Source organism: Phacochoerus africanus, chromosome 2, assembly GCF_016906955.1.
Source record: "Phacochoerus africanus isolate WHEZ1 chromosome 2, ROS_Pafr_v1, whole genome shotgun sequence".
Lineage (NCBI taxonomy): Eukaryota > Metazoa > Chordata > Mammalia > Artiodactyla > Suidae > Phacochoerus > Phacochoerus africanus.
This window is the reverse complement of record NC_062545.1, coordinates 174370475-174442563: the sequence shown is the minus strand read 5'-3', so window position 1 is coordinate 174442563 and position 72089 is coordinate 174370475. Positions and strand designations below refer to the sequence as shown.

General features: G+C 35.0%; 1 protein-coding gene across 3 annotated transcripts; it reads right to left on the bottom strand.

The window, feature by feature from the left end:
* Positions 1 to 28745: 28745 nt before the first annotated feature.
* LRFN5 (leucine rich repeat and fibronectin type III domain containing 5) lies at positions 28746 to 47570 on the bottom strand. Of its 3 annotated transcripts, none has more exons than XM_047769500.1 (4): positions 46172 to 47570; positions 42786 to 43498; positions 35587 to 35630; positions 28746 to 28974 (listed from the first exon to the last, which is right to left on the bottom strand). In XM_047769500.1, the coding sequence occupies exons 1-4, from the start codon at positions 47554 to 47556 to the stop codon at positions 28957 to 28959; spliced, it is 2160 nt and encodes a 719-aa protein (XP_047625456.1). In that variant the 5' UTR covers positions 47557 to 47570; the 3' UTR covers positions 28746 to 28956. The 3 variants fall into 3 exon arrangements, with proteins under 3 accessions (XP_047625456.1, XP_047625455.1, XP_047625454.1); XM_047769499.1 differs by lacking the exon at positions 28746 to 28974 and adding an exon at positions 35084 to 35294; XM_047769498.1 differs by lacking the exons at positions 28746 to 28974; positions 35587 to 35630 and having other exon boundaries at positions 42119 to 43498.
* Between the last annotated feature and the right edge of the window lie 24519 nt (positions 47571 to 72089).

The following is a 72089-nucleotide window of genomic DNA, read 5'->3' as shown; positions in this document are numbered from 1 at the left end:
AAAAGATTGACCAACAATGCTAGCCCTCAGGAAATATTCCACAGCAGTGACAAGGCAAACACTGCCCAATCACGGAGAGCACAACTCCCTCAGGAGAAAGAAAACAACAAGCAAGATGAAGAAGCTGAGAAACCACCCCCAGTCAAACCAACAGGAGAACTCACCTAAAACAGTCAACAATGAAACAGATCTCTGCAGTCTGACAGACCTGGAGTTCAAAAGAGAAATAGTGAAAATACTGAAGGAATTAAGAGAAGATATGAACAGTAATGCAGATACCCTCAGAAAGGAACTAGAAAATATAAGGAGGAGCCAAGAAAAACTAGAACATTCATTTGCAGAGATGCAAACTGAACTAAGGGCAGTAAAAACCAGAATGAATAATGCAGAAGAACAAATCAGTGATATGGAAGATAGAATAATGGAAGTCACCCAATCAGGTCAGCAGACAGAAAACTGAATCAAAAAACTGGAAAGCAATATAAGAGACCTATGGGATAATATAAAGTGGGCCAATCTACACATGATAGGAATTCCAGAAGGAGTAGAAAAAGATAAGGGGATGGAAAATATATTTGAAGAAATTATCGCTGGAAACTTCCCAAATCTAAAGGATGCTGGGTTCAAGATACAAGAAGCACAGAGGGCCCCAAACAAACTGAACCCAAATAGACCCACAGCAAGACACATCATACTAAAAATGGCAAAAGTTAGTGATGAAGAGAGGATCCTAAAGGCAGCAAGAGGAAAACAGAATGTTACCTACAAGGGAACCCCCATAAGAATATCAGCTGACTTCTCTACAGAAACACTACAGGCCAGGAGGGAATGGCAAGAGATATTTAAAGTGCTAAAAGGAAAAAACATGCAACCTAGAATACTCTATCCAGCAAGAATATCATTTAAAACAGAAGGGGAAATAAAAATTTTTTCCAACAAACAAAAACTTAAAGAATACTGCAACACAAAACCCAGGCTAAAAGAAATACTGAAAGGGCTTCTCTAAACCAAAAAGAAAGGAAGGAAAGGGAAGAAAAAAGAAAAGAAAAAAAAAAGAAGAAGAGGAAGAACTAGGACTGAGGAAACTGCAATCAGAGAGCACTCACTCAAATAAGCCAGCATACAGATTTAATCATGAACAGGCCTCAAACAAAATAAAATTAAAAAGAAAAAATAAAAAAGAGTCATCAAAACCATAAAATGTGGGCAAGGAATGTTAGGAAGTAAATAAACCTTTTTGTTTGTTTGTATGTTTCTCTTCTTAATTTTAATATAGTAATGAAGTGTTTGAACTTACAGGACCATCAGGCTAAAACACACAATTATAGGAAGGGGTTAGCATACTTAAAAAACAGGGCAACCACAAGCCAAAACCAAATATTGCATTTGCAAAAAATGAAAAAAAAAATACACTCAAGCAGATAATAACAGGAGACCATCCAACCAAAAAAAAAAAAAAAGAAAAAGAAAGGAAGAATGGAGAACCATAGAATCAACTGGAACACGAGGTTCAAATGGCAATAAATAATCATCTATCAATTATCACCTTAAATGTCAATGGACTGAACGCCCCAATCAAAAGACACAGAGTGGCTGAGTGGATAAAAAGGCAAAAACCTTCAATATGCTGCCTACAAGAAACTCACCTCAGGACAAAAGATACATAAAGATTGAAAGTGAAAGGGTGGCAATAAATATTTCACGCCAATAGACATGACAGAAAAGTGGGAGTCACAACGCTCATATCAGACAAAATAGACTTTAAAACAAAAGACATAAAGAAAGACAAAGAAGGACACTACTTAATGATTAAGGGATCCATCCAAGGAGAGGATGTTACTATCGTCAACATACATGCCCCAAATATAGGAGCCCCCAGATACATACAACAAATATTAACAGACATAAAGGGAGATATTGATGAGAATACAATCATAGTAGGAGACCTTAATACCCCCCTCACATCAATGGACAGATCCTCTAGACAGAAAACCAATAAAGCAACAGAGATCCTAAAGGAAACAATAGAAAAGTTAGACTTCATTGATCTCTTCAGGACACTACATCCAAAAAAAGCAGAATACACATGCTTCTCAAATGCTCATGGAACATTCTCAAGAATCGACCACATATTGGGACACAAAGCGAATCTCAATAAATTTAGGAGCATAGAAATTATCTCAAGTATCTTCTCGGACCACAATGCCATGAAATTAGAAACCAACCATGGGAAAAGGAAAGAGAAAAAACCTACTGCATGGAGACTAAACAACATGCTACTAAAAAACCAATGGGTCAATGAGGAAATCAAGAAGGAAATTAAAAACTACCTTGAAACAAATGATAATGAAGACACAACCGCTCAAAACCTATGGGATGCTGTGAAAGCAGTGCTCAGAGGGAAATTTATAGCAATACAGGCCTTTCTCAAAAAAGAAGAAAGATCCCAAATGGACAACTTAATCCTCCACCTAAATGAATTAGAAAAAGAAGAACAAAAAAGTCCTCAAGTCAGCAGAAGGAAGGAAATTATAAAGATCAAAGAAGAAATCAATAAAATAGAGACTCAAAGAACAATAGAGAAAATTAATAAAACCAAGAGCTGGTTCTTTGAAAAGGTCAACAAAATTGACAAACCCCTGGCCAGACTCACTCAAAAGAGGAGAGAAAGAACCCAAATAACAAAAATTATAAATGGAAAAGGAGAAATCACAACGGATACAGCAGAAATACAAAAAACCATAAGAGAATACTATGAACAACTATACGGCAACAAGTTTGACAATCTGGAAGAAATGGACAATTTTCTAGAATCTTACAGCCTGCCAAAACTGAATCAAGTAGAAACAGACCAACTGATCAGACCGATCACTAGAAATGAAATTGAAGAGGTCATAAAATCACTCCCTACAAATAAAAGTCCAGGACCAGATGATAAAATTCACCTGTGAAGCCAAACATATAAAGAGGAACTGGTGCCCATCCTCCTTAAACTCTTTCAAAAGGTTGAAGAAGAAGGAATACTCCCAAAGACATTCTATGATGCCACCATCACCTTCATTCCAAAACCAGACAGAAATACCACCAAAAAAGAAAACTATCGCCCAATATCATTGATGAATATAGACGCAAAAATTCTCAACAAAATCTTAGCCAACCGAATCCAACAACATATCAAAAAAATTATACACCATGACCAGGTTGGGTTCATCCCAGGTTCACAAGGATGGTTCAACATATGCAAATCAATCAGCATCATACACCACATTAACAAAAAAAAAGTCAAAAACCATATGATCATCTCAATAGACGCATAAAAAGCATTGGACAAAGTCCAACATCCATTCATGATCAAGACCCTCGCCAAAGTGGGTATAGAGGGAACATTCCTGAATATCATCAAAAACATTTATGATAAACCCTCAGCAAATATAATACTCAATGGGGAAAAACTGAAAGCCTTCTCACTCCAATCTGGAACACGACAGGGATGCCCACTCTCACCACTGCTCTTCAACAGAGTTTTGGAAGTCCTAGCCACAGCAATTAGACAAACAAAAGAAATAAAAGGCATCCATATAGGAAGAGAAGAGATCAAACTGTCACTGTATGCAGATGACATGATACTATACATAGAAAACCCTAAGGACTCAACCCCAAAACTACTTGAACTGATTCATAAATTCAGCAAAGTAGCAGGATATAAGATTAACATTCAGAAGTCAGTTGCATTGCTGTATACCAGCAATGAAATATTAGAAAAGGAATACAAAGATATAATACCTTTTAAAGTTGCACCTCACAAAATCAAATACCTCGGAATACACCTGACCAAGGAGGTAAAGGACCTATATGCCGAGAACTATAAAACTTTAATCAAAGAAATCAAAGAAGATGTAAAGAAATGGAAAGATACTCCATGTTCCTGGATTGGGAAAATCAATATTGTAAAAATGGCCATACTACCCAAAGTAATCTACAGATTCAATGCAGTCCCTATCAAATTACCCATGACATTTTTCACAGAACTAGAACAAACAATCCAAACATTTATATGGAACAACAAAAGACCCAGAATTGCCAAAGCAATCCTGAGAAACAAAAACCAAGCAGGAGGCATCACTCTCCCAGACTTCAAGAAATACTACAAAGCCACAGTCATCAAAACAGTGTGGTACTGGTATCAAAACAGACAGGCAGACCAATGGAACAGAATAGAGAACCCGGAAATAAACCCTGACACCTATGGTCAATTCATCTTTGACAAGGGAGGCAAGAACATCAAATGGGAAAAAGAAAGTCTATTCAGCAAGCATTGCTGGGAAACCTGGACTGCTGCATGCAAAGCAATGAAACGAGAACACACCCTCACACCATGCACAAAAATACACTCAAAATGGCTGAAAGACTTAAATATACGACAGGACACCATCAAACTCCTAGAAGAAAACATAGGCAAAACACTCTCTGACATCAACATCATGACTATGTTCTCAGCTCAGTCTCCCAAAGCAATAGAAATTAGAGCAAAAATAAACCCATGGGACCTCATCAAACTGAAAAGCTTTTGCACAGCAAAGGAAACCCAAAAGAAAACAAAAAGACAACTTCCAGAATGGGAGAAAACAGTTTCAAACGATGCAACGGACAAGGGCTTCATCTCTAGAATATATAAACAACTTATACAACCCAACAGCAAAAAAGCCAATCAAGCAATGGAAAAATGGGCAAAAGACCTGAATAGACTTTTCTCCAAAGAAGATATACAGATGGCCAACAAACACATGGAAAAATGCTCAACATCGCTGGTTATAAGAGAAATGCAAATCAAAACTACCATGAGATATCACCTCACACCAGTCAGAATGGCCCTCATTAAGAAATCCACAAATAACAAGTGCTGGAGGGGCTGTGGAGAAAAGGGAACCCTCCTGCACTGTTGGTGGGAATGTCAACTGGTACAGCCACTATGGAGAACAGTTTGGAGATACCTTAGAAATCTATACATAGAACTTCCATATGACCCCACAATCCCACTCTTGGGCATCTGTCTGGACAAAACTCTACTTAAAAGAGACACGTGCCCCCGCATGTTCATTGCAGCACTATTCACAATAGCCAAGACATGGAAACAACCCAAATGTCCATCGACAGAGGATTGGATTTGGAAGATGTGCTATATATACACAATGGAATACTACTCAGCCATAAAAAAGAATGACATAATGCCCTTTGCAGCAACATGGATGGAGCTAGAGAATCTCATCCTGGGTGAAATGAGCCAGAAAGACAAAGACAAATACCATATGATATCACTTATAACTGGAATCTAATAGCCAGCACAAATGAACATCTCCTCAGAAAAGAAAACCATGGACTTGGAGAAGAGACTTGTGGCTGCCTGATGGGAGGGGGAGGGAGTGGGAGGGATCGGGAGCTTGGGCTTATCAGACACAACTTAGAATAGATTTACAAGGAGATCCTGCTGAATAGCATTGAGAACTTTGTCTAGATACTCATGTTGCAACAGAAGAAAGGCTGGGGGAAAATGTAATTGTAATGTATACATGTAAGGATAACGTGACCCCCTTGCTGTACAGTGGGAAAAAAAGTAATAATAAAAAAACAAAACAAAAAAAAATAATAATAAAAAAAAAGTTAGGGGAGGGTATCTGTGTATTCATACAAGAGGTTTTATTTTAGGGATGATTTATGTTTAGATTTTTGTGATATCAGTATTCATAGCTGAAATTGATCCATAGTATCCTCAACATATTTATCTCCTTATCTCCTTGCATGACTTTGTTATTCATATTATTAACATAAAATGAGTAAATGATTTCCTGCTTGTTCCATTTTTTGGAATGATTTGTATTGTGTGGATTATCTGTTTCTGGAAAGTTTAGTAGAATCACCTTAAAAAAATCACTTGCGGTTCCTGTGTGTGGATACTTACAGGTCTGTTTGACTTCGTGTCAAGTCATTTTACATAATTGCATTTTTCTGTAGGAATTTTTTTAAGATTTCAAATTTTTCTTTTTAAAAATTGAGATATAATTGACATATAGCATTATATTAGTTTCATCTTAATATCATACAATTGATTTATAATATTAAATTTAGTATTTAAATTTCTATTTTATATATTATTTGTAACTTCTCTCTTTTTTTTTGTAATTGCTGCACCCATGGCACATGGAAGTTTCCAGACCAGGGGTCAAATCCAAGCCACAGCCGTGACAATGCTGGATCCTTAACCCCCTGCTCTGGGCTGGCACTTGAACCCATGCCACCCAGGGACAAGTGATACTTAACCCTCTGAGCCAGAGCAGGAACCACCCCTCTCCCCTTTTTGGATCAATCATCTCAGAGATTTTCTATTGAATTTCATTTGTTTAAATGTTTTGATTTTCCTGTTACTTGCATTTTATTTTTTTCTTTTTTTTTTGTATAATGATTTTTTTTCCATTATAGCTGGTTTACAGTGTTCTGTCAATTTTCTACTGTACCGCATGGTGACCCAGTTGCATATACATGTATACATTCTTTTTTCTCACATTATCATGCTTCATCATAAGTGACTAGACATAGTTCCCAGAACTATGCAGCAGGATCTCATTGCTAATCCATTCCAAAGGCAATAATCTGCATCTATTAACCCCAAGGTCCCCATCCATCCCACTCCCTTCCCCTCCCCCTTGGCAACCACAAGTTTATTCTCCAAGTCTATGATTTTCTTTTCTGTGGAAAGGTTCATTTGTGCCATATATTAGATTCCAGATATAAGTGATATCATATGGTATTTGTCTTTCTCTTTCCGACTTACTTCCTTCACTATGAGAGTCTCTAGTTCCATCCACATTGCTGCAAATGGCATTATGTCATTCTTTTTTATGGCTGAGTAGTATTCCATTGTGTATATATACACCACACCTTCCTAATCCAATCAACTGTAGATGGACATTTGAGTTATTTCCATGTCTTGGCTATTGTGAATAGTGCTGCAATGAACATGCGGGTGCATGTGTCTTTTTTAAGTAGTGATATGTCCAGATGTATGTCCAAGAGTGGGATTCCTGGGTCATTTCGTAGTTCTATGCATGGTTTTCTAAGGTACCTCCATACTGTTCTCCAAAGTAGTTGTACCAGCTTATATTCCCACCAACAGTGCAGGAGGGTACCCCTTTCTCCACACCCCCTCAGGATTTGTTATTTGTGGACTTATTAATGATGGCCATTCTGTCTGGTGTGAGGTGGTACCTCACAGTAGTTTTGATTTGTATTTCTCTACTAATCAGTGATGTTGAGCATTTTTTCATGTGCTTGTTAGCCATCTTTTTCCCCTAGCGTCTAAAGTTAAATTTTTATTTAACTTATTTTCTTTTTTTTACTTCCACCCAAATAAATGAAAATCCATAAAATTTACTCTAAACCTTATTTGGTAGAATCCCATAGGTTTTTAGAAATAGTTTTTATTAATTCTAAATAGTCTGTTAAGTGTTTTGAATTACCCTATAAATGAGATCTTTAAAAGATAATTTAGGAGTTCCCTTGGGACCTAGAGATTAAGGATCCTGTGTTGTCACTGCTGTGGCTCAGGTCAGTGCTGTGGCTTCAGTTTGATATCCGGCCTAGGTTGAAAAAGGAACACTCCCAAAGGCATTCTATAATGCCACAATCACCCTAATTCCAAAACCAGATAAAGATACCACCAAAAAAGAAAACTATAGGCCAATATTTTTGGTGAATACAGACACAAAAATTCTCAACAAAGTTTTAGCCAACCAAAGCCAACAAACAGCATATAAAAAAGATCATACACCCACGACCAAGCGATCCATCCCAGGTGCACAAGGATGGTTCAACATACGCAAATCATCAATGTCATACACATTAATAAAAGAAAAGTCAAAAACCACATGATCATCTCAATAGATGCAGAAAAAGCATTTGACAAATTCCAACATTCATTCATGATAAAAACTCTTACCAAAATGGGTATAGAGGGAACATTCCTTAACATAGTCAAAGCCATTTATGACAAACCCACAGCAAATATAATACTCACTGGAGAAAAGCTGAAAGCCTTCCCGCTAAAATCTGGAACAAGACAACACTCTTACCACTATTTTTCAACATTGTACTGGAGGTCCTAGCCACAACATTGAGACAAATAAAAGAAATAAAAGGCATCCAAATAGGGAGAGAAGAGGTAAAACTGTCACTGTATGCAGATGACATGATACTGTATATAGAAAACCCTAAGGACTCAACCCAAAAATTACTTGAACTGATCAACAATTTTTTTTTTTACTTTAAATTCAGCAATTGTACCTCTTAACCTCTGTCTTTACCCTTCTATCAATTTATCATCTTTTTACAACATTTTGAATTGTATATATTCACACTCAATGCTCCATCTTTCTAATATATAAATCTATGTTTATGTTTCCCTCTAAAAACTATTTTAGTTGCATCCTAGAATTACTGAAATATGTGTTTATATATTCATGATATTTTTTCTTTAATAAATTATTTTTGAGTGCACTTTTAAATTCCTAAGAGTATGCATTGTCTTATCTCTTCATTATTTAGTTCTAATAATTTTGTTGAGATAAAAGATCATATTCTGTGTACACTCACTCATTTAGTTTGTGCCAAGTCTTCTTTTGTGGCTCAATACAGTGTCAATATTTCTAAATATTCCATGTATGGTTAAAAATTGTTTTCCTAATTTTTAGTCCAAGATTCTATATGTGTTCTTCAGATCTGATTTAATGTTACTGAAATATTTTACAATATTGCTCATTTTTGTTAATTTTATCTGTTGTAGATGATATCTATTAAAATTGTCAAATTGATTTTGAAAATTTAAATTTCCACTTGCCAGTGTTGAAATGTCTGTTTTATAATGGCAACATTTGTAGTTCCCGAAATGGCTCAGTGGAAACGAATCTGACTAGGATCCATGAGGAGGCACTTTTGATCCCCCGTCTCACTCCGTGGGTTAAGGATCCCGTGTTGCCATGACCTGTGGTGTAGGTGGCAGGCATGGCTCGGATCTGGCTGTGGCTGTGGCGTAGGCCAGTGTCTATAGCTCTGATTCAACCCCTAGTCTGGGAACCTCCATGTGCCGCAGGTGCGGCCCTCATAAGACCAAAAAAAGAAAGTAAATAAAATGGCAACATTTTATTTTTAGGGATATACAGGCTTGGAGTAGTTTTATTTCTGTGGAATCACAGAAATTATCTAAGCGATTCTTCATCACCAATTTGCATACCCATAAATACATATGGCTTATATATACAAAACTATGTATGTATATTATTTTATATATTCAATATTTTATTCTCTATTCTTTATTATACATGCTATTATTTCTAGAATCTTATTTTTAACTTTGAAATGATATATTTTTCTCTGATTTCCCCTTTCTATCCACTATTTAATTTACCATATTTGTTTCATTTTCTATTATTTCCTCTATTGTTTGGCAATTAAACTGTAATATGTATTTTTATATAAAGTATGTTTACATTTCCACAATTTTTTTCTTTAAGGGCCACCCCTGCGGCATATGGAAGTTCCCAGGGCTAGGGGTCAAATTGGAACTGCAGCTGAGGCCTTCACCACGCAACACCAGATCTGAGCCACATCTGCAACCTACACTGCAGCTGTGGCAATGCTGGATCCTTAACCCACTGAGTGATGCCAGGAATGGAACTGGCATCCTCATGGACACTATGTTGGGTTCTTACCCAGCTGAGCCACAATGGGAACTCCTGGTCCTTCCTTTCTTGATGTTACAGTCTTAACATGCCTGCTTTCTTTCTGGTGCTCACCAAAAGCCTTTTAAGCTGCACTTGGGTGTTTATGCCCTCACACATATAGTCTGATGGTCACTCTGCCACCTCTGCTGTGGCAGTTTGATATTGCAGGTTCCACAACAGTTCCTATGCCTACTACATTTTGATTTCTAGCTGTTCTTGATATTTCTTTGATTTATTATATTAATTTCTATATTTGACTCAGCAAGTCAGGTATTTCAGAATCTGAAAAGCAATGGATATATGTATATGTATAACTGATTTGCTTTTCTGCACACCTGAAATTAACACAACTTTGTATGTCACTATATTCCAATAAAATTTTTAAAAATAGCATAGAAACACATTAGTAGTGAGAAAGTCATTATAATTTTAATGAATAAAATTAACTTTACTAAAATTTTGTTACTAGAGTTTTGCCCCTTTATTAGTCACAGATCTTTTCTCCAGAATCAAATGATGTTCTTGCTTGCTTTGACAAGAGTGATAAAATACCAGCTGGATCAGTGTATCTGATATTTCTATGACTTATTAATTAATTCTACTCATCTCAAACACATTGACTATATTATTGCTCCATTTCTTCATCACAGTAACTTACCTATTGTAACAATAGTCTCATTACATCTTAGCAGTAAGATATAATGCTACAATAAAGTTAACATCTTATATTTAGGTACTTTAAAAAGTAGGGATTTTATAATTGAGTACTTTCAATTGGCACTGTTATAAGCATTTGAGTGTTACTAACATATTTCTCAGGAAACACAGGGAGTGTTTTTCATTAATAACTCTGTGTATTAGAAGATGAAACAAAGGTAAAAGAACATATTACTCTTACCCAAATTCACACATCAGAAGTGATGTTTTGCAAATTAAGATATGCAGAATTCCAGAGATGGCATCTGAAAAGCTATGTAATATTGCTCAACCATTCATGCCAAGGAACACTTGCAGATTTACGTTGCAAATCAAGTTGATCTGTCAAGTTCCAGGGAACACAGGTAAAATACCAAAAATAATATCCTCTTCACTTTTGAAATTTACACAAATTTAATAGGAAATGTATAGAATCATGAGACAAAAAGTTATAACCTTAACTCAAAGAAATCACATTATATTCCTGGACTGGAAGACTCAAACATATACAAATGTTATTTCTCCCTCAATTATTTTATTAAGAAAAATACAAGATAGTGTTTGCAAATAAATGTGTTAATAAGAGTTCTATATGAACCTGCACATTATTTAAATAATGTGCCTCAAGAACAGACAAATTGATTTTGCATTAGTGAAATTGACAGCAGAGCTGAATGTGTGGGAATTGGTGTCAGTGTATGTGTGTGTGTGTGTGTGTGTGTGTGTGTGTGTGTATGTATATGTTTCTAAAGTCCAAAAAGAAAACAACAACAGTGAAGAATGGAGGAATTAGTAATTTCTGCTACAAAAGGGAATAATTTTTAATTTGAAAAATTAAAGTATGCTTTTCTAGAATATACCATAAAATTAATATATATTTTAGAGAATGTTAAAGGAAAAATAAACTTCTAAATAATTTAGAAATTTAAAGAAAGCATTGGTGAATATTTATTATCAGGACAGTAGAAGTTTCTAAGTATAAAAGCAAACAAAAAACTGTCCAGAATGTAATTGATATATTCAACTACTGAAAAACAACAACTCCACTGTTTGTAAAATACTATATGAAAGTATAAGGCAAATGATAAGCTTAGGAAATATGTCAATATCCATGATAATGAATTACTGACATTTTGTCTAATAGTCCCTATGAATCAATGCAAAAAATAATGAATGTCCCAATAAAAATGTGGGGATAGATATAAGCACCAATAAACATATAATAATGACCAAATTCATTATTACTCAAGGATTTAGCCATATAATGACAACATATTTTCAAGACTAAAAATTGATCAAAAATCTTCTCCTTAATGATAATTCTCTATGTTAGTGAAGGTTTCATAAGATAGCATTACTGATGCAAAGATAACTTAGTCCCACATTTCTGAATGCCATTTTGGTCATATGTATCAAAAACTTCAACATGGCAAGTTCTTTGACCACTGATAGTAGTTGTAAGAACTTCTCATAGTCGTGTTTACACAACACAGAAAAAGACAAAACACCTTAATGACGTACAGGGGCATGGTTTAATCTTAATGCATTTATTTAGTGAAGGGAATGAATTGGGGGCTTAGGCTGTTGCCCTCAAAGTCCTGTAAAGTGACGATGGCACTCAGCACAGGCACAGGTTAGAAAAGTCTCCAGGCAGACATAGGTGGGGTGAAATACTTCCTTTAGACAGAAAGAGTAGAATGGCCTCATTTTGATAATATAGCATTTACCTTTGGATAATGTTATCTCTTTTCTTTGTTACAGATTGTATTTTTCAGAGTAATTCTGTTTTACTGATTTAGAGTAGTGTTAATGTAACAATCCAGCTTCAGGAGAAGAGGATGCCTGGGTTTAAGAAACAGATTTAGTACATGTGGTACATTCTTATGTTTGCAATTGGATTTCCATACAATTAAGTGAAATTTTTACCAAGTATGTGGATCTATATTTATAAATACAATGACAAAGATTTTCTTTGCATACATTAAGTGGTTAATTCAACCAAGAACTTGGTCAATTTCCTTAAATAAAATCAGATTATCTGATATTATGTCATGTGAGTAATTAGAAGCATTCTAACAGTGGATCGTTTTCTCCAAATTGATCTTTAGATAAATTCCTAATCAGTGCAAGTTAGATACTCAGAAGTTACTTGACAACTTTAAAAAAAAAAAAAAACTATAAACAAGCTTATCCTTTTATGCCTCTGATGGCTTATTTTTTAGTATCTGAAAAATCTCTTTCCCTTAATATTATTTATTCATTCAACAAATACTTAGAGTTCCTGCTTTGGTTCATGCATACATTTATATGGGTTATTAACCACTATGCTTAATTTGGTAACTTTTCTGCCTTCTTTTGAAAATGACTACCTCTTATAGTCACAAGTCCTTCCAATGAGAGAAAATGTGTGCTTCGTTTAAAAATAAAAAAAATATGTTATTAAGCATTAAGTATTTCCTTTCCCCTTAAATTTTAAGTTAGTTATTTTGAACTCTTGGTACTTTCAGACACTTTTATGATGGTGGTATTTTTTATTTAGATCTCAAGTTGAAGTTTATTCAGTCTGAAAAACATTCTCTAAGAGTGTCCAGAAAGAGTCCTGTACATGCATGTCTGCTTACCCTATCCATTCAATCTCTGACTAAGCAGTTTAATACCTCTAAATTAGAGTTCCCATCGTGGCTCAGAGGTTAACTAACGAATCTGACTAGGAACCATGAGGTTGCGGGTTTGATCCCTGGCCTCACTCAGTGGGTTAAGGATTCGGCATTGCTGTGAGCTGTGGTTTAGGTTGCAGATACAGCTAGGATCCCACATTGCTATGGCTGTGGTATAGGCCGGCAGCTACAGCTCCAATTAGACCCCTAGCCTGGGAACCTCCATATGCCATGGGTGCGGCCCTAGGAAAGGCAAACAGACAAAACAAAACAAAACAAAAACCTCTAAATTAACATAACACTTGTTGGCCTGAGCTGATTGCTTCATATTTGGTGACTAATGATAGGTTAAGTTCAGTTCAGCCTACCACTGGGATCTAATCCATCTTCAAGAGGTATTACATGTAATCAAAAGCAGTCTGTCTAGGGCCCTGGAAATTTGACTGAAACTTTGAGAAGATTCTCCAGGCAGTTTCGTACCTCAAAAGCAAAGTTCTTACAGGTTGGTGCAGGACATCTGTAAGGCCTCTAACTCTTATCTCTATAGTGTGCCTAGTCTTTTGAAAAGATGATCATGGGAAAGAAAGACAACTGAACCTCCACTAACTCCATCCTCATTCTTGGATATAGATGTTTACAGTAATGTCAATTTATAAAGTGTTATGAAAAAAAGACAGCCTCATGTTTGTGCTTTAAACAGATGGTAGCCTTTATATACCCTCTCACAGAGAATTTTTTGAGCTGCCATGGAGTATTGGCAAGACCCTTATAGAGGTGCCACCTAGTCAGATTTAAGAGATTATCCAAAAGTGACAAAAAGGTATGTGAGATAAACTTGCTTACTCAATATTTCTGTCAAGGTCCATGAGTATCAATGAGGATAAGGCTCAACACGCCATATTAATAACAATGTAAGTGTTACTGCCAAATGAAGCAAATAAAATAGAACCAAAGTATAATGCTAAGAAATTTAAATATCGTCCTCTAAAATATGTCAGCAACCTCATGCTAAATAAAGCTTTCCAACCAAACTAGAAAAGAGAATGCTGGGTCAGTTCTTCATGGTGAATGTAGGATTTTCATATGTGTAAAATGAAATCTTCTATCTCCTGAAATGTCTATTTTTGAAGACAAATGTTCCAACTATAATTTAATACTGAATACATTTATAACTCATGCTAGATGCTAAGTAGACCACACTTACAACTAAAATCAATTCATATTTATTGGATGAAATAGCTACTTCTTTAATATACTTGAGTCCTGGCTCCCACAGAAAACACTAGACCATGGTTTTTAAAACTTTATAAATCATTTCTATCATGCCATAAAGTGGTCATCAGAATATGGCTTAGTGGTTTACATTTGAGAGTCAGAAGTCCTTAATTATATTTTTTTTTGCTATGTAAATGATTCTTTTATTTATTTTTCCTTCTGGGAAATCAGTGAAATAATCAATAGCCATATATAATTAGCTTTGAATATAGCCCGATGATACTATGCTGAGTCTTTTAAATTAGGAAATCTCTTTCAGCATAACTTTAATATTTTTCATTCTAGGATAGCACACTTTGGCAAGTTCAGGAAAGAAAATGGAAGATTAAACAAAATTTACAAGTAGAGAATATCTATTGTTATCTATTGGACACAAGAACAAGCTCTAGAAAACATAGAGATACATGGGACATTCATCACTATTTCAGTTTTAGTATGCCCTCCATTTAGTGTCTCTACAACAAGGTATCCTGTACTATTATATTGTTGCTCTTTGGAAATTAAACCTCTTTATGTCCTTGCATACCTGGCTTAGTCTCTAGATTCTTCAAAATGGATTATCTCCTATTGAACCTTAGATGTCATATGACTAATTTACTGAAATATTAACATGCTCTTAATCATCAATTTTCCCATTAAAGAACTTTTGATACTCTTCTACTCTACACCTCCTTTAGATTCTATAGAAAATAAGCAAATCTATCCTATAGATCCATTCCTCTTTTTTTTTTTTTTTTTGGTCTTTTTGCCATTTCTTGGGCCGCTCCCACAGCATATGGAGGTTCCCAGGCTAGGGGTCGAATCGGAGCTGCTGTAGCCGCTGGCCTACGCCAGAGCCACAGCAAAGCAGGATCCGAGCCACGTCTGCAACCTACACCACAGCTCAGGGCAACACTGGATCCTTAACCCACTGACCAAGGCCAGGGATTGAACCCACAACCTCATGGTTCCTAGTCGGATTTGTTAACCACTGAGCCACGACGGGAACTGCCAATTCTTCTTTTCTTTAACATAGCTCTTCTTCCTACCCACACCAATTGCACTTGTCTCTATATTTATATACTTAAGTTCACAGATCCAGATCCCTATCTCCTTCACCTGCTCACTCTTCTCTATTTAGTTTTAATAATAACTGAAAATTCTACTTGCATTTGCTATTTCTAGATGACCTTGGCATGTCTTTCTAAGTGTCATTTTTAATCTACTATATTTAGTACATTTACTTTTTCTCATGACTAGATTTTTGGTTATTGTTAAATTAGAAGAACTATCAGTAGCAAAATAATTATAACAATTGTAACACTAATAAAGGTACAAAAGAGTCAGCTACAAGGACGGATCATATGGGTGAGTAAGAGAAGAAAAAAGAACAGAGAAAAAAAAAAGAATCGTATACCTGAGTAAGAGAAGAAAAAAAAAGAAAAAAGAAAAATGATTAAGTCAATTTTAAATATCTTGAAATAAAAATAAATATAATTGAATATATAACTCACAAATAACATAAATAGAGAAATTTAAAGATAATATCATAGACCATAGAGAAAAAATAATAATGTTGAGTATCACATTGAAATCTACACTATGAACAGAGGCAGAATAAAAGTCAAAAAGACAAAAAAAGAACACAAAATTAGTGATGGTACAAATAGGGTATTTCTCAGAACTCAAATAGCTAGCACTCTGGGAAAAGATAAGAAGTTTGCCTTATTTATTTACTTAAAATAACTGGTTATTAATTATTCACCATTTTATCTTGCCTCCAACCTCAAAGACTCTCTGCAAAGAAATGATCCTGTACAGAGCACCACTGATACTAATTAAATACATAAATTCAGTATTCTAGATGCATTAAAGAGTTGATTGATCTAACATTCAGATGCTGCTTTTAGAATACAAACTTTTGAAGCAGATTTTATGCTTATAAAAACATAGTGTGTTAAAGTGTTAAAATGTTACATAATAGAATTACTATCGATAGAGAAATATAACTTTATTAATTTAAAAGAAAATATTAGACAACTTGACCATTTTATTTATTTATTTTTGTCTTTTTGCCATTTCTTGGGCCGCTCCTGTGGCACGTGGAGGTTCCCAGGCTAGGGGTCTAATCGGAGCTGTGGCTGCCGGCCTACACCAGAGCCATAGCAACGCGGGATCCATGCCGCATCTGCAACTTACACCACAGCTCAGGGCAACACTGGATCCTTAACCCACTGAGCAAGGCCAGGGACCGAACCCGCAACCTCATGGTTCCTACTCGGATTCGTTAACCACTGCGCCACAATGGGAACTCCACTGATACAATTTTGAAGTAAACTATTCAACTGCTTGGGTAACAAAGACAGGAAAACTTTAGCTGACTTTATCATAAATTAATAATCATTTTCTCTGATGTATTCATGCCCTATTAAAAGGGGGAGGGGGAGAGAGTGGCATGGATGGGGAACTTGGGGTTAATAGATGCAGACTATTGCCTTTGGAATGGATTAGCAATGAGGTCCTGCTGTGTAGCACTGGGAACTGTGTCTGGTCACTTACGATGGAGCATGATAATGTGAAAGAAAAAATGTATACATGTATGTGTAACTGGGTCACCATGCTGTACAGTGGAAAATTGACAGAAAAGTGTAACCCAGATATAATGGAAAAAAATCATTTTATATATATATGTGTGTGTGTGTGTGTGTGTGTGTGTGTGTATAGGTATATATATATATATATATATATATATATATATATATGTATATATATAGGCATCTATGTACTACTAATCAATCCAAACAGTGAAGATAATTTTTTAAAATCACTCATTATGAAGACCGAATTCTGTTAACTGTAACATCCTATAGACTAGTTCTTCTCAGAGTCTTAAACTCTGATCATCTGCTTTATGGAGAATGTCAATTACTTAAGATATTCTGGTTCCACACAGATTTCCTGAAGTGGAGGTGAAAGCCAGAAAAAGACTTATTTACGAGGTAATTCTGTCATCTTTCTAAAGCCTGAGAAACAAAAGTTATAAGTAACCATTTTGAGTCATTTCAAAAAAGTTGAAAATTCTCTTCCATAAAAAGTGTTTTTCTCCCTTTTTAATATGCATTCTTGAATAAAAGAAGAGAAAGTAACAGGACAATTGGGTCTAGAACTAGAATTTTGTTATTGTTTCTGTTTTTGGCTTCACCTGACATGCAGACCATCCCTGACTGGAATCAATCCCTGCCCCTGCCCCCACCATGGCAGTAACTGGAGCCACTGCAGTGACAATGCTGGATCAGTAACCCAATGTACCACAAAGGAACTCCTAGAGCTAGACTTTAGAATAATCCAATAACATTATTTCAAATAATCTGCCAAATCAGGATTACTGGAGCGGTGTTTAGTTATTCTAGATTTAATTTGCTATATAAACAACAGAAGTGATTTTTTTAATCATAAGACCAGAGATATAAATGATAGTGTATTTGCATCCAAATAATAATCATTGCAATATTTAATTTTATGTACTATTAGAAAATTATCTTAAAAATAAACAAAATAATCATTCTAGTTCAAGTGTAATTTATTCATTCATTTGCAAAGGATCAATAGAATAAAAAGGCAGAGCACCAAAACGGCACTGGTATGAAATTACTGGGAAAAATGGTCTTTCTTGAGGAACTTACAGTAAGATTAACTTACATTTATTTATGCTTTACAAAGGGAATTTCTTTCCTGATTTAATATTGGCATTTTTATTTAAATGCCAATTAGTACAAACAAAAACAATAAGTTTAAAAAATGGAAAAAACTCAGAAAAATTTGAAATATATGAAAATATACACAGCCAATTTCAGCTGTTCAAAATAGACAAGGGTGTTCACTTTACTTGAACACTTTAGTTGAGTCAGGATAGCCACTATAGAGGAGGAAATATTATACTATTTTTAACTAGAACCTAGGGGGAAAATCGAGTAAATTAACCATAGAGAGGATGACAGATAGGCATATTATGTGAAGATTTTAGTGAATTCAGGAGAGAAGATAAGTTTTATTTTTTCCTAGAGAAGAGCAAGAGCTGGGTATATAAACACCCAAGAATGATGGTTTAAATTTTATTCTACACAATATAGAGTTACATACATATCCCCAAAATCAAACCTCCAAATTCTTATTTCTATCATCATCCAATAAAATTTTACATATTAAAATAGTTTTCTGGTCACCAATTCCAATTGGGGCAGGGTAGGAAGGGTTTTCCACAACACAATCAGGTGATTCTCTGAAAATCAACTGGGTGTCCTACAACTCAATTCTGAAGTCAATCTACATGAAGAAAGCATCAGATGCCACAGGTTAAGGGTTCAGACCTACAAGACTGCAGCACCCCCTCTTGAACTTTAGTCACCAGTCCCAAGCCCAGTGTTGTTACCTGCGCTCTGACTGACCAGCTACGCTACAAAATGGAGAGTCCAACAACCCCGTCCTCCTCAGGATGTCAAGCCCAAACCCAGTCGTTACCTGTACTTCTGGATGACAAGCTGCAGATTTGAGATTCCCAGGACTCTCTCCTTGCCTTCTGTTAACTTGCTAGAGCAGCTCAAAGTAGATTACTGACTTATTATAAAAGGTTATAACTGAGGAACAGGCAGATGGAAAAGATGCATAAGGCAAGGTATGAGGAAAGGGCGTGGTTTCCATGCCCTCTCCCAGCATGCCTCTCTACCCAAAACTCCACTATTCAACATGGAAGCTTGCCCAACCCATTTCTTTGGGGTTTTAAAGAACCGTCTCTCATTAGAGAGCCTTGACTGATTAAATCATCTGCCCCTGGCAAACAATTCAACCTCCAGCCCCTCTCACCTGCCAGAAGGTAAGGAGTGGTAAGGGAGGGATTGAAAATCTCAACCCCCTAATTACAAAATTGGTTCTACTGGCAACCAGCCCTCAGCCCTTAGGTGCCGACCACAAGTTACTCATTAATGTAACAAAGACAGCTTTTCTTTCTCATCACTTAAGAAATTCCCAAGGGAGTTAGGAATTCTGTGCCAGAACCTGAGAAGACCAAATATTTATTTATTGTAAGTCACAATATCACACATGTTAAAATGGAAATAACACTTTATACTCATCTTTCCATCACTCAGTGTTAATCACCATACTATCAAATTCCACTCAGAAACATGTAATCATTTAATATTTTTGTCACAGTGTTTCTATTATGATTATAGTGCATATATTATGTCATATTTTAGAAATTGTTGTTTATACTTCTATTTACGCTAATAAAAATTAGCTGTTGGCCAAGGAATAATATTTCTTATGATACTTAGTAGATTTGATATGAAAATATAGGTGTCCAAAGGCCTCCTAATTTCTATCTTAATCACCTTTAGGTGATTTAGAAATGCATAATTTTAACAACTATTTATGTTTATTTAATAGATAAATGTAGGCTTTATTGGTGCTTCTTGTATCTTACTTCCACTGTTTCTTGGAAATTAATAGCTTCTTAGCTTATTAATCTCATTCAGAAGATTTTCCCACCCTCATAGTTAAATCCAAAATTGCCATTCCTTAGTGCTTTCTGAATATTTTTTTGTCTCTTGTCTTTTTAGGGCCTCACCCATGGCATATGGAGCTTCCCAGGCTAGGGGTTGAATTGAAGCTATTGATGCCAGCCTACGCCAGAGGCAGAGCCAGATCCAAGCCATGTCTGGGACCTACACAACAGCTCACGGCAATGCTGACCTTAACCCACTGAGTGAGGCCAGGGATTGAACCTGCAACCTCATGGTTCCTAGTCAGATTCATTTCCACTGCACCATGATGGGAACTCCCTTTCTGAATATTTCTGTTATTGCAATATATTCATAAACACATATGGTTTGTTCTCTATATTCAAAGCACTACAATGAGCATTGTAGGAGATCCAAAATTGAATAGGATATAGTAGCTGATCTCAGGAATTTCAAATCTAGAGAGGAAGATGAATATTTCTATAAATAACACAAGGTAGTTGTGAAGGTAGTTTGAGTTCATGTGGTAAAGTACTCCAAAGGGTAGTTTCAAAGAACATGCAGTCTTGTGGTTCTATAATTGGGATTGTTACTTAGGGGCAATGATTAAATCTTCTTGCCCATTTTATGTAACACCTTTATGTTGAGCTCTATTTAGATGGTCATTGGGTTGGTTTGTCCTCTGCTCATCCTAGATCCCTAACAACATCGATTCCTATGTAAACACTAAGTGTGCTAAATTCTTAATGTTTGTGTCTCACCCTTACCCCAAATTAATATGCTGAAATTCTAATGCCAAAGATAATAGTATTGGGATGTGGTTGGCTTTTGAGTAATTCTTAGATCATGGGGGTGGGGCCCTCATGAATGGGATTAGTTCCTTAAATGAAGTCTCCAGAGAGACCCCTCTCTCTTTCCACAACTTGAGGACACAGTGACATCATTTATGAACCAGGAAAAGAAGCTCACCAGAATGAAATCCTGTAAGCCACCTGGTCTGTGGTATTTTGCTAGAGCAGCTTGACATGCTAACATAAGTTGTCTACACATTAACTTACCACCAAAATATGAACATTTGGGAGGCCATCCAGTTATCTATTTCTGTATCTTCTAGGAATAGTAACAGAACCAGGACAAAATAAATGTTGAAAAAAATGGTTGCAGAATTGAATACTTTTAATGAAGGGGGTCAGATAAATTGAAATCTTTTCTTTGAAATAAAACAGATGTCTTTTAGGGATTGGAGATATCTTGTGAACATTTCCTAAGCTATTTCACTCAGAAGTTGATGCAAATATTTTTCCAATCATATCCAATTACATTTATATCTAAATTGTTAACTATAATTTATGAGTCAATGCACAAATTTTATTTTCTTAAGCTGGAAAAATAATGTGAACCCGTTTTATCTTTTTCTTTTTTAGGCCTTTTCACATGTCATACTCCTTAAGGGTCATGAAATGCTATATTATGCTCTATTTTTACATGTACCTTGGATGCTCCTTTTCTTTAAAAGGAACAACAACCAAGAAACAGCTTAAAACAACTTTTTCAAGCAGGCGTCATGAACCACAATTAACCTGCATTTATGCTACAATAACATGGAGTATTAATTTTTGACTTTTACATGTATTCACATATATTATGCTACTAAGGGCTGTGAGTGATTCATGGATATAGATGAATAATGAATTATTTTGGAAAGCACTATTATTTTATTTCTTTTGTGGTCGCTTTTAATTTTTATACTGGTATTCAGATCATAAAGGCATATATAGTTTTGTTTATGACTTGCTGTATAGGGAAAAAATTCTTTGCTGGTGATTTGATTAGGTGGAATTTGGGGAAGCTGGTTTGAGGAAGAAGGCCCTGCTAGTTTGGCAATATGTTAATAATGGAGAGGCTGGCATATGGGTTAGTTGATAAATGTCAGGTGAGTGATGGGTATTAGGCTTTAAAATCGGATTTCAATTAGGAAGACATGTGAAAGATTACAGTTAGTAAATAATATAAAAGAGAAGCCAATGATTGATAGCTTGGGTTGGAAGCAGATGAAACAGAGGTGACAAGTCTACATTTATTACATGAGCCTACTGAACCCAAAGTAAGTTCATTCAGTTGACAATTATGATAATCAGATATGTGACAATGAAAATATTCTAAGACCAATCACATCATCAAGACAGTGTAACAACTGTAACTTATACATACCAGCAAACAATATCCCAGATGTATGAAGTTGATAGAATTGAAGAGAGAAAGTTCTATAATAACAGTTGGAGACTTTAATAATTCACTTTGAATAATGGACAGAACTGACCTTAACAGAAACAGAAAGAACTATAGGAGAATACTAGGAACATCAACACATTAAATGGCCTAGGTGAAACTGACATATTCTTAGAAATACACAAATTACCTAAACTGACTTAAGAGGAAAAGAAAATATCCACAGACCTATAACAATAAAAATTGAATCAATAATCCCAAATCTACCAACAAAGAAACTCCAGGAACAGAAAGATGGCTTCACTAGAGAATTCTAGCAAACACGTAACAAAGTCACACCAATTCTTCTCAAGTTCTTTCAAAAACATGGGAGGAAACACTTCTTAACTCATTCGAAGGGGCCAGTATTACCTGACATGAATGCCAGAGAAAAACATCACAGGGAAATAAAATTATCCATTGAATTTAGCAATGTGATAAACCTTAAGAAAATAATAGCAAAACGAATGCAATAGCATATTAAAAGGAATATACATATGACCATGAAAGATTTACCCTAGGAATGCTAAGGTGACTAAAGATAAGAAAATCAATGTAGTAACACTCCATTAATAGAATAAACAAACAACAAAACAAAGAAAAACAATCTCCCAAAAGCATACAATCACCTCAATTCCAAGAAACACAAAAACCATTTGGAAAAAGCAACATTTTTTTCCTGTTTTTAATAAACACCAGAAAACTAGAAACTGGAGGGAACTTTCTCAACATGATAAAGACCAGTTTTGAAAAAGCCACAATCTATATCATACTCCTCTTGAAAGATTAAAAGCTTTCCTTTAAGATCAAAAATAACATAAGGAGGTCATTTTTACCAATGCCATTCAATATTTTACTGGAATTTCTAGCCAGAGCAATTACTCAAGAAAAGGCAATTAAAAGTATTCTAAGAAGAGAAAAGAAATAAAATAGTTGTCCTTTGGTTTTAGAGGGCATTTGTTCTAGAACTCCTTGCAGATACCAAACCCAAGGATGCTCAAGTCCCTTACATAAAATCATGCAGTATTTGCATACAAGCTAAGCATACCCTCCCTTAAATTTTAAATTATCTCTAGATCACTTATAATACAATGTAAATACTATGTAAATAGTTGTAAATACAATGTAATTGCTATGTAAACAGTTGCCAGCTAATGGCAAATTTAAGTTCTGCTTTTTGGAACTTTCTAGATTTTTATTCATTTTTAATATTTTAAATCATGGTTGATTGAATCCACAGATGCAGAAACTATGGGCATGAAGGATCCACTATACCTCTTCACATGTAGCATGATTCTATACATAGAAATCTCAAAGAATTCACAAGAAATTTCTATAGTTAATAACCTAATTTGACCTCGTTGCAAGCTACAATATTAATGCCCAGAAATTAGCTGCTTTGCTTAATATCAACAATGAGGTATCCACAAAGAAAATTAAGAAAGGCATTCTATTTATAAGAGCATCTAAAAGAATAACTAGAAATGAATTTATCTAAGGTGGTAAAAGCCTGTCCACCAAATATTGAAGACAGCCCTTGTCCATAGACTGAAAGACTTGAGAAACTGTTACAAAATCAAAACTACTCAAGGTGATCTGCAGGTTCAATACAATCTCTATCAAAATTCCAACTGCGGAGTTCCCATCGTGGCTCAGTGGTTAGCGAATCTGACTAGGAACCACGAGGTTGCGGGTTCGGTCCCTGCCCTTGCTCAGTGGGTTAACGATCTGGCGTTGCCGTGAGCTGTGGTTTAGGTTGCAGACACAGCTCGGATCCAGCGTTGCTGTGGCTCTGGCGTAGGCCGGTGGCTACAGCTCCAATTCGACCCCTAGCCTGGGAACCTCCATATGCCTCGGGAGCGGCCCAAGAAATAGCAACAACAACAACAAAAGACAAAAGACAAAAGACAAAAAAAAAAAAAAAAAAAATTCCAACTGCTGTTTTGTGGAAATGGAAAAGCCAATCCTCCAATTCATTTGCAAGGGGCCCATAAAGGCCAAACCATCTTGAAAAAGTAAAATAAAGTTGGAAGATTAACACTTCTGGTTTCAAAGTTTAAAAAACTATAGTAATCAAAACAGTATGGTACTGATATATAGACAGACATATGGACCACGGGACAAGAATTAGAGCCTAGAAATAAATGCATACATCTATGACAAGGTGATTTTTGACAAGCCTTCCAAGTCCATTCAGTGAAAAAGGGATGGTTTTTCAATAGAAGATGCTGGGACAGCTGTATTTCCAGATATAAATCTGGAGCTTTATCTCAAATCATAACCAAAATTTACTCAAAATGGATCAATTATCTGTATATAACAGCTAAAACCATAAAAATCTTAGGAGAGATACATAGGGGTAAATCTTGATGACCTCTGATTGGGTAATGAATTCTTACATATGACACCAAAAGCACAAACACAAGAGAAAAAAAAATACGTAAACAAACTTTATCAAAATTAAACATTTTTGTTCATCGAATGATATCAAGAAAGTGAAAAGACAACCTAGAGTTTGAGAGACAATATTTGCAAATGATATACCTGAGAAGAGTTCAATATCTAGAATATATAAAATATGACTTCAACTCAATAACAAAAGACAATCTAACTTAAAAATTAACATAGGGCTGAGTTGACATTTCCCCAATGAAGATAAACAAATGGCCAATAAAACATGAAAAGAAAGTCAGTATCATTATTGATGAGGCATATGCAGATCAATACCACCATGAGATAATATACAACTATCATGATGACAATTAACAAAATTGAAAATTACAAGTGTGGAGACATTGGAACCCTTGCACATTACTGTAGTGAATGTAAACTGGTGTAGTCAGTTTACAGAAAACAGTTTGGCAATTCCTCAAAAAACTCAACATAAAATTACTATATACCCATTCCCAGGCATAAAAAAAAGAATTAAAAACTGAAACTCAAATATATACCAGTATACCAATGTTCACTGTAAGATTATGCATACTGCCTGTAAGTAAAAACAACAGAAGGGCCGGCCCATCAAAAGATGAATGAATAACAAAATGTGCTCTATATTTATAGGATGAAATGTTATTCAGCCACAAAAACAAATGAAGTTCTGTTACATATTTTGACATGGATGAACCTTAGAAACATTATAATAAATGGAATAAGCCAGACAGACAAAGAAAAACATTGTACAATCCACTTATGCGACATATCTGGAATAGGCAAATTAACAGGCAGAGTTACCAGGGGCTGGTAGGAGGGAGAATGGTTGTTATTGATGAATGGGCCCCAAACAGAGATTTCGTGTTTGGGGTGATAAAAACATTTTTAAAATAGGTAGTAGTGCGGCCCTAGAAAAGACAAAAAAAAAAAATAAATTAAAAAAATAATAAAAATAAATAATATAAAATAGGTAGTAGTGATAATTGCACAACACTGTGAATGTAGTTAATACCATTGAGTGTACACTTGAAATGGTTAAAATATCAAATTTCATGCTACATATATATTCCACATAAAAAATCTAGTTAGATAGCTTCCCTGTATATGATACTTGTATATCAAATAAAACAATCATATGCCAGGGACTTTACTTTGGTTGGGTATAATATATTCTCCCTCACTTGCATTCTTAAATAATTGGATTTGCCTTGATACACACACACACACACACACACACACACACACACACACACACACAAAACACACACAACCATTTGATAAGTGGGCCAATGAGATGTCATATAAATATATTTTGGGAAAAAAAAGTAAGTAAAAATAGAGTAAGCTCTTTACATACAGAAAGCAGGATAAAATAAATAATTTGAATATACTTTGGACAAAACAAACCAAGAATGTATCATAAAACATCCCATATATGAAGTGGAATATTCTATATTTTTAGCAGACAAAATCTTGTACAAAATAATCTGAGGGCTATTAAATCACACAAAAAAATTAAAATTATTTGAGTTTTCTTTCCAGGTGTAAGTTATTACTTTCAACCAGTAATAGCATTTTACCACTAACCTTCAATCCTACAGATTATGGATTTCAAAAATCATGTTTGTAGATTGTTAAAACTTTAATTATGGTTTTCCAGCCCACTTTCATAGCTCATAAGCTGTGCCTATATTGCCAAAATAGTTTTGATATTCTTGTGTATATGCTTGATATGCTTTATATTACATGTAAGATGTCACAAATTGAATTGCTAAACATTCATACTCTTACAATATATATTGTTAGCAACTAGATTACTTCCAATATTATTTAGTAATATACATATTAATCGGGAAAATGGGAGTGGTTGTCAATGCATGTCCAAGAACCATAAAGTGAGAACTTTTACCATTTATTTTGTTCACTCCTTTATAATACGCTTACCTAAAATAAATTGTTTCCACTTATTCTAAAAATATTATTTTTTCACATTTTTGCAAAACATTTATTTGTGAATGACCATTAGTTCCATATAGTTATGGATATACAATTCTGTTCTCTTTACTTCATAGTATAAGAAGTCAATATCTGCCCATAACAAGAATTGATTATTGCACACTTAAGGGATCAGAGATGATGCTTCAGTATTCTTCAACAATATTTGAAAAAAAAAAGAGAAAATAGGTACAGTATGAGTGAATACTTGTGCATAAATGAAGTTTTAAATGTAGGTGTAGGAGATGCAGAATGAAAACTTAAAGTGATGAAATACAATTATAGTTTTAATACTAAAAATTGTGTCCCTTGGAACACAACACCATGAGTATTCTAAAATGATGAAGAGGTCAGGTGATGTTTTTACCATTATCAAGAAGAACAATCATCAGGTCCAGTGGGGCAGAGGCTGGGGTGGAGGTGGGAGTTGAATGCAAGGATAAACAGGACAATGTTCTTGAAGAAAAGGTAGCATGTTTTCCCAAGGGAGAACTTAAAAAGGTAAAGTCTACACTGAGATCCAGGAAAGCAATTTATGTTCCTGACACGTTTTGAGAAAAAAAAAATTGTATTCAACAGGAACAGAGTCACAGAGGCAATGCGTATTGTCTAATATGTCTTTTTTTTGTCACCATAAACTTTCATCCATGTATGTATATATTTATATATAAACAAACAGGATTGCTCTGGGCATTTCCATCATCAGGAAACAGAGAATGAAGTCAGGTGCCCAAGGTCACAAACGACATTTCAACTCAAACCTATTACTTCTGTTTCAGTTGTTCATTGTGTGTGTTGAGTGAGTGTGTGTGTGTGTGTGTACACATGTGTTTAAACTGTTGTCTGGTGTTGCTAGGCTTCTGAGCACAGATTCCAAGTACCATTTGATGACTGACATTTTGTAACATCTCTTTTGGATAATTGGATATTTATAACAGTCTGAGCGATGTGCTATGGTTAACAGACTGACCCACATTTCTCAAAGACAGTTTTCTGTTTAGTTTTAACTAAGTTTTTAAAAAACTTACATACATATTGTTTTTAATGATGGACAACTACCAGAATTGTCAAGGAACAGAAATAAAATCTCTAAAGTTTTAGAGAATCTCAATTTCTAATAGCTATTATTAATACTATTTTTAACTGAACATACTGCTTATAATACAGTGAAAAATTTACATGCATTTTCAAATTTTACAATAATATTTCTCCATTGAGACTGTGGAAGGGCAGAGTTGGGTAACTGGCTAAATTCACTAAGCTCTAGAGTTTGAATTCAGGCCTATTAGGTTTGAATACTGCTTAAATATGGCTGTATTAAAATTTATTAGCCATCAAAAATATCTTATTCCTATTCCTGCTGGTGCTAAATCAGATGTATATTCTTTATTTAGCCTGGAATTATATATATTGGATATATATACATATGTGTGTATGTGTGTATATATGTATATCTATATATATCTATATCTATATAGACATGTATATATATATCTCCAATTGAAAATTGGAGAAATGGGTACTTATAAAGAAACATGAGGCATAAAATTATTAAAATCTCTTTGTCCTTACACTCCAGAAAAATCAATGTATCAATTTGGATTAATTACAATATGCCTACCTTGATGCTTTTGGAGGTTCCACCAAGGAGAAAAGATCCCTCATCCTTCCTGTCTTATGTTGAAGGATAAATGGCTGTAAAGCTGTTTAAACAGCTATATAGCTATACTGTTCTTCCACAGAAGTGGGCGCACTTCAGTTAGAGAAGAATTAGTTCAAATACAATAAAGCAATTTGTGGTTCCTTAAGGTTTTTTGTGCTACATAGATGTCAAATAGTCTAATTATTTCTTAAAATCAACATGTCACCACTCATACTTGAAGCAATTGAGGTTTCCAAAAACCAGGCAATGTGCAAATTCTGTCTTAGTAAAACATTTATTTGTTAAAGTGATATAGATTATTCAAGATTCTACAGTTTTAAATCATGGATGGAAATGTAACATGGATTGATACAGAACTTGATGCCAATGTAGGCTTTTTTTTTTCCCCTTCTTTAAAAAAAAAAAATACTTGTAGGCCAGAAGACAAAAATAATAATAATAATAATAATAATAATAATAATAATAATAATAATAATAATAAACAAAAAAAAGAAAAAAAAAGAAAATTGGTTTTAAAAGGGGATGAACCATGGTGTGATTGAGCCAGTTCCACCAGTATCAGAGACTTCTGCTTGGGCTCCTGTGGACAATTCTTCTAGGACACCAGTTCAACAATTAGCATTTATGAATTGAAACATTTTTAAATTTTATCCAGTAAAAATATCAGTGGCAATTTTTTTCAGGAGAGAGAGAAGTGGTGCTCTTCAGATTAACTCCGGCCTCTGAAATGAAAGAAAAAGAAAGGGGGGGAAAAAAAAGAAAAGAAAGAAAGAAAACACAGAGCTAATAAGATCATTGCGCTAGCAATCTAGAAGTTACTGAACCATAAGCACTCAGGCAGGAGCTAATTGCTATGAACCACTAGATACACCCCTGAATGCTATCTAGACATGCACTTCAGCTCTTAAAACGTTGTCTGGTAATTTCAAATTGTTCAATATATTACCAAAAAAAATTCTCATTTTAGAAAGGACTCTAAATGTATTAAGACTGAGTAGTTATTCAAGTCAGAGCCAAATCAAGAAATGGCACTTTGCCTTGCGTTGATTTTCCCATTTGTATTCTCAAGTTAAAAGGAGGAAAAAAAATTCTCTACTAATTCATTAATGCAAGCTATTCAGGTTTTAACAAATATTCATACCAGTTTTTAAAAATATGAACATATTATCTCAAATCTTTCATCACATCTAAAACCTAAGTGATCTATACTTTTTAATATATTCTATTGGAAGTTTTGCATAATATTAAAGTTTTTATACAATTTAATTATACATTTAATAGTTTTCATGATAGTGAAGACTACTAATTCATCTTTATTAGTTCTTCACCCACAGAACAAATAAATGTGACAACTGACAATAACTCATAAGCAAAGGCATTTCAGAGTTAATAGGATTTTGAAAGAAAATCATATAAAAACCATTAAAATATTTAAATAAACTGTGAAGATATTTTTTTCTCTAATATAGGTTCTCAGTCCTCATGGCTTTCAAATATATCTATAAATTCTACACTTGATGAAGATGGAAAATGACTTTTGAGAAATATGTGATTTCGCAATATGAAATAGAAGAAATTTTTCTCCTTTCCATTCAAGAACAACTATATGTTTACAAATTGAGGGTTATAAAATGCATGGAACAAATAAATGATAAAATATAGTTTCTTAATTAAATTCAGATAGTCTATATAAAAATGTCAATTTAGGACATATTTGGATAACTTTATGTGATAAAAGTAGGTAAAATACTATAGAGATACTTTAAGGAAATATTTCAAAAATCTGAATAAGTGGCTGCAACAATTTTTTAGAATTATTGAATGAGGATTTACTCAATGTTTAAAGATTGTTAATAGATAACGTGTATCCTATTTTTAAAAAATAATTACCTTGCCAACTACTGAAATATAGATATCAATATCACACTTTTCTGGGGATATTCATTCTAAGGAAATACTGCAAAATCACTTTAAATTATAATGGGAAATATCTACATTCCTTCCTATTGGGATCAGAGCACAGCTTATCAACAAGCTTTTTATTTCTTTTTGTGTTTCCAGTAATATGTTCTCTTTGATAAAAAAGTAATTGTATTACAATAAGTTTCATGTTTCAGGAGACGGTTTCATAGAAAAAAAATAGCTATGCCTAGAGGAAAAATATAGTGGACAGTGTAACTTGTCTGACTTTTCAAACAATAAATCTTTCCAGAAAAACAAACTTTCTTTTAATGTCAAGTTAATGTTTCTATAATCTAACATGGCTTAATGGGATTTTGGTTCAAATTTGCATTACATAATAATATTATCTAAAAACTGTGGGGTTATGGCTTATAAAAAAGGTATTAATTTCAAAGATTAGGAAATAGCAATCAGTTTAGGGAACAATGATGCGTATTTGCCCTGAATCTACCATTATCGAAATGATGACACAATATGAAGTTAAATAAAAATGTAATATGTAGGATATTCAAAATAACACTTGTTACTATACTTATCAATAAGCAAATTCTTATAATGATTCATGGACATCTATATATGGGACATAAAATTATAGGAGCATCACAAAGAAAAATCAAAATAGATTTTAATAATTATCTAAAATGTTATAAGAACTAAAAATAATGAATTTGGTATAGGTTCAGAATGTTTTGTAAATGGTCCTCATTTAACAGTGGAAGGGTGGGAGTTCCTGTTGTGGTTCAGTGGTAACAAACCTGACTATTATCCATGAGAATGCAGGTTCGATCTCTGGGCTTGCTCAGTGGGTTAAGGATCTGGCATTGCCTTAAGCTGTGGTGTAGGTCACAGACTCAGCTTGGATCCCATGTTGCTATGGCTGTGGCATAGGCCAGCAGCTACAGCTCAAATTAGAACCCTAGCCTGGGAACTTCCACATGCTGCGCATGCAGCCCAAAAAAGAAAAAAAAAAAAGCAAAACAAAACAAACACTGAAGGGTAGCATGCAAAACACTGCACATTCTTTTTTTTTTTTTTTTTTTTTAAAAACAAGTGGCCACACCTGCGGCATATGGAAGTTCCCAGGCTAGGGATCGAGCCACAGCCACTGCAGAAGCAACGCCTAGTAGTTACGTTGTGAGCCATATGGGAAGTCCTGCACATTCTTATTAGCAGTTCTATAAAGAGGAAATTAAGGCTATCTTAACATTAAGAAAAAAAGTATCCTGACATTGAATGGATTAGGGAAACGTTATTGCTCTCACTCTGAACATAATTAAGAATTACAAAGATTTTTTCATTTTATACAGTTACAGTATCTAAAAAAGAAGGAAATAATTTCTAAATGTCATTGCTGATACTAGATTTCCAAATTTTTTTCTGACTTTCTGTAATGTTCAAATATGTCAAAATGTACTTTATTATAAAAGTAGTTAAATATTTTCTACATATGTGCCTATTCTATTAGTTTTTTTTTACAAAATTACTTGAAAGGAATATCATAGTGGAAAATACCCTACAAGGCCAAATTTTTATTTTGGTTATTCTTGCTTGGGAGAAAACAAAACATTGGGAAGCTATCTGGATCATATGCACACATTTATTTTGCTGCTCAGTTTTTAGTTTATGTTTTCCAAACTTTGTTTTCCCATAGTTATTTTAATACTGAAGTTTATTTCTAATAAGATTACTAAATTTTATTCATTTATATATTCATAGTTTCTCTAAAAGAAATGGACTCATGTCATGGTTACTGCATCTGTAGCAGATATTTTATGACAAAGTTTACATTTTTTAAATACCTTGATACTAAACAAAACAACCAAAAGCCAAATGTATTAAAACCAGGAAGCAATTATCTTAAAGACTGGTACTAGTAATTACAATTTAAATGGCACTTCCTGTGCATACTTAATACACACAATGTACATATATTTTGCTGGTCTGAATAAAACAAACACTTTTTAAAGAATTTGACTTGAGGCATTTTCAGTATAAATGCAAACTTCAAGTCAACGGTTCTTATTTTAACTGCCAAACAAGGTAAAAAATTGTTTTACTGGGTTCATTTTATGCATAAAAACATTTTCAAACATAACGTTAATTTATATAGACATGCCTGTTTACTTATAGAGTAAATATCACTGCTTTTATCAATGATTCCTCTCCTCTTCTCTCTCAATTCATCTTAGTGTGACTGGAATTTTTTTTTTTGGTCTTTTTTTGGTCTTTTTGCCTTTTCTTGGGGCTGCTTCTGGGGCATATGGAGGTTCCCAGGCTAGGGGTCGAATCCCAGGCTGCCAGCCTACACCACAGCCACAGCAACTCGGGATCTGAGACGTGTCTGCAACCTACACCACAGCTCACGGCAACGCCAGATCCCCAACCCACTGAGCAAGGGCCAGGATCGAACCCGCAGCCTCATGGTTCCTACTCGGATTCGCTAACTACTGCGCCACGACGGGAACTCCTGTGACTGGTATCTTATGACTTTATTATAGAAGGACTGTCATATTTTAAGCTCACTCTGTTTCTATTCACATATAAGAAAAGTCTTGAAGAAGAAAATTGGTATATGGCATATTCTGGTTAATGGAAATGAAACAAATCTAACTCTTCCCCTTCAGAAAAACAATTATCTTAGTATGAAGAGGAATACTTAAACCACAGACTGGATGAAACCTTTCTGTCCTCTCTGCTCCTTCCTATTAGAGCTTGATGTTATGTTAGGATTTGAGGTATAATCAATTTAATATTGTCATTCTATAAACATTTTTTAAACAGTAAAAATATATTTAAGAGCTCCCGCTGTGGTGCATGGGGATCAGCAGCATCTCTGTAGCACCAGGACACAGGCTTGATCCCCAGTTCTGCACAGTGGGTTGAAAATCTGGTGTTGACACAGCTGTGGCGTAGGCTGCAACTGCAGATTGGACCTGAGCACTGGCCCAGGAACTCCATATGTGGTTGGATGTCCAAGAAAGAAAAAAAAAAAAAGTGTTTTAAGTTTTTTTGCTTATACATAATGGATATTTTAATTTAAATTTAATGCAATGGGCTGTGTCCAAATTTTTGGAAAATATATTTTGTCTCTGGGTAGAAGAAGACATGTATGTTACCATCCTACAGGGAATATAAAATTAAAGCAAAATTTTATAACCCCAACCCATGCCAACCCCAAAAAATAAGATGTGGACACAAGGATACTCTGCCAGCTCTCTGCCTCACGTCATTCACAAGGTAAAGTACTGCTGACAGTGTGAATGACCATGAGGAGAATAAAAGCACAGGGGTCAGAGTCTCTTAAAGGGGCATTACTGTTTGGTTGTGCTGACAGCTGTAGATATGATAGGCCTGCTATTGTAGAAATCGTTTACCAAGTGCTAAGAACAGCCGTGAGGTCATACCGTGACTTAAATCTGATAATAGGAATGTAGCAAGGCATTGGCTAATGAGTAAATGATGTATTGCCACTAAATTTTGTTAAATTCCCCTTTTGTCCAGAGATTTATTTTTCTTACTAGAGCTTGTAGGAAGAAAAAAAAAAAATTAGCTGAAGCATGGAAGGAAAGTTGCTATGACATTATGACATAGTTATTTGTTTGACAAAAGGAACTAAAGTAAAACTCAGCACAAAGCTTTAAAAATAGGTGACATATTCCAAATATACACATTCAGTATGTAAATCTAATATAAACACACATATGCAAACATAAATCTACTACCTACAGAAATGACAAATCACTGAAAGATCACACACCAGATTGTTACTATGTATGTCTGGTGTGGGTTATGACAGATTTTTATTTATTTTATTTTAAACTATATTTTCCAAAGTTCTCTAATTAATACTAGTGACTTTAGGACCAGGAAAGTCATTATTAGAAATCTTATGTATTTATCACATTGGCAAAACTGTTATTACCTTGAGTAGCACACAAATTCCCAAGGAATTATAATTTACAAATTGCAACTTTTCTCTAAATTCGACTTCTAACACTGTGGTAAAAATAAAGAACACAATAGTATTTATCATGCCCCAAGAAATATTTGGGAAATTGCTTTAACTGGTAATTGAAAAATGACCACATTGTCTTTCCTGCTTCCACATCTTGATAGAACATTTGGAACCTTTCTGTATTGTGCTCTGACAGATGAACATTGACTTCTTAATCCCTTTCTAAAGGTATCCTCTTTCAGAATAGCTAGATGTCCAAAGTTACATGATAAATTCATTTTTAAACATCAAAGATAGAGGAAGAGGGGAGGGAGGAAGGAAAGGAAGAAAAAAAAAAAAAAAGAAAGGCAGGGAGGGGGAGAAGGAAAGGGAAGGTGTTGGTGAACCAAGACACCTTTGTGCAGGTCAGTTCAATTCTATTAACAGCAAGTACCAGCCAGACTCTGTGCTACTGATTGTTTCCAGTGAGCTGTCCATTTTTTGCAGCATAGGAATGGACCCTAAATTCAGTAAAGAAATGATGCATGAAAAATATTTTGCTTGATTTGGGAATGGAATTCTTTAGGGGAAACCCTGAATGATGGTCCACGTTACTATTAACTTTTAAATAAGAAATGGTAACAAACAAACAAACAAAAACCTTTATTTTTATTACCAAGAAACAAATCAATGTGTTTTAGAGCCTTTAAAACAGATTTTTCTTTCTTTCTTTTTTTTTTTTTTTGTGCCAAATCTTACTCGAATGGCTGATGCAACCAGCTGTTTGAACAGATTGCTAAATTGCCATTCTGCTCTGGAAACACACTTTCTAATCCAATTAAAATGCAGGAATCAAATACTCATTTGAAACTTAAAAAAAAAGAAAAGAAAAAAGAAAAAGAAAGAATGAGAGAAAAGAAAACCCAGAATAGCAACTAGTTGCTGACAAAAGGAATACCATGAATATTTCATGTGTAGCCTTTTGCTTCATTTTATAGCAGCTTCATTCACTTTACAGTGAAACACTTCTGTTCACCCACTTTCAGGAAGGTATAATGTATCATCTCAGCTTCTATTAGGATGTGGAGGTCAAGTAGAGGAGTGAATACATTCTTATCAAGCAACTGTCTGCACTTTGGGAAATATCTGTAAAAATACACATTATATCATTTGTGATTACAACAGTGACTCCAAAGTCACACTAGTATTCCCTTTAGTTTTACAACATGAATCAGTAATGTTCAGTTAATCAGAAATATGTCTGTTTAGGAACTGGAAATTCACTTAACCAAACTGAACTTCAGTCTTTACCACTGAGCACTGAGTAAGTTTTAATGGAAGATTTAAACAACTTACATAAGCTAGCAAAACAAAAATTAAAAATTCATTTATAAAAGAATATACCCACTTAACTGCTTACAGGTAATGAGAATCTCACCTGTGTTTCCTGGACAATCGGGTCAACATTAGTCGGCAAAGCATCTGGGAATAAAATTTTCAGTGTCATGAGCAATTCATTTTTTATGAAACAAATCTTAAAATACTTCTCACTGAAGTCTTGATAAAATTCCTCTTAGCAAAAATGTATCTAGCTGTCTTTAAAAAATAACTTACCAGTTCTTGGATAATTGCAATTGACTAATACTTTGTAATTCTCTATGGCTACTTCCTGACACCTAACACTCTAAAGGCAGAATTTTTTAAAATATTGTTCTCATTACTAAAATGAGCAATTGTCAGTATGGAGTGCACTTTTCCTGCAAGAGTTCAATAAGAGAATCAGACTTCTATTCATCTTACTTAACATTTCGACCACAGAGTTGCACATGATTGATATGGAGAGACAAATCAAAGGAAAAAAAAAAATCCAAAGCGGGAAATGTAGTTTCACCATATTCACATGCAGAGTAAAAAAATAACCATTTCCAAATAAACCATTATTCAGCACCCCCAAGATAATAGTATGTTTTCCTGAGTACCCATTTATCCTTTCATAAAGCAGTAATGTTCCAAATGCAAATATTCTGCCTTTAAAAGTCCATATGTATTTAATATAATTAAATAGTCCTGCATAGTACACATTCTATTTCCTTGCCAAATGACCTATTTTAAACAAATACTTCTAGTCATTAAGAAGTGACACAATTATAAGAAAAAATTAGGTGTCTTAGGAAAAAGTTGTTCTAAGGGTTCATAGGTGATGTGATGAGAACAGGAGAAAACCCCCAGCTCAAATATTCATATAAATTTACAGACACCTGGAGATTAGGTTTCACATGAAAGCAATAATATCTTCACATTATACAGAAAAAAAAAATTAGGAAATTACATTATGGTAGCGCCCACAGAGTATATTTCATAAGCCCCTTTCCTTTACCAGAATAATTACATATTGGACATATTTTGGAGCAGCATCACAGTAAGTGTCTACTTCATGTTTCAGACAAGAATAAATGTGCATCTACTTCTAAAAATAAAACGAAAGAGACTTCATGACTTTCCCCTGAATGTATCTGAAAATACTTTTTGTTGTTTATATAATTCATACACATAACAGTCATCTACTTGAAAATAATGTAACTAGACAAACTCTAGAGGGGTTTATCACTAGGATGTTCAAAAAAATAAATTTGTAGTAGAGAGTTTATACTCCATTGTAACCTGATAAATGAGAAGTATAGGTTGGACAGCTGTTCTGGGAGAAGTTCTCTGATAGCAGCCCATTTAATTCTAATTTTATTACATTAATTATAATTCATGTTGCAGGACGCAAATTGATGATTTAAAATGGTTAATTTATAAGTACACATATTTATATACCTATGTAAGTAATACATATAATCTATGTATGTATTACTATATGAGTAATATAGTGTATATTGTTCAATGGTAACTTTAGATCCTAAATTTTTTGTGTCTTTTAGGGCTGCACCCATGGCATATGGAGGTTCCTGGGCTAGGAGCTGAATCAGAGCTGTAGCTGCTGGACTACACCACAGCCATGCCAGATCTGAGCCACACCGGTGACCTACACTACAGCTCACAGCAACACCAGATCCTTTAACCCACTGAGCAAGGACAGGGATCGAACCTGCATCCTCATGCATACGTCAGATTCGTTTCCGCTGAGCCACGTGGGAACTCCTAGATTCTAAATTTTGACTTTGAAATAGCTGACAGAATCAGAAGAAAATGGTACATTGATTGTTTTGCTATATGGACTACTGAAAATATCTGATGAAATGGCAAAAGCATTAATGTGACCTTAAAGAGGTAATTTCATACTTTAATATACTCTCAGTTACAAACTATTATTTTCTAGGTCCCACTTCAGATAACATCACATATTTAGAATTACTTGATTCAATAATACACTTACTATTCTTTCTGTATCGAGTGATCTTCTGTACTGCTACAAGAAGGATCATTTCTGTTGCATAAAACAGACATCTTCAAACCTGATAAAACTAATTGCATTTATAATCCCAGCATATATTTATCTAGCATGGGCGGGAAAGGACTGAGTAATCTGAAAAACAGAGCTCTGAAACTACTATAAAATTGCAGTCATAAAAAAAGAAAAAAAAGATTCCAGTCTTATTTTGGTTATTTTCTCTTTCCTCTATGATTTTTTTTTTGTCTTTTTGCCTTTTCTAGGGCTGCTCCCATGGCATATGGAGGTTCCCAGGCTAGGGGTCTAATCAGAGATGTAGCCTCCAGCCTACTCCAGAGCCACAGCAACTCAGGATCGGAGCCGCATCTGCAATCTATACCACAGCTGATGGCAATGCCGGATCCTTAACCCACTGAGCAAGGGCAGGGATTGAACTGCAACCTCATGGTTCCTAGTCAGATTCATTAACCACTGAGCCATGACAGGAACTCCAACCCTCTATGAATTTTTTAAAGTGAAATTTCATTACCCATAAATTTATCTCAATTAACATTCTTCTCATAAATAAGATAAATTGCATTACTCTATTATTATTATCATCATTAGTGTTTTATTACCAACTGGGGAGGATAAGAAAAATATCCTTTTCCCAGCCAATCCACCTCTGGGCTGAAGTCCTTTCCCCAAAACGCTTCACACACTCACTCACAGAAGCATCTTAACTCTTTCTGAGACTCAAGGGAACAATGAGCAAAGGAGTGAGTTTTCATTCTGTCTAATGTAAATGAACACTGCTTACTTAACAATATAGAATGGAAGTGGAATTCTGCTACATTGAGAAGAAAATCGGCTTGTATCTGCAGTCTTCTTTGAAAAAAAAAATGCCCCATTTACCTTTACAATTCTGTGTGCCATAAGATGCTTTATGTTTTTGAATTTTTTAAACTATTGGCATTTTAATAATTCTTTTAAGTTTATTTTGTGAATAAATAGAAGAGGAAATATTAAAATTTAGGAACCAAAAACACTGATATGAACTTTGTGATAATTGCTTTATTAATGTTTTTATTTTATAAATAAAATATTAATTTCCTTTCAGTAATATAAGCAAATAAAATGGTTAAATTTTAATTTGGAAGTACTTTTTGAGGGCCTTGAAGTGAAGTAGAAAATACTTCACAAAAAAGATAAAAGATTCTTAGAGTCCCTGTCATGGTGCAGCAGAATCCAACTAGTATCCATGCGGATGCAGGTTCAATCCCTGAGGCCTCGCTCAGTGGGTGGGGGATCCACCATTGCTGTGGCTATGGTGTAGGCTGGAAGCTGTAGCTCTGATTTGATGATTTGATTCCCCTGCCCCCGCTGCAGCCTGGGAACTTCCATATGTCGTGGGTACGGCTCTAAAAAAGAAAAAAGAAAAAAAAGATAGATTCTTATAGACAAATGGAAGACATTTAATTTTTTAAAATTCCTTAAATTCTTACGGAGAAAGTATGTACCCTTCAGGTAGTAAACTCGTTATGCTCGTATATGGCTTACAAAAGCTCAAAAACTTATATTCTAAAACCTGTTTGGTGATGATATCTGCGAAGTAGCTAAAATCAACTGTCTAAAAGTATTAAATAGCTTATTGTGATTTCAACTAACTGCGACATTTAACGTTTGGAAAAAATGTAGGCTATATATGTTGTCCTCAGCAAAGGTGTTACTATTTCTTGTTTAAATTATTGTATTTAATATACCTCTGTGTTAATCTATTTGTAGACTAAAAATAATTAATGTTCATCAAACCAAACTCTTTCTTCTTAGGATTTTGAGGATGCTTTGATGCTTCCGTACCCTTATGGGACTCATATAGTATATGTATATTTTCTTAAAAAGACCTACTTTAATAAGTTTGACATTTTCAAATGGGGGGACAATTACCCAAAAGAAGCAAACCAAAATATAGGAACACATATAATTTTTAAAAAGTTTTGGAGTAAATATCTGTAAATATATTATTTGTTGGTTTTTATAGCGAACAAGCAGAAACCATAGTGTAAAATGGCTAAAAATTTTAAAAAATAAGAACAGGGAAGCCAAAACAACATATACAAACTATACACAGTGAGCAACAACAAATAGCAAAACTATATGCTCTGTAGTTGGTTAAATAAGGAATGTCAGAATGACAGAATAAAAACAACAAGAGGGACAGAATTTCTGGCTTATATTAGATTTTGGAGCACATATCTCTGTTGTGCTAATTAATCAAAATTCTTGTTAATGAATCTTTCTCTCTGGCTCCATTTACTTATTCATCTATCCATTTGCTCATTCATTCATATGAATAACTACTGCGTTTTGGATATTTTAACTGGTACCTTTAATCACCCCTAACCTTCTCACAGATTTATTTTTCAGTCACTTCACACTAAAACTACTCTGGGCAAAACGTTATTCATATACTTATGAACAGAACCAAATAACATTTGACCCTCTTGATAACCCAATCTTTTTTCAAATCTTTTATTCAAATATAAACTCTTTGAAAGCTAGGAATACAGGCCTTATTACTTCTAGAACAAGTGTTTAAGCTTTTGGTTCATTTCACCCTAAAAATGTCTTGTAAAAGTAATAACAATTTAAATGGTTTAAATGGATTTAGTCAAATAAGAAATTTCACATGATTAGATATTATTGGTTTGAAATGTTTATGAGAAATAAAAGATATTTAATTAAAGTTTCATTAGAAACATAAGCAGGAAATTGATTTTTTAAAAAAGAGAGGTAACTGGAAAATGAAAATAAGTTAATCAGTAGCTTGGAGTAGGCATGCTAAGTTGCTGCCTGTGTTGTATGATTTTAGAGCCCTCTTGACACAACCTACATAATAATGTCAGAGATCCCCTGTTGGGGGACGCATTTCTTTATGTCTTGAAAACTTTTATATACTCAGGATTTTTTAATACTATGCAGGTAAAAACTACAAAGGGGAAAAATAATATGCTTCTGTCAATGAGTACCTTCATGAAGAATTAAGAAATTGGTGTTAATTTAAAACATTAGCTGGTATTGGAACATTACTACAGAAATAGTGTTGAAAATACATTTTAACTTTGAGTAATGCTTTGATTTTTACAAAATACTACCTTACATGTGATCTCATTTATTCCTCCCAAGAACTCTATACTGGACCCACTAAGGCTGATTATACCTTAGAAATGTGAACAACAAACTTCAGAAAGAGAAGCAGGGCAGAGAGAGTACTTAGGAAACACCTAAGCCCATTAGCCAAATGTTTTCAATATTGCCTCAGAAAGTAACCTCTGTTTTAATCTAACCCACTTTTGAATGTCATCATAATAAATCATGCACAAGGTATGCCTCTGTCAAGTTAAAATTAACTGAAAAGTTTATAAATGTCTCCGCCAAGAGGAAATTAAACTAATGAATGATATTCTTCACCTGTGTTTAAATGGTATTTCGAGTAATCTGAAAGTTAATAAACTTTAACCATGTGTTTAACTTACTCCCAGGTAGTATTTTACATAAAGTATATATTTTCTTTTGTTATGGCTAAAAATGTTTTGCACGAGGTTCCCACATAAGCATTATTCTCAAAACAAAACAAACAAAATCCCCACGCCCCTGTTTAATGATCTTTAATAAAACACCATCAAGTTACCATATAATATGGTAAAAATTTCAAGGAGTAGATAGAACATTTTTCTATAGACCTCAATTTCAGTGAAGGTTCAAAAATGCCATATCATCAAGGAACGGTATTATTGTCTGACTAAATTAAAGCCTTTTTTTTTTCTTTTTTTTTTTAATGGCTGCACCAGCAGTATATGGAAGTTCCTAGGCCAGGGATTGAATCTGCAGCTGCAGCAATGTAAGAGCCTTTAACTCACTGTGCCAGCCAGGTATTGAACCTGTGCCTCCACAGTGACCCAAGCTGCTACAGTTGCATTCTTAACCCATTCTGCCACAATGGGAACTCCTAAAAATCCTATTTTAAATGATGTATTCCCACTAAGCTGTATAACATCTAATTAAATTTCATCACAAACTTTGGTTCAAATAATAAATATATTTACTATCTTACTCTGAGAGAAAAATATTAAAATTCAGAATTATAGCACACAAGGGAAGAAGAAAACTATTCTCTGATTAATGAGCTATGACTTTATATTGCTTATAAATGTAATAAAAACTCCATTAGAAGATTTTTATTTTACTTGGTGATAAAAAATAAACATCCCTTTAATAAAGGCAGTTTTGTATTTCTATCTCCCTATTTAACTTGCGTTAAGAAAAATATAAAGCTCGTTCATTCAACAAATGTGTACTGAATAAATGAAAACACCTTCATATGCCCAGGCAGATGCATATGACTTAAAACTGGCTGTGACTTAAAGCTGTATTGGCTTTTTTTTTTTTTTTTTTTTTGATAAATGGCAAACCAATTGTCTTTTCTTCTGCTTCCCATGGGAAAAGCCGTGTGGTGGATGAGAAATACCATAGAAACATTAAGGCACCTGAACCAAGAATGTTGTTTAAAATGGTACTTATTTTAACACTGTCCAAGTATACTTAAGTGAATATTTTATTTTAAATAACATAACACAGAATTGTTCTCTAAAATACTTGCCTAAAAACAAATGCCACCATCATTGAAAGAAAATATACAATCTACCAATTGAAAAATACCAATCATTCATAGGTGGTACTATGTAAGACTGGAGGAAATATCATTATTTATGTATGACTCTACAACTTTCATTTTGTGGCCTGCTATTGCAAAACCTGGAAGCCAGTCCTAGAATAGGGGAAGGCACTGCTGTCATGCATTTTTCCCTAAGCCATTATATATATATTACCTTTGTGTATATACGAACTGTACCCTAGAGGGTTTATACACCACTGCTCTATTAGCCACGTATCAGAGAGACAAGACTAGGACTTTGAATTCCAATCTCCTATATGAGTTCTCAAAATAATTTTTCATTAAAAAGAAATAATAGGTTACACAGTGCTTTCCAATATCCACTTAGAATTTGAAAGAGTTGCTTTTCCACTATGCCCATCAGAACTGCTGGACTGAATTAACATCGCATTCATAGACATGCTTCTTTTAGAAAAGAGTCCACATGTGTTCGGTGAGTTAATATAACAATAGTATTCCTTTAATTCTCCATTCAGGGAGTACCTGTGCCTTGCTCTGGATCTCTCAGCAGGCAAAGTGAAAAACTTACTTGGCTTTGAATGTGCTCTTTTAGATGTGGGGCCCTCTGTGCCAGAATCAGGAGGTCGACTAGCTAACTGCAAGGCAGTTGAGTTGTTCCTGTTAGTGTTTTGGGACTCAACATTTGTGACAACTTCACTTTGTGGTTCGGTACTTGGCTTCGTGCCAGTCTTTCTTTTCTGCTTTTGGGACACAGAAGTGCTTGAAGTCCAGGTAGGAGGCAAAGCAGAGGTAGTGGTAGAGGAGTCCTGACTGGAACAAGTTTCTGAAGATTGTATCACATTGTCATTGGCAACTTTACAACACTGGGTATTCTCTTCGTGCCCCACAGCTTGTTTGGACACGGACTGGGGCAGTGTCACACTGCAGCCTTGTATTTGAGCCCCATTAGTTTGAGAGTAGACATTGCTGACCTTGGTGACCTTGTGTTGTCCATTATTGTTACAAACCTTATAGCGGATCATTAGAATGATGATGAAAACCAGCACAGATGCTACAATGATTCCACCAATAATAATAATCATGGTGCCTCCCAAAAACTGGGACTGCATGAAGTGGCATCGCACATAATCCTGTTCTGTAGTAAACTGGATGCAACCCACGACTCTTGTGGCAGTGAGGGAAGTGATGCCATCATCATATATTGCCAAGACACACAAGTCATACATAGTTCCAGCAGCCAGGTTATTGACAAGAAAAGTTTTGCTCGTAGGAGGTATCATTCTGAGGGACAATGGAATTTGTGTTAATATTAAAAACAAAACAAAAACAGATATACAAACAGAGCCATTATGACTTCAGCTGTTTCATTTCAGTACTCATTAAGATAAGCACATTTATAACAGATATGAAATATGGGAAAATGATCTAATCTTGTATTTACCCAGTTAAAATGGCTAAAAGTCATTGTTGGATTCTGCATTATATTGATGGTGCCTGTACCATGCTTTGACAAGCTTACTAATTACATTGCTTGGCAAAGCAGAACTCCTAATAAAAGCCACAGCTAAAAAATCATTTATGACAAATTGCTTTTGAAAGGTGTGACTGTGACATTATCTGACTACTAAACAAATCCATTTAGCACTTACAACACCTCTGTGACTAAAAGCCAATTTGAAGGAAGGGAAAACACTGACAATCACATTAGAAACCAGAATGGAAATGCAATTCAGAGTATTATTTTCCAAATCAGTTATAAGCTGCTATGGAATGGTACTTAGTAAACCTATCTTTAATAACTAAGATAATTACTAAGATTAAAGTACTTTATTTACAAATCTCAACCCTCTCTAATTTCTTCAACATTGGGTTCCCAGTATGTTTTTATCTATAAATGAGGTTGATGAAAATGTATGAGTAATATTATCCTAGAAACATGAACAGGGCAAAGCTGTTGACCAGAGCATGAAGCTCCCGCCCTTCCCATTGTGGGCTAATGAAATGACTTCCAGAACATGGTCTGTAAAGTTTGGTAAGAGTTTAAGACATCTCTGAATCCATCATATCGCAAAAGCCTTCTGCGGATCCTATTCTCCACTAACTTATTTTTCTCAACTGCAGCCATATATGACCTAAACTAAGATTTAATTTGGAAAAAAGGCTTGGAACTATATTTTTTTTCTCTGAAAGAGTTTTAGAAGTTTTAAGACTTGGCAATGCTAATCTGTTATCCAACCTAAACATCGTTTTCTTAATGTACCAAGAAAGTTTTAGGCCAGAGTATGCATTTGTGGTTGAAATCACTATCCATGGAGTGAGGGTATGATAAAGGCCAGGCATTACTAAGCACTTTATATGCATTATAATTTCATTTTCACAATGACTGTATGAGGTGAGCATTATCACTATCTTATATATGACAAACATTAGGGTCAGGGATTCAAGCAATTTCCTCCAGGTCATAGAGAACTGACTTCTATGGCAGGATTAAAATCTTGGAATTTGGAAAATAGAAAATGACCTACTTCACAGAGCTGATGTCTAAAATATATAAAATATTTGGTAGCTACAGGAAAGTGAGTGGTAAAGATGGCACCTCATCTTTGACAATGGGTGAAATAGTCCACAGCATAAGCGAAAGCTGAGTATGACAATGGCAAACTACTTTATGCTAACATACATGCATCAGAGTTTACATCCCCATTCACTTAGTGATGAGAGGGATATTAGAAACTATTTACTCTAATCTCTTCCTTTTAAAGATGAGAAAATTAAAACTCAGCCAGGTAGAACATTACCGAGGATCTATCATATAACTGGCTAGGTCAGTTTTGTTTTTTCCTACCAGTCCATGCTTATTTTTTAAAAAAATTTCTCATTCCCATACATGAGTGAAAATTGAATTATCTTTAAGAATTCATCTGGGTGTATAAGAAATAATTTGATCTTATTTCAGAAAAGCTTAAAGATGAAAAAAATTTATATATATTTCAGTCATGATTTTGCATCATTTCCTAGATACAGTAATAGTCTATCATGAGTAAAACTATATGGAGAGGTAAAAAATGTATATTTCCAACTGAAAATTGGACAAGATGTGACTATAAATCAATGAAGCTGAACTTTAGAAAAACATACCAGAAATTTTTTAGTCAGATGTAAATTCTCCCCCAGTGTCCTTACCCAGAGATTATACACTTAACTCCACCAATACTTTCACTGCTCAAAATACTTACATTTTCTTTGGAACTGTCTTAAGAACCAGTATATAAGAGACCCACACACACACACACACACACACACACACACACACACAAACACACAAGACTCAATCACTCAAAAAAAAATCAGTCTCATTATTTTATAGTTACATCCTATTTTTGACCAAAAATGGCAACACCCATCTTGATCACCCACCTTATTCACAAGACTTGGCTCCAAATGGCTTTTGCTTGTTTCCAAAATTCAAATTCACCCTCAAAAGACGAAGATTTGCCACCACTGAGGATATTCAAAATAGTATGACGAAGGTTCTAAAGATAATTCCAAAAGTGCTTTGAGCAATGGCAGCATTATTGGGATAATGATATAGCCTCCCAACGTGACTTCCTTGAAGGAAAGAACACTCATGTGGATGTGTAAGTTCTGGTATGTTTTTGAATTTTTTTAAAATAAATCAATCTTGTTCTCTGATAGTCACATCTCTTAGATGAGGGGGAAAGAAAGTAAGTAAGCATAATATTAAATATAAATTGGAACTCTCTGAAAATAACACCATTCAAAATATTTCCCCATATGTATTCACCTTTCACAGGCTTTATATTATACGCTTAAAAAAATGGAGTACTTTAATTACAACATAACACTGCCAACTAAAAAAGAAGTAGTACATTCATTATCAAGCCCTACACTAAGATGTATGGAAAGTATAAAGATTTGCTTAACTTCTCTTACCTGTAAACAAGGGTGTCATCATAAGTACCATTGTACTGGATTTGAAACATACGTATTCCAGGGATATTTCTTTGAAAATTAAATTTAAGGAGTGCCGTAGATGATGTGGCTTCTGCCACCACAATTTTATCTTGACTCATTTTAGGATCACCATTACTACTGCTTGCATTAGAACCTGACTTTGTAGACGTTGAAATATCTGAAGAACCAGGATCAGGCTCATGGATATGGTTTGTACTATTTAGTAAATGAGGGAGCTTAATTATATGAAGATCCACCGTTTGTGTTGCTTCCCCAGCAGGATTGGAAGCAATGCAGGTAAAAGCACCTGTATCCTTAACAGTTGTTATAAGAATGTCAAGTGTTCCATTATCATACACCAGAGATCTTGTTGCATTTGAAATAAGCTTCCCTTCAGGAGAAATCCAGTGTATTGCAGGTTCGGGGTCTCCCCTGGCTTTGCACCTCAGGGTTGCCCTTTGACCCTCCAGCACTCTCATCTCATGTGTATGACGAGTAATAAGAGGAGGCTCACACAAAAACTCTTCCTCTGGAATTGACCAAAAATAGCGGCCAGTTAAAAGGGCTGGAGAAGCACAGGTCTCCAGATCATCTTCTCTGGATAGACGCCTCAACCACAACAATTCACAATTGCAATGCAAGGGGTTTCCACCAAAACTTAATGCAAAAGTAGATGGACTTATGATTCCTGAGGTTGCCAGTACCTGAGCTCGCTGAAAGAGAGGGTCAGGCGGTAGCTTCTGCAGTTTATTTGACGTTACATCTAGCCGAGTCATCTTGTGCAAGTGGGAGAAAGTCCCCTTAGGAATGTTATCAATCATATTGTGATCCAAGCTAAGGGTGTGCAAGCTAACCATTTTTTCAACAGCATCCCAAGGGATTGTTTCTAAATTATTATAGGACAGATCCAGCTCCTCAAGGGCAAAGACATCATCAAATGCTGTAGAAGAAATTAAAGTCAGCTGATTGTTGTTCAATATCAAATGATGGAGATTGGAAAGCCCACTGAACATATCATTTGTAATTTTAGTCAATCTGTTGCTATTCAAATGCAATGCCCTCAAATTCCGTAGGTCAGCAAAAGCATGAGGTGTAATAAAACTTATTGTATTCCTGGAAAGTGTCAGGTCCACCAAGCTGGTCATATTGGCAAAATCTTTCCTTTTAATATTTGTAACAAAATTGTCTGCCAAACGCAGTTCCACAGTTCTTCTGTCAATGTTTGGTGGAACAAATAAAAGCCCTTTCTTGGCACAAAGGGTTGCAAGATTAGGAGACAAAATCTGACAGACACAACGTTTTGGACAGATCTGAGCTTTCACTGCTATGCCAATGAAAAACAGATAAAAAAGAAATTTTTCCATTGTAGATCAGATTTAAGAGCCTGTAAAAAAAGACACAAAATAGAGTGTTAGCATTCAATCATTTCTTTATTCAAATAATCTTTTTTATACAAACTAGAATACAGAAATAACTTATTTCCACTTTTAAGCAAGTATAAAATATCAACTCTGTATTGGAGACTATAATAGAAACTAGGATAAAAAGTACAGCATTCATGACCTCAGGTGATTTAAAATACAGTGGGGAAAGAGTTCCCGTCCTGGCTTAGTGGTTAGCAAATCTGACTAGGAATCATTAGGTTTGGGTTCAATCCCTGGCCTAGCTCAGTGGGTTAAGGATCTGGCGTTGTCCTGAGCTGTAGTGTAGTTTGCAGACATGGCTCGGATCCCACGTTGCTGTGTGTAGGCCGGTGGCTAAAGCTCCAAGTGGACCCCTAGCCTGGGAAACTTCATATGCCTCAGGTGCGGCCCTAGAAAAGATAATAAATAAATAAATAAATAAATAAATAAATAAAATGGGGGAAACAAAGACGTCGACAGATTATTATGATTCTCTTAGTTAAGTGCTATTTTTGAAATATGCCCACGGTATTCCATGGGCTCACAAAAAATGACATTGAGCCCAAACTGGAGGATGGGAATCGAAGAAAACTTGACTAAACCCTAAAAGACATCTTTTAAATTCAAAAGCTTAAAGACATATTTAGGGATTTTCAAGTATAGTCTGAGCAGAAACAATAAGGGACAGTATTTGTTATTGTTAGCCTTGTGTCAAGATATTTAATTAATTTTTAATTTTATTCATCTTTACAAACTATGTTAAAAATAGAACAATCTTCACATCTTAACTGAAAATTCAGGACCTTGTTCTCAAAATAAAAGGGCTGAAAATTTACCACAGATGCACTGAGCTTCTTAAATATTAGAATATTTTATTTAATATAATGTGGATTTTTGAGATAATTTGCAAAGAAGTGATCAAAATACTTGACAGTGAGTTTAGGATACCATATTTCATTTTACTTTTTTTTTTTTTTTTTTGCTTTTTAGGGCGGCACCCATGGCATATGGAGGTTCCCAGGCTATGGGTTGAATTGGAGCTATACCTGCTGGCCTACGCCACAGCCACAGCAACATGGGATCTGAGCAACATCTGCGGCCTACACCACAGCTCAAGGCAATGCCAGATCCTTAATCCACTGAGTGAGGTCAGGGATGGAACCCTCATCCTCATGGATCCTAGTCGGGTTCCTAACTGCTGAGCCACAATGGGAACTCCTTTTTCTTAAAATCTTAATGCTCTTATATTTATTCAAATTTTATTTTTAAAAACTTGATAGTTTCACTTTCTATCTAGATCTTAAGTATTTGCTCTTGAAAATAATCATCAAAAATAAAAATACTAATGCACATGTGATTTGTGAAAATTCTCAAAAATCATGTCGTTTTAAACACGAAGAGAGAAAATAGCTGGAGAAAATCACTCAAATGTTTAATTGATGAAAATATGAAATATGGAACTATTTTAGAAATGATGCACCTAGTTTCCTAAATAAAACCTATTATTATAGGTTTGATTTATTTTATGCCTACTTTATGTCATATGAAATGTGGTTGTAATGAATAAGACTGTCATTTTCAACAAATGAAATAGTCTTATTCTTCTGTTTGTGACAGAATAACTAGAACTAAATTAGTTTTTCCACAATAAGCAAAACACAACACCAAAAAGAAACAGCACAAAAATATATAAAACTAGTTTTCAGATACTTGGAAAGAGGAAGTGGAGAACTGTGAATCTTAAGAAAAGTGAATTAAAGAAATAAATTCTAGGTGTTCCTAATGTGGTGCAGCAGAAACAAAACTGATTAGTATCCATGCGGAAATGGGTTCGATCCCTGGCCTTGCTCAGTGGGTCGGAGATCCGGCATTGCCATGAGCTAGATGTGGCTCTAATCCTTCATTGCTGTGGCTGTGGTGTAGGCCAGCAGCTGCGGCAACCATAGCTCTGATTTGACCCCTAGCCTGGGAACTTCCAAATGCCGTGGGTGTGGCCCTGAACAGCATAAAAAAATAAATAAATAGATAAATAAATGCTACCATTGAATCCTAGAGACACTTTCCAAACCACAGCACAAGGAGGGGAAAAAAAAAAGGCAAAGCAGGAATAGTTTTATTCAATTGAAGAAGATCGAGACTGCAGTGCAGAGAGAGAGTTCTAGGGTAGCTTGAATTTACGGAGCAAAGTACCAGAAATTAGTGAGTTATCTGAAGAAAGGAGTCTAGTAATCTCTGAACAGAGAGCAGGGCATACTAATCACACAGAAACAGCAAAAAAATAGGATGAGTAAAAAAGCAAACAAAAACTCGGTGACCTGGAGTTCCCTTAGGAACCATGAGGTTGCGGGTTTGATCCCTGGCCTTGCTCAGTGGGTTAAGGATCCGGCGTTGCCGTGAGGTGTGGTGTGGGTCGCAGACATGGCTTGGATCCAGCATTGCTGTGGCTCTGGCATAGGCTGGCAGCTACAGCTCCAATGAGACCCCTAGCCTGGGGACCTTCATATGCCGTGGGAGCGGCCCTAGAAAAGACAAAAAACAGAAAACAAAAAACAAAACTCAGTGACCTGTGGAAAGATATTAAAAAGCAAACATACAAACATTTAGTATTAAAAGAAGGCTATAAGGTAGCAATATAATTGAAGAAATACAGGCATTTTTTTTTTTTAATTTGTGATTAGAAAAGCCAAGCCAAAAAGCCAAGCTTAAAAAAAAGGAAAATCTACCAAGACATATCATAATCAAAATGCAGATAACCAAAGAAAAAGGAAAAATAATCTTACAAAGTGTCATAGAAATAAGACACATTCAAGAGGATACAGTGAACAAAATAATAATAATAAAAATAATGTCTAACTCCTAATTCCTCTTTAAAAATAAAGCAAAATAAAAGACAATGATAAATACCTTTAAAGTGCTGCCTGAAGAAGAAAGATCTGCCAAACTGGGTGGAGATTTATATATAGATAAACTTGTGGTTGCCAAGGGGGAGGGGGAGGGAGTGGGATGGATGGGGTGCTTGGGGTTAATAGATGCAGACTATTGCCTTTGGAATGGATTAGCAATGAGATCCTGCTGTGTAGTACTGGTAGTTATGTTTGGTCACTTATGATGGAGCATGATAATGTGAGAAAAAAGAATGTATACATGTATGTATAACTGGGTCACCTTGCTGTTCAGCAGAAAACTGACAGAACACTATAAACCAGCTATAATGGACAAAAATAAAAGTCATTATACAAAAAAATTAAGGTAATTTAAAAAATATAAATAAATAAATAAATAAAAATAAAGCAAAATAAAAGACAATGAAAAATACCTTCAAAGTGCTCCCTGAAGAAGAAGGCTGCCAAACTGGGTGGGGATTTATATGTTCATAAAAGAAGAAAGTTTAAAAAAAAAAAAACAGAGAGAAACAAACTGAAAGTTTCATTACAAGAATTGTGCTCTAAGAAAGTATAAAGGAATTAAGGCTGAAGGGAAATTACATCAGATGGAATCTTGAATCTTTACAGATGAATGAAAAGGAACAGAGAAGGTATATCTGTGGGTAGGTAAAAAAAAATTTTGTGTGTTTTAATGTAAGTAGTGCTCCGGTGTGGATATAAGAAGTTACAAAAAATTTGCACCCTAACATTCGAATATGCCGGATAAACTACAAATTTCAATTAAGGGTGATGGTGTCCTCATAGAATGAGTTTGGGAGCATCCCTTCCTCTGCAATTTTTTGAAATAGTTTCAGAAGGAGAGGTGTTAGCTCTTCTCTAAATGTTTGATAGAATTCGCCTGTGAAGCCATCTGATCCTGGACTTTTGTTTGTTGGAAGTTTTTTAATCACAGTTTCAATTTCAGTTCTTGTGATGGGTCCATTCATCTTTTCTATTTCATCTTGGTTTAGTCTTGGAAGATTGTATTTTTCTAAGAATTTGTACATTTCTTCTAGATTTTCCATTTTATTGGCATATAGCTGCATATAGTAGTCTCTTATAATCCTTCGTATTTCTGTGATGTCCATTGTTACTTCATGTACTCTGATGTTCACTGCAGCACTATTTTCAATAGCCAAAACATGGAAACAACCTAAATGTCCATCGACAGAGGAGTGGATCAAGAAGATGTGGTACATATACACAATGGAATATTATTCAGCCATTAAAAGGAACGAAATACAGCATTTTTAGCAACATGGATGGACCTAGAAATTATCATGCTAAGTGAAGTCAGCCATACAATGAAACACCAGCATCAAATGCTTTCACTGACATGTGGAATCTGAAAAAAGGACAGACTGAACTTCTTTGCAGAACAGATACTGACTCACAGACTTTGAAATACTTATGGTCTCCAAAGGAGACAGTTTGGGGGCTGGGGGGATGCACTGGGGTTATGGGATGGAAATCCTATAAAACTGGATTGTGATGATCATTGTACAACTACAAATGTAACAAATTCATTGAGTAATAAAATAAAATAAATAAAAGCCTCTGTCACTATAAAAAAAAATCAATCAAAAAGTATTTTGAAGTCCCAACCTCAAGTACCCATTAACAGGTTTTTTACAGATTATCAAGATTATCAAGTTAAAGTGAGGTGATTCATGCAGATCCTAATCCAATATGGTTGTGTCCTTATAAACAGAGAAAAATTGGACACAAAGACATACACAGAGGGAAGACAATATGAAGCACAATGAGAACATCATCTACAATCCAAGGAAGTCCTAACGCCACCAGAATCTAGGAGAGAAACATGGAACAGATTTCTTCTCAAAGCCTTTGAAAGGAACCAAGCATGACAGACACCTATATTTTAGAATTCTAGCTTCTACAACTGTGGGACAATACATTTCTATTAAAGCCACACTGTTCGCAGCACTTTGTTATGACATCTCTAGCTAACTAATACAAGTCTCAAAAGCATTTCCTGTAGCAGAATAATTTTGGATATAAAACAATGCATATGGTAACTTCTAAGTATAGTTGACTCTTGAATGACGTGGGGGTTAGGGGTGCCAACTCTTTGCATAGTCAAAAATCTGTACATAATTTATACTTGGGTCTTTTGCATACATTATTCCTCCATATCTGTGGTTTTGCATTCTTGCATTTGACCAACTGAGAATTATGTAGTACATATTTATTGAAAGAATCTGCATATAAGTGGACCCACACAGTTCAAATCCTTGGTTTTCAAGGGTCAACTGAATACATGCATTTAGAACAGATAAAACTAGTATATAGTGAAGGAATCAAATCAGTGGTCACCTGGATGGAGGATGATAGACTGGGAAAGTATAAGAAAATTTGGCAAGTCATTGAAATATTCTATGTTATTTGTAATAGTGGTATGCAGGTGTACATATTCATCACAATTCACTGGCATATATATATACCTTGAAAATTGTTGAATTTTACTTATATCAAGTTTTCCTCAACAGAGTTGGTTAAGCTTCAAAGAGGAAATATAGTTTTCTACTATGTTTCCAACTATTGTTTCCAAAGGAAGAAGGATTTATAAAATGACAAATTATTAGTAGTTAATCATAACATAGTCATATTTCAGAGATGCATATTTTCTTAGCTTGATCATGTATCTCCAAAGATGTGATTCTATTCCAACCCAAATTATGCATTCTATTTCATAACCTGATTTACTTCATGAGACAACATATAACTAAGATGATATCTTCTTACACCAATTTGATGATTTACAAAGTAACAATAAGTTTAGAATAAGGTGTGCACCACTTAACTCTATGTTTATTTTTTTAAGTGAGACCTGTTAGTAATGACAGAATCATTAGAATTTTGATTAATGAGCATTCCTATGTTATCTTAGAACAGGATGGAAATTTCAAAGTTTGTAAAAGATAGGATATAGGGATCATGTAAATAAACAGTTTCCACTTCTTACAAGTTCAAAAACTAATCCTTGACATACGTTTTAGATTAAAAAGAAAATGAATGTCTGGAAAAGTAGAGTAGTTGTAAAGTTCTGCTGGTATTCATAATTTAAACATTTATAAAGACCATCAAACACACTCTCTTCATTCTTAACGAGTTAACTGAAACTGTTTTAAAACATGGTTTGTCTGTTGCTTTATCTAAATAGTTAAATGCAAACAAAGAAGATCTCTGTTCAATAGTAACCTTTAAGTGGGGCTGTAACTCAGTAAATAGTCATACACTTGCAGTTCTTTAGATAATATTTACACATCTCTGTATTACATGTTCTTTCAAGAGCTAATTCCTCTCAGACACAAAGTGACACATTTATAAACAAAGAAGTGTCTATCACACACAAACTGGAAAATCATTTTCCAGTACTGCATCCTTCTTTCAGCCCATGGCTATTACATAACATATGCTCAAGAGAATCAGTATTTATTTGGCAACCAGAACAGGATATAAAAGCAAATTTAAATCTTACAACCAACTGAGTGTATAATCTATTCTCTGCAGAAACCAATATGGTACCGATTTATATGTTGTGTTAAAGGAAAGCTATCTGGCTCCTCAGGAGCTGCTTCACCATCATTCAGCAGAGCTCCACAAATTTAATTAGTGCCCCTTTGCCCAAGCTAATGCCTGTTTACAGATGCTGATGCCTGCTGACACTGATGAGTTGTTTTAGGATGTGTCAAAAGGGTTACATATATAAATATGACAAATGTAACCTAGAACAATTATCCTTTGGTCTTTGATTTTAGTTGCTAGTAACATTCCTAAGCACACGGAACATAATAAATTTTTAATATTCACTCATACATTCATTCACTCACGTTTTATTAATTTCTTCAGCAAGATTTATTTAGCTTCTGCACCATGTACAAGCTGTTTTGCTAGATATCGAGCTTAGAAGGCTGGAATCTGATTAGAGAAACACATTCACAATTAGTATAATAGAAGCCTGACTGAAAAATTATAACTTACCATATATTTGTATATTTAAATTTACATAATTAAAGTGGGTCTATGAGTTAATATAGCAACCCATAACTTTTGTTTTCAACATGTATGTTTTTATATACATGTACTTTTCTTTTTCTTTTTTTTTTGTCTTTTTGCCATTTCTTGTGCCGCTCCCACGGCATATGGAGGTTCCCAGGCTAGGGGTCGAATCGGAGCTGTAGCCACGAGCCTAGGCCAGAGCCACAGCAACATGGGATCCGAGGTGCGTCTGCGACCTCACAGCTCACAGCAACGCCAGATCCTTAACCCACTGAGCAAGGCCAGGGATCAAACCCGCAACCCATGGTTCTTAGTTGGATTCGTTAACCACTGAGCCACGAGGGGAACTCCAATATACTTGTATTTTTCAAGTGAACATGATAACATGATATATGCATATAAAGATATATTTTTTACACTAATGGACAACAAGTAAGAGGCCAGTTATGTGGCCAAACCAAGTTTTAAAATAATAGCTACCATTTATTGAGCACAGGTAAACATGAAGGAGGTAATGGTCTTTTTATTTTATAGATGAGGAAACAAGACTGAGATGCTGATAAGTTATAATTAAATCAGTTTACTAACTGGACTATTTACCATGCTCTGTCTAATTAGTAGATGTGCAAACGTTTCATAACGTCTCTGCTTTTAAAAACTGAGGTGAAAACTACATAGAGAAATGCTTATTTCTTTTATAAAATGTTTTTAATATTAATTGTGTTAGTTTCCATTAGAAAGCTAAAATGGACTTGTTTTACAATGTACTTATCGTACCAAATCCCATTTGATACTTGCACAGCTCTGTATAAAGCAGCTATTTTTCTTCTCATTTTATATAATTAAATACAATTCAAGAAATGTTAAGTAACACCTCAAGGTCATGCAGAAAGTAAACAAAAAGGTAGGATCAAGATGGAGCTGTATTTATCCAAGACCCATGCTTTTTCTAGGATAAAATGATGTTTCTATATCTTTATATTGTATTTTTCTGATTATGCAGCACTTGGGTATAAAAAGTTATTGATTTCAACAGCAACTCCTTAAGTTCACCAAGTGACATTTATTTTTCTGGTCTCTCTTCATAATCAAATTACACTAAAAAGGTGCTAGCAGATTACTATGGTGGAGACTTAAAAGAGCATATTAGATGACAACCCAAATGACATATTTAATCAGTTATTTTTCTTTGGTATGTCAAGACATGACTAAAGTTGCCCAAATATTTCAGTCCATAATGCTAAGTATTCTTTTAAGAATATAAATTCTACCTCATAAAGGAGAATTATTTCTGTTATACAGAGGTCTCAGTGTTCTCCCAGTGATGTAGGTTGAGTTATCCCTTTTCTTGCCCACTTAAAAGTCTGCTTGCAAAGCTATAATGTCATGGACTGTCCATGGATAGTGAGAGTAAATACTACCAGTCACTCTGAATGAAAATATATCCTCTCTCGCAGAAAAGCTTAGGGAGAGAAAAGAACCTTGAACAGCCCATTGCTAAGAAGCATGAAGATTTCCAAAAGTGCTAGAACAGTTTAGTTTAGAGTTGGGTCTGCTGGCACAGATGCAGGTGGTTTCCTGATTGTAAGCACTCCTTATAGAGTTTCAGATATAACTGGAAAATATTTGGGAAGGTGAAGTCAGGACTGTATGTATAAAAGTATAAGGTAATTAAGATAGTAGTGCCTCTAGAGATAGGTATAATTTATCTGGGAGTAGATAATTATTTGTTTAGCGGAATAATTTTATAATCTACTTTGTACTGACTGGTGAGTACCAAAAGGCACGGATTTTAAAGGGGCAATAAAACAAGGGACATATACATGGGAATGGAATTACTGGATCATATCTATATTTAGTTTTTTGAGAAACCTCCATACTGTTTTCCACAGTGGATGTACCAATTTATATTTTCACCAAGAGTGTACAAGTGTTCCCTTTTCTCCACTTCCTTGTGAATATTTTTTGTTCTTTTTTGATGACAGCCATCCTGACCAGTGTGAAGTGATATCCTATCGTCATTTTGATTTGCATTTCTTTGACGATTAATGATTAACAATTTTGAGCATCTTTTCATGTGCCCTGTTGGCCATCTGCATGTTCTCTTTGGAAAAAATGTCTATTCAAGTCATCTGCCCATTTTTAATTGTGTTATTTGTCTTTTTGATGTTGAGTTGTAGAGCTGTTTATATATTTTGGATATTAAACACTCATCAGTCATATCATTTGCACATTCGCTTGTTCACAGTAGGTTGTCCTTTCCTTTTGTCAATGGCTTCCTTTGCTGTGCAAAGCTTTTAAGTTTAGGAAAACGCTAATTCAAAAACATACATGGACCCCAGTATTCATAGCAGCATTATTCACAATTGCCAAGATATGAAAAAAGCCTAAGTGTCCATCAGCAGATGAATGGATAAAGAAGATGTGGTATATTGGTACACACACACACACACACACACACACACACACACACACACACACACACACAGTGGAATACTACTCAATCGTACAAAAGAATGAGTCTAGCCAGAGGTTTGTCAATTTTGTTTATCTTTTCAAAGAATCAGCTCTTGGTTTTGTTAATTTTCTATATTGTTTTTTGAACCGCTATTTTATTGATTTCCTTCCTTCTGCTGACTTTGGTCTTTTTTTGTTCTTTTTCTACTTCATTCAGGTGGTGGGTTAAGTTGTCAATTTGAGATCTTCTTTTTTGAGGAAGGCCCGTTTGCTATGAATGTCCCTCTGAGCACTGCTTTTGTGGTGTCCCATAGATTTTGAGAGGTTGTGCCTTCATTATTGTTTGCCTTGAGGTATTTTTTAACTTCCTTTCCAAATAAACAAAATTAGAAAAGAAAAAGGAGAAATCACAATGGATACTGCAGAAATATAAAAAACCATAAGAGAATACTATGAACAAATATATGCCAACAAATTTGGCAATCTGGAAGAAATGGAAATCTTGCTAGAATCTTACAGCCTGCCAAAACTAAATCAAGAAGAAAGAGACCAACTGAACAGACCGATCACTAGAAATGAAATTGAATACATCATAAAAACACCCCCTACAAATAAAAGTCCAGGACCAGATGGCTTCACAGGTGAAATCTACCAAATATACAAAGAGGATCTTGTACCCATCCTCCATAAACTTTTTCAAAAGATTGAGGAATAAGGAACCCTCCCAAAGACATTCTATGACACCACCATCACCCTAATGCTAAAACCAGACAAAGATACCATTAAAAAAGAAAACTATCAGCCAATATCTTTGATGAATATAGATGCAAAAATTCTCAACAAAACCTTAACCAACCAAATCCAACAACATATCAAAAAGATCATATATCATGACCAGGTGGGGTTCATCCCAGGTTCACAAGGATGGTTCAATATACACAAATAAATCAACGTCATACACCATATTAACAAAAGAAAAGACCAAAACCATACGATCATCTCAATAGATGCAGAAAAAGCATCTGACAAAGTCCAATATCCATTCATGATCAAAACTCTCACCAAAGTGGGTGTAGAGGGAACAATCCTTAACATAATTAAAGCCATCTATGACAAAACCACAGCAAATGTAATACTCAATGGAGAAAAGCTGAAAGCCTTCTCACTCAAATCTGGAACAAGACAGGGATACCCACTCTCACCACTGCTCTTCAACATAGTTTCGGAAGTCCTAGCCACAGCAATCAGACAAACCAAAGAAATAAAAGGCATCCAAATAGGAAGAGAAGAGGTAAAACTGTCACTGTATGCAGATGACATGATACTATACATAGAAAACTCTAAGGACTCAACCCAAAAACTATTCGAACTGATTAACAATTCAGCAAAGTAGCAGGATATAAGATTAACATTCAGAAATTAGTCACATTTCTGTATACTAACAATGAAATATTAGAGAAGGAATACAGAAACACAATACCTTTTAAAACTGCACCCCAAAAAATCAAATACCTGGGAATACACCTGACCAAGGAGGTAAAAGACTTATATGCCAAGAAGCATAAAACATTAATCAAGGAAATTTCAGATGTAAAGAAATGGAAGGATATCTTATGCTCCTGGGTTGGAAAAATTAATATTATAAAAATGGCCATACTGCCCAAATCAATCTATAGATTCAATGCAATCTCTATCAAATTACCCATGACATTTTCACAGAACTAGAACAAACAATCCAAAAATTTATATAGAACCACAAAAGACTCAGAATTACCAAAGCAATCCTGAGAAACTAAAACCAAGCAGGAGTCATAACTCTCCCAGATTTCAGGCTATATTACAAAGCCACAGTCATCAAGACAGTGTGGTACTGGTACCAAAACAGACAGATGGACAAATGGAACAGAATAGAGAATCCGGAAATCAACCCTGACACCTATGGTCAATTAATCTTTGACAAAGGAGGCAAGAGCATAAAATGGGAAAAAGAAAGTTTATTCAGCAAGAATTGCTGGGAAAACTGGACAGCTGCATGCAAATGAATGAAACTAGAACACACCCTCACACCATGCACAAAAATAAACTCAAAATGGCTGAAAGACTTAAATATAAGACAAGACACCATCAAACTCCTGGAAGAGAACATAGGTAAAACATTCTCTGACATCAACCTCATGACTATTTTCTCAGGTCATTTTCCCAAGGAAATAGAAATAAGAGCAAAGATAAACCAATGGGACCTAATCAAACTGACAATCTTTTGCACAGAAAAGGAAGCAAAAAAGAAAACAAAAAGACAACCTACAGAATGGGAGAAAATAGTTTCAAACAATGCAATGGACAAGGGCTTAATCTCTAGAATATACAAGCAACTTATACAACTCAACAGCAAAAAAGCCAATCAATCCAATGGAAAAATGGGCAAAAGACCTGAATAGACTGTTCTCCAAAGAAGATATACAGATGGCCAACAAGCACATGAATAAATGCTCAACATCCCTGATTATTAGAGAAATGCAAATATAAACTACCAGGAGACAGCACCTCATACCAGTCAGAATGGCCATCATTAATAAGCCCACAAATAACAAATGCTGGCTGGAGGGGCTGTGGAGAAAACGCAACCCTCCTGCACTGTTGGTGGGAATGTAAGCTGGTACACCCACTATGGAGAACAGTTTGGAGATACCTTAGAAATCTTACATAGAACTACCATATGACCAAGAAATCCCACTCTTGGGCATATATCCCAACAAAACTTTCCTTTAAAAAGACACATGCATCCGCATGTTCATTGCAGCACTATTCACAATAGCCAAGACATGGAAACAACCCAAATGTCTATCGACAGATGATTGGGTTAGGAAGATGTGATATATATGCACAATGGAATACCACTCAGCCATAAAAAAGAATGACATAATGCCATTTGCAGCAACATGGATGGAACTAGAGACTCTCATACTGGGTGAAATGTCAGAAAGAGAAAGGCAAATATCTTATGATATCACTTATAACTGGAATCTAATACACAGCACAAATGAATGTTTCCACAGAAAAGGAAATCATAGACTTGGAGAATAGACTTTTGGCTTCCCTGGGGGAGAGGGAGGGAGTGGGAGGGATTGGGAGCTTGGGGTTAAGGGATGCAATCTAGTGCTCTTGGAATAGATTTACAATGAGATCCTGCTGTGTAGCATTGAGAACTATGTCTAGATACTTACATTGCAACACAACAATGGGAGGCAAAAATATGTATACATGTATGTGTAACTTGGTCCCCATGCTGTACAGTGGAAAGAAAAAAACTAAAAAATTAATGAAATTTAAAAAAATACATAAAATGTTTCACCTAAAAGAAAAAGAATGAAATTTTGCAATCTGCAACAACGTGGATGACTTGGAGGGTATTATGTTTAGTGAAATAAGCCAGATAGAAAGACAAATACTCGATGCAATCACATATGGAATATAAAAATAAAAGCAATTCGTGAATAAAACAAAAAAGAAACAGGCTCACAGGTAGAGAGAACACACTAGTGTTTACCACTGGAGAGAGAGAAGGGGGAAGGGCAATACATGGGCAAGAGATAATGAGGTGCAAACTCTTATGTATAAAATAAACTGTAAGGATGTATTGTACAACATGAGGAATACAGCATGCACGCTATAGTAACTACAAATGTAATACAGCCTTTAAAATTGTGAATCACTATAATGTACACCTGTAACTTACATAATATTGCACACCAACTAAACATCAATAAAAAATTTAAGAAGAAAAAACAGGAATAGCCAAAGTCCATGTTTGATAAAAGAAAACATGAAAAGCTCACTGTGCAGAACAGAAGACCAGAGAGAGAACTGAAGGAAGCACATAAAAGGAGATTCTGTGTAGAACAGCAAGGGGCATGTGGCTTTCAGCTAAGGGATCTCTCAGATAATGAGCATCTTGTTTTCTGGGGTATCACACTGCTGCTCCCCATCAACTTCAAACCTTAAGTGTGCTCCCCTATATCAATGCCTTGTGGGAAAAAATCAGGGTAAAAAGACCTTGTGTTCCACATTTGACTTGGTATTGAATGATAAGAAAACTGAGTCTCATTGAAGGTCTGAAAACATTAGTCATTGAAGACTCTGATCTGGATTTAATATGCTGGTTTCTCCTTCTATTGCGTCTCATTCTAAGTATCAGATTTCAATGGACACAGAGGAGAAAGGTCTAGGATGTAGAACATTATCACAAATATGAAGTGCAATTAAATCACTCCCTTGTCATTGCAGAGTCATACATGACCCATTTTCTTCCAATTTCCAAGAATATAGCAGCTTCCTTCTCCGAATTCACCTTGCTTTTATGATAGCTAGAAAAGGCATAAAGAGGGTTATAATACAAATGCGAATGCCATCAATCGGTGTTTCAAATCTAGGAAATGGTTTGGTGCTTTATCCATTTTTCTTTGGAATTCTAAAAGGTGAATCTCTGAGCCTTTGAGATGTCATGCTATCCATTATGTTTCAGTTTCCCAATGGTGTTGAACATTTCATGTAACTAGTCTCTGTGGTTATACTGGCGCTACAGTGCTGTTTCCATAGCAATTAAAGAGGCACATTTGTGGAGCAATGCAGACAGATCAGCACAGAGATGATAACTGACACAATTCAGTCCTCTAGAAATCCGGATATTCCTTCAGAAAAAAAGATATGGTTTAGACTTTCTCTTGATATTATTGTGGACATTGAGGCAGCCCATTATCACCAATGGAAAGTCTAATTGAAAAGCTGAAAGCGTCAGAGGGGAAAGAAAGGCATACACAAATAAAGAGGAGGTAGTGAATTTACTGAGGGTTTAAATACTGAATATATGTGAGGATGGAAAGTTCCGGCAGTACTCCTACGAAAATGCTCTGACAAACTAACACCATATGGAAACTTTCATATCATTGAAAGCATTATGTGTTCTCTCTCTCTCATTCTTTCTTCTTTTCTCTTCCTCCCTCACTCTCTCCCTCCCATCTCTTCTCAGTCACCCACTCTTTACTCAGTCTTTTTAGATTCTCCTATTTTTCTGTATTGACATTGTTTTGCCCTTTGCAACAGATTGTTTCAATTTGTCGTTATGTATATTTCTAAAAGCAGTATGCTAAGAACATTACTCCATATAACGTCCATGTCCAGTTATATAACACACATAAGTTTAAGGGACAACTGAGTAAAAGACACAAACAGATGATTCATTAGAGCCTGGACCACTGTTTTTCTGTACTGAACTGCCAACATGTCCATTCTACACTAACCTCAAAAAATCTCAAACATATCTACAACTGAGCTCCAAATTTTCTCTCTCAAATCTGCTTTGCTCCTACTATAGAACTTCCCTCTAATTATAGGTCTACTCCATTCTTTTTAAAGCACAGACCGAAAATGTTGGAATTATTCATTACTTCTCTTTCTGTTACATAAAATCCAGTTCATTAATAATCCTATAGCATATATCCAGAGAAAACTCTAATTCAAAAAAATACTTGCATCCCAATGTTTACTGCAGCACTATTTACAATAGCTAAGATTTGGAAGCAACCAAATGTCCATCAACAAATGAATAGGGGTACATACATGTAATGGAATATTACACAGCCATAACAATAATGAAGTAATGCCATTTGCAGCAACATTCATGGACCTAGAGATTATCATACTAAGTAAAATAAGTCAGAAAGAGAAAGACAAATATTATATGATATCGCCTGTATACAGAATCTAATGAAAATGATACAAAGGAACGTATTTAATAAACAGAAACAAACTCACAGACTTCAAAACCAATCTTATGGTTACCACAGGTGAAACAACTGCGGGGAGGGAAAATTTGAGAAGGTGGGAATAACATACACACTACTGCACAAAATAGATGATTAACATAAACCTACTGTTGTTCAGCACAGGAAAATCTATTAAATAGTTTGTAACAACCTATATGGGGAAAAAGAATGGATGTATTTATATGTATATCTGATTCACTTGGCTGTATACCTCAAATGAATACAACATTGTAAATCAATTATACTTCAATAAAATTAAATTTAAAAATAATCCTATAGACTTTAGAGCAAGAATACATACATGATGGGATCATATCTACCACTATGACTTTTTATCATATCTCACCTAGAATATAGCAATCGTCTCCTAACTAGTTAACTTGCTTTGGCCATTGTTCTCCTTCACCCTAGTTACTGCAAAGTAGCCAGAGTAATTTTGTTAAAACTTAAAGCAGAGCAACAACTGGCTTCCCATCTCAACTGGAGCAACTGTCCAGGTCCATATACTGGCCACCAACTCCTATATGTTCCAGTTACCACTGCTTCTCTGATTTCAGAACTACTCTGGCCCTGGTTCACTTCATTCTTACCAGACTGGCCACTTTGCCATTTCTCGAACACAGTGGCAAACTACTGCTTAAGACTGTGCACTTCCTTTTCCTTTTTACTGGATCTCACCATCTCTCTTTAAAAGTAAGCATAGTTTCAACCATCAATTCCTTCTAGTATTTACTTAATGTCACCTTCAGAGTGGGCCCACCCTATCTAAATTGTAAGCCCTCAGCTTCCAATCCCTGCTTTATTTTCCTCCATAATATGTCACCACCATCTCATCATCTATACATTTTGCTTATCTTTGTCTATTTTCTGACTGACCAAGTAAAATGCAAGTTCCATGTGGGCAGAGATTTTTCTCTTTTGTTCACCACAGTATCCTAAACACCTAGAGGAAGGACTGGCACAAAATAGGTATTCAATAAATATTATGCGAATGAATGATTTGGAAACCCAGCTAATGAGTAAGTGTCTGAGAAAGTTATCAAAGTTTATAGTAATTAAAATGTGAATAAGAATACTATTTTATAAAAATTATGGTTTTTAAAATTATATTATCAGTGCTGGTGAAATGAAGGGATATTCTCACACAATGCTAAAAAGGTAGTAGACATTTAGAATTTTATGCTGTGTAAAATGAAAAGTGGAGGCTGGAGAAAAGGATAAAGTACAGAATGGAGGGATAAGGGAAAAGTCCAACATTGGTAGGCTTTTGACAAGGGAGAAAACAGATTAATTCAGCAGCCTTGAGTCATGAGGGAAATGATGAATTAGGAACATGATAGCATAGTTTATTGTATTTTGGGCAGTGCAATCTCCTCACACTTGCAAAGAAAACCTTAAGTAAAATTGGCATAATTTGTAAATGCTGTTGGGTTTGGGGCTTGTGTTACTTGTGCTAGTCTGTGCCAGTCTATGCCTGAAGACAGGCACAAGAACCAAATTCACCTAACATGATATAAACTCTTTAGTGAAACAACTGGCTTATAACAGATGCCCCATGAGTGGAAGCAGCAGCAATAGGCAAGAGGGCAACAGCACAGGAAGCGATAACAATAATAATGTTGAAAAGGCTAGTATCCATTTTATGGTGAATTATAATACATCGGTTTTGTTACTTTCCTATTAAGCCATGAAATGCTTGTCTAAGAATCACAAAGAAGTGGAATTTGGACAGGCACTTAGTGAAAAATAGGATAAGCAATCCTATGTATATATTTTATGTACATCCAAGTCTATGTGGATATCTCTAAGTGTGCATGTATGTGTATACAGGTGGGTGTGTATATGTGTAAGTACCGATTGCCTTTTCAATATCCATTCACCCTTCTTAAGTAACAAAACTCCATTTTTCAGCTGGTATATTGCTTCCCAGAATGAAAAGCTTATTTTCCAGCTTCTTTTGCAGGAAGTAATAATCATGTGAGTCACTATAAGTTATTTTATTACTTTACAAAATAATGACTACATTTTGAATCATGCTAGTTTTTCAAGTGTCACCTGTCAAAGATTGTGACACAGCATTTTATTTTTTATTTTTATTTATTTATTTATTTATTTTTGTCTTTTTAGGGCTGTACCTATGGCATGTGGAACTTCCCAGGCTAGGGGATGATTCCAAGCTGTAGCTGCTGGCCTACACCACAACCATAGCAACATGGGATCCGAGCTGCGTCTGTGACCTACACTACAGCTCATGGCCATGCCGGATCTTTAACTCACTGATCACACCTGCATCCTCATAGATACAAGTCGGGTTCATTACCACTGAGCCATGAGAGGAACTCCCCAAGCATTTTATTTTTAAATGAGATGAATCTAGTGTCTACTATTTGCTTTTAGGGTTTTGAAAACAGAGCTAAACAAGAATATGTCTACCCTTCATTTTTTCCAGTTTTTAAAGACCACTGATTTATAGCTGAGAAAACTGAGGCCCAAATGTTGTTCAGAAATGATTAGGAGTTCCTGTCATGGTTCAGTGGTAATGAACCCAACTAGTATCTGTGAGGACATGGGTTTGATCTCTGTCCTCCCTTAGTGGGTTAAGGATCTGGCATTGCCATGAGCTGTAGTGTAGGTCACAAACTGGGCTCAGATTCTGCATTGCTGTGGCTGTGGCACAAGCCAGTGGCTATAGCTCCGATTAGATCCCTGGTCTGGGTACTTCCATATGCTTTGGTGCAGTCCTAAAAAGTAAAAAATAAAACCCCAAGAACGAAAAAAAACCAAAAAAACCCAAAACAATTAGTTTTTCAAACCTTAAAGAATAGGCATGCAAAACATAAATATATTCTAATAATCTAGTATTCAAGTGAATAATAATATACTTCATGTTTGAATGTAATATAATCATGAATCATCTTTACAATAGATAGTTTAAAATCACAGGAAATTATGTGTTACAACATGCGGTAGGTAGAATTCTAAGATGTTCTCATTAGTCTCACTGCTTGGTGTATGCACCCTTGTTTAATTCGCTCCTTGAGTGCCATTAAAAGTTGCAAATTGCTTCTGATCAAAAGAACGAGGCAAATGTAAAGGCACTTTGCATATATATTAAGATGCTTAAGTATTTGACTTGAAGTTAATAAAAAGAAAGATTGTTCTGGGGATATGACCTATCATGTGAGCCCTTTAAAGAAAGTTAGAAACCTCAAGCAGCAGAGACTTTCTCAATTTATTGGTATCTTTGAATAAGTAAACTGTCAGGATGCTATAGCAGTGAAGAAATGTGTTTTATCAACAACTTGAGGGAGCCTGGAAGGCATTCTTCCCTAGGTAAGTCTCCAGATGAGAACTCAACATAGCTAACAATTTCACTATAACTTTATGAGACCTTGAGTAGAGGATCCAGTGAAGATATACCCAGACTAACCTATGAAAATTCTGAGATAATAAAGGTACACTGTTGTTAGCCATCAAGTTTGTGGTAATATCACAACAATAGAAAATTAATACAAGAAACTAAGATTTAAAAGTAGGATATAAAATTGATATGTACTATGATCATAACTATTAAAAAACAAACACGGAGAACAGACTTGTGGTTGCCAAAAGGGAGGAGGAGGGAGTGCAATGGCCTGGGAGTCTGGAGTTAATAGATGAAGCAATGAGGTCCTGCTGTATAGCACAGGGAACTCTATCCAATCACTTCTGATAGAACATGATGGAAGATAATATGAGAAAAAGAATGTATATATATGTATGACTTGGTCACTTTGCTGTACAGTACAAATTGACAAAACATTGTAAATAAACTCTATTTAAATAAAAAAATTAAAAAATATAAACTAAAACTATAAATAATGCTTGACAGAATTCTGATAATGTTGGGCTAAGTAATATGGTCCCTTTTATTGAGTATAATTTTAAAAGCTGAATGAAATGCTAAAGAAAAACTTTACAATCTCTATAAAGTTAACAAGGCAGTGAAATGTACCAGATTAAATTTTAAGAAATGTAAGACCCCATAGAGATAAGCTTACTTCTCAAAAACACTTGTGTCCTGAGAGCTTTTTCTGATGGTGAAAATAGAGACGTCCTAATAGGCCAGTGGTACTGCACATGTGCTCAGGAGACATGCAGAAAAATGTTTTCACTGGTGCTATTTGTAATGACCCCAAACTGGAAACAACCCAGTCATCAATTCACAGTAAAATGGAAATATAAATTGGAGTATATTTAAACAAGTTAACATTACAAAGCAGTGAAAACAAATGACCACTGCTGTAGGGAATCACCTATTGTTTATGAGCATATGTTGGCAAAAGAAGGAAGACACCCATGAATAAACACAGTGAACTCTCCATGTAAATTTGAAAAGCCAGGGACATATTCAAAAGGCGACACAGCCATAAAGAAAATCAATTAGGCAATTAGCAGAAAAGTCTGGATTATGTTTATTTGTGAGGAGATGAAGGGGATGTGGTCTAGAGATAGGAACAGACTGACAGAAGAATAGACCATATGGGCATTCACTATAATTACACATTGTACTGCACATGCATATTTTATGCACTCTTCAGTATAATCTAGTCCACCAAAAATGTCTGAAGATGCTTAAACATTAAAAAGTAGCCCAAGTGTCCTGTGATTAATCACAGCCTTTATTTAAAAGTACATCTTTTCTTTTAGGCCAAGTAGGTTCCACTTGGCAATAGGAATGTCACAGGAGTAGAAGAATGGGCTCTAAACATGCATTCTAGCAGGGCAAACTCCATTCCTGTTATACTTCACAAGACGGTGAGGGTCTAGGGAGTAGGAACTCATCTTATGTGCTCTTTGGAGAAGCAAGAACATCTAAAAACTGACTCAGGTTTTGTTATATACGTGAACAACAACTACTACTATTATCACTGCTAAAATTGGAATATTAATAGTCTAATTAATGCTCTGGCTACCATTTGTTGCTTTGTTCCCTTTATGTCAAGGACTATGCTAAGTGTGGGGGAACATGATGGTTTAAAATATTGGCCAGTGAACATTTCTTTCTGTTCTTAACCTCTTCTTGTGTTTCACTGCCCATTCCTGCCCCTGGCTACTTATTTAGAATCTTGTCATCTGCTATTTAAGGGGTAGACAGAACATAAAGCAAATGTGAAAAGAAATAAGGAGAAGTTATTTTTCACCTTATGTGTTTTCAAAGGACTATGTCTTAGAAAAAGAACTTTTTTTATGGTTACCCCTGCAGCATACGAAAGCTCTCAGCCAGGGATCAAACTCGTGCCTCTTCAGAGACCCACACCACTGCAGTTGGATTTTTAACCCACTGAACCACAGTGGAAACTCCAAAAAATTTTTTTCTAATTTACCCTATCACACCTCATTTGTTGTTGCTTTTTATTTTTTATTTTTTGCTTTCTTCTGGAGGATGATGAAAATATCCTAGCTTAGAGAAAGAGTGCAAAGACAATGTGTACATAGGAAGAGCACCTCCAAGGTGAATACAGAGAGAAAACTGTAGCATTCTTGCTGTGGTGTAGTTGGTTAAGGATCCGGTATCACCTCTGTAGCAGCTTGGGGCTTGGGTCACTGGTGAGGTGAGGGATCAATCCCTGGCTCAATGTAGTGGGTGAAAGATTGGGCGTTGGCACAGTTTTGGTGCAAGACACAGTTGCAGTTTGGATTCTATCCCTGGCCTGGGAACTTCCATGGTTGTGGCCAAAAAATAAAAATAAAAGATAAAAAAAGAGATAAAAAAATTGTGGTCAAAATATGCCTAGTTTCCATGAGCTGAGGAGAGCTGTCCTACATTTTCCATCTAGATACCTGGAAGATCTGTAAAAGTTCTTTTAACAATTATGATGTCAGAGCTATGGAAAGGTATCAGAGACAAAGAAGGCATCAAGTAATACACTGAAGAAGCGTAAGAGAGCACAGCCAAGAAGCCTGTGGGGGAGGGGAGGAAGTGAGAGAGGGAAGGGAATAACCAATATAAAGGATCTGTAAGAAAGAACTAAAACAATTCATCATCCAACAAAATGTCAGAAAACAGATGGGGATAAAACACCTAATAGATGCTAAGATGGAGGTTTGCTATGACCTGCTCATAATCTCAGATGATATACACAGCAGACACCAATGCCAATGCAGCTAATAATAGTAATTAAAGACTTGACCACTTATCCTGATGAAAACTTAGTTAGCACTCTGGAGAAAGGAGTGGAAAGGAGTAAAAAAAAGATGATGTAAACAGGTTTAAAAATAGGTTAAAAATATGGAGATTTTGATTTATATAAAATATAAATCTTTCTTCAAGTTTATTTGAAATAAAACATTATTTCCACTCTGCACATACACACAAACTTGTTCATGTCTGTAATATACGAAATGACATTCATAATGACACTGTGATGTAGGTATTACTATAATCACTATAAAACTTAAGAAACAAATCAAGAGTCACAGTGCTATTAAAAAGTACAGTGACAATTCCAAATAGAGTTACAACATGCATAAGGTACTTGGTTCATATAATAACACAATCTAATAGTATTTATCTAATGATATGATCTAAGTTATATTCTAGACTTATTAATTGGAATTGTTCATAGATCTTTTGAGAGACACCTTGGATAGCTGTCTGTGCTGGTGTTCTTAGAGATTGAGATAACAATCTGTTAAGGAGTTCCCTTCATAGCTCAGTGGTGAACCAACCTGACTAGGATCCATGAGGATGCAGGTTCACTCCCTGGCTTTGCTCAGTGGGTTAAGAATCCGGTGTTGCTGTAAGCTGTGGTGTAGGTTGCAGACATGGCTTGGATCCCACATTGCTTTGGCTGTGGCATAGGCTGGCAGCTCTCGCTCCGATCTGACCCCTAGCCTGGAAACTTTCATATGCTGTGAGTGGGGCCCTAAAAAAAAGCAAAAAAAAACAAAAAACAAAAAAACAAAAAAAAACAATATGTTAAAATAAGCTACATTTACAATTTATCATTTAAATGCAATCTTTTAATGATTTGACTTTAACTTAATGTGATATGCTCCATAAGGCAACTATGCTGTTTCATATTGATCTTTTCATACAATTAATATCATGATAGACAGAGTGAGAAAGTGTACAACTTTTCCCTCCTTTTTATATAATTATAAAAAACCCTGCATGGAGTTATCAGAGTGGGTTGAGGAGTCAGCGAAGCAATGTTCCATACAAGTTTGATAAACCTGTTCATGAAGTTTATTTACATCCTCTGGAAATTCTTAGGCTAAGTACAGATATATCATGGCTTGAGGTGAAATGTCTTTCTCACCAGAGGGGCAAGAGTAGAGCATTTAACAGTGGCAGTAACTCTGCCATCCTTACAATGAACTGGACTGGGTCCACATCTTCCCTGAGCCTGCAGATGATGAGGAAATCCCTCAAAGGTGTTATCTTTCTGGTCTACTGGAGCATAAGAAAGCCCATCAATGCAATTTGTAATTGTCAGACTCCCCAGGGAAAGATAAAGAGGAAAAGTGGAGAATGACTCCACTTCTTTACACTACACACATATAAACACACATACACCAACTTACAGAAATAAATGCAAGACTTAAAACCATCAAATTCTTAAATGAAAACATAGAGGTAAACTTTTGTGAACTTCCATTAGGTAACACACTCCAAAGTAATATACCAAAATAATGGTACACAATTTTTATTTCTTTCCTTTTTTTTTGGGGGGGGGGTGTTGCATCTGTGACACATGGAAATTCCCAGGCTATGGGCTGAATCAGAGCTGCAGCTGCCGGCCTATGCCATAGCCACAACAATGCCAGATCTGAGCCATGTCTGTGACCTACACCATAGCTCAGAGCAATGGTGATCCTTTAACCCACTTAGTGAGTCCAGAGATCAATTCTGCATCCTAATGGATACTAATCAGGTTCTTAACTTACTGAGCCGCAATGGGAACTTCCACAATTTTTTTTTAATAAATGGAAAAGTCAAAATCAAGAAAAAAATTGTATATTTTATGTTTTGTTGCTTGAAAAGTGGTGAAATTAACTAATTTAGGTTTCCTATAATAAATTAAGAATATATGCTATTTAAGAAAATAAAACAAGTTACCAGAGCAAAGCTAACAGAAGAGAGAAAAAAAATAATCACATAAAAAGCTCTTGATCATCTCAAGACAAAGATAATTAACCAAAAATGAAAAGATAAGAGAGAAAAGGAAGAAAAATGAATATACCAGAGAAAGAGAAAATAAATACTTACACAGTATATTTAAACTAAAATGTATTGGTATTTCATGAAGTTTATATAGAAATAAGTACTTTGCTCTGGACTGAACTATGTTCCCCCAGAATTCATATGTTGAAGTCCTAATGCTCCATACCTCAGAATGTGATCTTATCTGTAAACAGAGTTATCACAGATATAATTAATTAAAATGAGGTAGGATGGGCTCTTAATCCAATATGAATAGTGTCTGTATATAAAAAAGGAAATTTGGGAACAGACACACAGGGAGAAAACCAAATGAAGATGAAGAGAGAGACCAGAGATGCTTCTATAAATCAAAGAACATCAAGGATTGCCAGAAAACTACTAGAAGTTAAGCAAGAGGCATTTAGATTCTCTCTCACACAGATTTTTCTCTCACAGTCCTCAGAGAGAAGCAACCTGCCAACACTTTGATCTCAGGCTTGTAACCTCCAAAACTGTAAGACAGTAAGTTTCTGTTATTGAAGCCACCCAGTTTTGGTACTTATTGGGAATTTTGTCACAGAAGCCATAGAAAACTAATGTGAACTCCAATTAAGCAAATAAATTTTCACACTAGATTCAGAATTTAAACTTTGTTGCCTATAAGAGACACATATATCATGGAAAAATATATAAATGCTGAAAATAAAATAAACCTTTTCATATGTAAACACCGAAAAAAGAAAGCAAAGATAGTTATATTATTATCAGAAAACATGAACTTTAAGCCAAAAAAAGCATTACTAGAGGAAAAGGATACATTTCAACAGGATGATGCACAAATTATAAAGCTATATGGTTTTTTAGTAATGTAGCCTCAAAGAGTATGAAGCAATACAGTCATTATTTAATACTATGTCCTCTTGTATACAACAGAATCAACAGAGAAAATAAAAACAAGAATACAGAGTAGTTGAATACATGGTTCACTAGTTGATCATCTCAAGAGATCATATAATAAACTTTATACACACATACACATATATACTAAACTTTGTGCATTAACTGCAAAAGACACATTTA

What these genes read in the sequence shown, in the direction of transcription:
- LRFN5 (XM_047769498.1), bottom strand. Translation starts at nt 47,556, where the DNA reads ATGGAAAAATTTCTTTTTTATCTGTTTTTCATTGGCATAGCAGTGAAA. An exon ending in GATGACACCCTTGTTTACAG is followed by an intron (nt 43,499 to 46,171) that starts GTAAGAGAAGTT and finishes ATTGTCCCTCAG; the next exon opens with AATGATACCTCCTACGAGCA.